The sequence below is a fragment of the Cricetulus griseus genome, chromosome 4 (genome assembly GCF_003668045.3).
Source record: "Cricetulus griseus strain 17A/GY chromosome 4, alternate assembly CriGri-PICRH-1.0, whole genome shotgun sequence".
Taxonomy (NCBI): Eukaryota; Metazoa; Chordata; class Mammalia; order Rodentia; family Cricetidae; genus Cricetulus; species Cricetulus griseus.
Window position 1 is genome coordinate 79,200,883 of NC_048597.1, and position 61,108 is coordinate 79,261,990.

The 61,108-nt window shown below is 47.0% G+C and overlaps 1 protein-coding gene across 1 annotated transcript; it reads left to right on the top strand.

Moving 5' to 3' along the window:
• The first annotated feature begins 8,618 nt into the window (after positions 1–8,618).
• On the top strand, positions 8,619–42,454 carry Wipi2 (WD repeat domain, phosphoinositide interacting 2). Its single transcript, XM_027413545.2, has 12 exons — positions 8,619–8,903; positions 18,012–18,094; positions 28,933–29,102; positions 31,432–31,528; positions 32,646–32,743; positions 33,094–33,186; positions 34,682–34,752; positions 35,366–35,473; positions 37,147–37,311; positions 38,237–38,344; positions 38,935–39,092; positions 39,694–42,454. The coding sequence occupies exons 1-12, from the start codon at positions 8,830–8,832 to the stop codon at positions 39,804–39,806; spliced, it is 1,338 nt and encodes a 445-aa protein (XP_027269346.1). The 5' UTR covers positions 8,619–8,829; the 3' UTR covers positions 39,807–42,454.
• The last annotated feature ends 18,654 nt before the right edge of the window (positions 42,455–61,108 follow it).

Genomic DNA, 61,108 nt, shown 5'->3' on the forward strand with positions numbered 1-61,108 from the left:
AGAAGTCAGGAGTTCAAGGTCACAGGGCTTGAGAGTTGGCTTAGGGGTTAACAGCACATGTTGCTCTTGCAGAGGACAGGATGCTCCTTCCCAGAACCCACAAGGCCACTCACACCATTTGTAACTCCAGGGGATCTGATGCCCTCTTCTGACCTCCTCAGGTACTGCACACATGTGATGCATATACACATATACAGGCAAAACATTCATACACATAAAATAATATTTTTAAAAGGAGTTTAATATCATCAGCAGCTATAGTGGAAGTTACACACAGGCAGCTTAGGCTATATGAGACCTCTCTCAAGAAGAGAAAGAAAGGAAGGGTGCTGTTTTACCTTCATCAGAGTGACTGCATTTTAAACTACTAGCAGCCTGACTACTAAGGATGTAGCCGTGGGGAATTCTGTTCCCCCAGATAATGGCTCTGTTGCTGCCACTAAAAGGTAGTTCTAAAACTAATTTCTATCATTCTATCATTCTACTAAAACTTGAGATTCAAAGGCTAGGGTGGAAACCTTGGAGCTCAGAGAGTATCGACCTGCTAACTTCCTCTCTTAGCTGGTGTCCCTGAAAACCTCTCTCCTTCCACACCGCCCCAACCAAAACACCCACACTATGCTTCTCTCTGCTACTTCCTGTCAACTAGTTGCAAACCCTGCCTTTCTGAGCCCAGGTTAATTTTATTTAATTAACTCAAATGCAACATGTCTTTACATATGGCTCAGTGAATAAAAGTGCTTGCCCTACAAGCCTGCTGATCTCAACTTGACACCCCCATAACCAACAGGAGAAGGAGATAATTGGCTCCTCTGACCTCCACAGACACCATAAATCAATCAATAAAATATAGATACATTCAAAACAAAACAAATTCAAAAAGAGCAGTGGCTGACCTAACACTAATGCACAAATTTACTTACTGGAGCCCATTCTATAAGGAGAGATACCTTGCTCAACCTAGACACAGAGGTGTGGGGGGTGGAGAGGTTCCATGGTCCTGCCTCAATGAGATGATGGGACAGACTTAGTAGACTTCCTAGAGGAGGCCTTACCCTCTCCGAGGAGCAGATGGGAAGTGGAGGGGGGGATCTGGAGGAGAAGAGGGAGGGGCAACTGGGATTGGAATGTAAAAAGTAAATTAATAAAAAATTAAAGGACAGGCCGGGCGTTGGTGGTGCACACCTTTAATCCCAGCACTCAGGAGGCAGAGGCAGGTGGATCTCTGTGAGTTCAAGGCCAACCTGGTCTCCAGAGCGTGTGCCAGGATAGGCTCCAAAGCTACACAGAGAAACCCTGTCTCGAAAAACAAAAAAAAAAAAAAAAAAAGAAAGAAAGAAAGAAGGAAGGAAAAGAAAGAAAGAAAAGACACGTAGGCCTGTAACACAAGGAAACTCCAGATCCTCTGGCCTCCCAGAGCCTAAGACCAAAACCACCCCCTCCCCACTCCTGCCCCCAGCCTCCTAGGTACTTGGTTCCTGGGAACTGTTCGGCCACAAACAAACAAACAAAAAAACTCCAGGGGAAACCAAAACCTCCCCTATAGTCTCCAGGATACAGTTCTGAAAACTATTGGTATCTATAAACAATAGGCCACCTGCAAGTAACAAGACAAAGCCATAGAAACCACAGAATGTTCCCTCTTTTGCACTGACCAATGAGAATACCTGGTACACAGGTATTTCATGCCAAAATACGACTTTGAGAAATTTCTTGATTGTTCCTCAAATGTCAACCAATCAGAAACCAACCTGTACCTACTGATGTAAACCTGTAACTTTTGTCTTTAAAACCCAGCAGTTTTAACTTCACCCCCTCTGGAGGCTGCTGTGTCAGCTTGCTAGACGGGGTCCCTCCCATGGTGTAGGATAAACAATTTAATAAACCTTATGCATTTGCATCAGTGGTCTGTCTCCCTGGTCTCTTTAGGGATTCTTGTAACTCAGGTACAACAACCAGCACCTCATTAACCAGGTGTGGTAGTACATGTTTGTAATTCCAGAACTCAGGAGGCTAAAGCACAGGAATTAGGAATTCAAGGCCAATCTTGGCTACACAGCAAGATCCCTGCCTTAGAAAAAGAAAAAAGGAAGGAAGGAAGGAAGGAAGGAAGGAAGGAAGGAAGGAAGGAAGGAGAGAAAAGAAAGAAGAGGGAGGAACCAACTTTGAACATAAAACTTTAAAAAACAAAGAACAGTCTACTTTTCAATTGCATCATCAAGGAAAACCCTGGAGACCTAGAGAGGCAGCTCCGCACCTGCTCTGGCTAGCTTGCTCAAAGCCCTAGGTTTGATTCCCAGAACCTCATAAAGTCATAAAGGTGGGTGTAGTGGTTCACAACTATATGCCCAGTCCAGTAAAGGCAAAAGAATGAGGATTTCATGGTCATTTTTATCTACATGGTGCATTGGAGACAATCAGGCAATAACTGGAGTTTTTTTTTTTTCTCTCAAAATTGACAGCAGCCCTGTGTGATGGCCTCGAATCCCAGCACTCTAGAGATAGAAACAGACAAGACCTCTGTGAGTTGGAGGCTAGCCTTTTTGACTCAGTGAGTTCCAGGTCAGTCTGGACAATATAAGACTCTGTCCCACAATAAATAAGTAAATGGATTGTTTAATTAAAATAAAATATGCCTGGGCAAGTGGTACAGGCCTACAATCCCAGCACCACTTGAGACAGAGAGGGGAGGAGGGAGTGTTCAAGGTTGTCTATGGAATAAATATGCTGAGCTTCCTGTGTGCTGCAGCTCCTCCAGTAGAGTCCAGACCACCCAATTCTGGCTTTTTTGTGTGTCTATGTGTTTGTCACCTCTTCAACCCCTCAACACACTAGTTAGGTCAATCCCTGCACAGTAGTTAAACTTGCATCAAATAATTTCCAGATGCTGTGGTAGGTGGAGGAATTTATTCCTTTTATTGAAAGGCCATCTCCTGGGGTGAATGGAACTTGAGTGATCAAGTTGGAGGCCAGATGGAGGGGGAGAGGAATGAAAGACATATCTTGCTAGAGGGGGCCATTTCAGGGTTCAGGACAAACCTGCTGCCGGGGAAACTCCCAGGAATCCACAAGGATGACTGCATCTAAGACTCCTAGCAATAGTGGAAAGGGTGACTGTGTTGGCCATCTCCTGTAATCAGATTGGTGACTGATTACATCTGACTGATTGTCATCAGAGAACCTACATCCAGTAACTGAAGGAAATAGATGCAGAGATCCAAAGCCAAGCACTAGATCAAGCTCCTGGAGTCCTGTTGAAGAGAGGGAGGATAGATTGTACAAGCAAGGGAGGATGGGGAAACCCACAGAGACAGCTCACCTGAGCTAGTGGGAGCTTACAGACTCTGTACCGGCAGCTAGGGATCCTGCATAGGACTAACCTAGGCTCTCCTCATGGGGTTGATAGATGTGTTGCTTGGTCTGTTTGTGGGGCCCTTAACAGAGGGATTAGGTCCTGTCCCTGGCGCATGAGCTGGCTTTTTGGGACCTATCCCCCATTCTGGGATGCCTCACCCAGCCTTGATGCAGAGAGAGGAGTTTGGTCCTGCCTCAACTTGATATGCTATGCTCTGTTGACTCCTATGAGAGGCCTGCCCCTTTCTGAAGGGAGGAGGAATGGATGGGGATGGGGATAGATGGGAGGTGGTGGGAGGGAACTGGAAGAGAGGAGGGAGAGGAAACTGGTTGGTATGTAAAATAGATATAAAACTTTAATAAAGCCGGGCGTTGGTGGCTCACGCCTTTAATCCCAGACTCGGGAGGCAGAGGCAGGCGGATCTCAGGCAGAGTTCGAGGCCAGCCTGGTCTCCAGAGCGAGTGCCAGGATAGACTCCAAAACTACACAGAGAAACCCTGTCGAAAAACAAAACAAAACAAAACAAAAAAAAAACTTTAATAAAAAACAAAAGGCCATCTTGGTTACTTCCATAGCATCCATGCCACTATTACACCAGTGAGCATGCTTTGCCAGGCCTCTCACTATTATAGTTCATAAGGTTCACAACTGGAGAAGTGAAGATGGAGGTTTCTGTCCTCCCAGGTCCCGCCACCCTTCAGCCCCAAACAAGTACACAGTCACTATATTAATTATAAAACTGTTGACCGATGGCTAAGGCTTCTTATTGGATAGCTCTATCTTAATTATTAACCCCTAAGTATTAATCTATGTATTTTCACATGGTCTTGGTTTACCAGAGAATGCCCGGACCTGTTACTCCTTTGGCAGCTACATGGAATCTCCTTCTGCAGCCTCCCTCTCCAGCATTCTCCTCATCTCATAGCCCCGCCTATCTTTCTGCCTCTACTGGCCAATCGGTGTTTTATTCCTCAGCCAATAAGGGAAACATATACAGAACATCCCCCATCAGGGAAGACTGATGATGACTCATCTGCTCAAGTAGTGTGCATAGGACCCTCCCACTCCATGCAAGCTAGCCAGTAGGGATGAAACTTCCAGGTCAGCATCGCAGTCTGACTCCTCGGTGTTCTAGGACTTGGATACATGGTATCCTCAGCAAAAGGATATTATCCATCAATCTCTGGAGAGTAACCATTGGCAGTAGCTTGTCATGGTTGGTGGCCTTTTGGCCTCACTGTCCAACAACTCTGAAAGAGGTGACTCATTCCCAGTACTGGGCTAGGGCTTTGATGTCCTGTTACAGGGTAACTCCATTTAACTCTTTCTATATGTGTGTATCTGTATAATGCAGGAAGCTCCTACAGTAGTGATTTTCCATACTGCTTTTTCTAAAATCTTTAGTATTAGTTAGCCCTCCCCATAGTCTCTCCTCTACCCTGAACTCCCATCCCCCACCCCATTTAACCTTTCCTGCTCCATTTTTCCTCTTTACCTCTTTATGCCACTATATTTGATCTCCTCTCCCGTAAAAGCCCCTGCTCATGGCGCTTTAACAATTTCCTGATTTCTGTGGGTATTCCAAACGAAACACACATATCTAAAGGTTTGAAGATAACATCCACAAACGAGAGAAAACATGGGATGTTTGTCTTTGGTGTCTGGGTGACTTAAAATGATTATCCCCAGCTGGGCGGTGGTGGCACACACCTTTGATCCCAGCACTCAGGGAGACAGAGGCAGATGGATCTCTGAATTCAAGGCCAACCTGGTCTACAAAGTGAGTTCCAAAACAGCCAGAGTTATACAGAGAAACCCTGTCTCAAAAAAAAAAAAAAAAGATTATTTCCAGCTCCATTCATTTTACCTGTGAACTTGAACTTCATCATTTTTATTTTTATTTTTTCTTTCTTTCTTTTTTTTTTTTCAGTTTCTCTGTGTAGTTTTGGAGCCTGTCCTGGCACTCCACTCCATGCAAGACCAGGCTGGCCTTGAACTCACAGAGATCCACCTGCCTCTGCCTCCCGAGTGCTGGGATTAAAGGTGTGCGCCACCAATGCCCAGCTCATTTTTATTTTTCTTAACAGTTGAATTACCCATTGTGTAAATGTGCCACATTTTCATTATCCATCCATTAATTGATGGACATCTAGGCAGTTACTATTTCCCATCTATAAGGAATAGAGCAGCAATGAATATACACGGACAGGGACCTCTGTAGCAGATATAGAGTCCTCTGGGTATATGCCCAAAAGTAATAGAGTTGAGTCACATAGTTGACATTTTTCTAGCTTTTTGAGGACCCTCCACACTGATTTCCAGAGTGGTTGTACCAGATGCATTCCCACCAGCAGAATAAGAATTCCCCTTTCCCACATCCATGCTATCATTTTGTTGTTTTGTTTTGGTTGTTGTTGTTGTTGTTTTTAATCTTAGCCATTCTGACTGTAAGATGAAATCTCAAAATTATTAATGTGCATTTCCCTGATGGTTAAGGATATTGAACTTTTAAAAAATGTTTCTCGGCTGTTTTTGTTTCATCTCTAGGAACTTTGTGTTTAGTTCCATTTGGGGGTTGGGGGTGTTTGTTGTTGTTTTCAAGACTGGGTTTCCTTGTGTAGCCCTGGCTGTCCTGGAACTTAATCTGTAGACCAGGCTAGGCTCCAACCCAGAGACGGACCTGCCGCTGCCTCCTGAGTGCTGAGATAAAAGGTACACACAACCATGCCTGACTCCATACCGAATTCCTTAATTGGGTTATTTTCTTGATGCTTAGTTTTTGTTTTTTTTTTTTCAGTTCTTTGCATAGTCTAGATAGTAACTGTCAGATATATAGCTTCCAAAGATTTTTCCTGTAGTCTTCCTCTTCCCTCAAAGGATGATGTCCTTTGTGGTAAAGAAGTTAGTATTAGGGGCTGGAGAGATGGCTCAGCGGTTAAGAGCACTGACTCTTCTTCCAGAGGACCTGAGTTCAATTCCCAGCAACCACATGGTGTCTCACAGCCACCTTGAATGAGATCTGGTGCCCTCTGCTGGCATGCAGGCAGAAGACTATATACATAATAAATAAATCTTAGAAAAATAAAAAAGTCTCCGTCTCGTGAAATTCCATTTATTAATTGTTAGCCTTAATGCTTGGGTTACTGGGGTCCTGTTCAGAGGTCTTTTCTTTGTGCCAATAATGTCGATTGTATTTAAGCCCTGCCCCACAAAACAAAACCCACACCCAGCACCATTATCAATCAGGAACCTGTGGGCAGGCAGGCCATAAGCCCTAGGGGAAGACAGTCTACCACCACTATTCTGCTTAATGTGCACAGTGTTAAACTGACCCCAGTACCTAGTGTTACATCCATAGATTAGTTCATCTCTCAGCTCTAATCAGAGAAGTTACTATTTACTGAATTTGGTGGTTAACAGGGACCCATCACTGATCAAAATTCAGAGAATGAGATCTGGGGGCAGGAATGCTCAGCCCTCAATGCGACATATAGACCATACCCCCTCCTTGAAATGCTCAGGGACCATTGCAAAAGAGGACTCAAAAAGTCTGTAGGAGCTAGAGACAGTGATGACTACAAGAAACGGAAGGACCCAGCAGGACAGCTGTGCATGGAGACTCAGAACAGTTGTGGCAGCATGTACAAGACACACGTAGGTCAAGCCAGACAGAATCTCATTACGAATCTGAGAGATGAGCATGAAGCCCACCCTAGCTAAGAAGCTATTGGCAATGGATAGCTGCTGGGAACAGGGGAGTCAGTTTTCTTCAAGGGTATGACCCCTGATAGGTTGACCACACTCCAGTGAAAGTCTGTATGACCAAAAATATATAGGCAGCACAAAATGGGCTTGATGGGTTTTTTGTTTTGTTTTGTTTTGTTTTTTCAAGACAGGGTTTCTCTGTGGCTTTGGAGGCTGTCCTGGAACTAGCTCTTGTAGACAAGGCTGGCCTCGAACTCACAGAGATCAGCCTGCCTCTGCCTCCCAAGTGCTGGGATTAAAAGCGTGTGGCACCAACGCCCCGCTGTAGGAAACTCTCAAAGAATTTCTAAAACGAAAAGCCGGGCAAAGTAGCACATTTAACTCCTGCATTCAGGAGGCAGAGGTAGAGGCAGGTGGAGCCCTATGAGTAGAGGGAAAGCCTGGTTTACAAGTTCCAGGCCAGCCAAGGTCTCCAAAGGCCAAAACCAAAATTTGAAAAAGGGTTGCTTTAACCAAGCATGGTGGTGCATGCCTGTGATCTTTTAAGAGGTAGATGAAAGTTCAGGAAATCAAGGTCAACCTCGGCTACAAAGTTCAAAGCCAGTCTAGGATGCATGGGACCCTATCTCAAAAAACAAAACAAGGAGGGTCCAAAGGAGGGAGAGACTGTGCCACCTTTTCCACAACAGTCCTTGACCCCCAAGGACAGCCCACTGAGCTTGGGAGTCATCAGGCTCTTGCCTACAGGTCCATTTTTAAGTGTCCAGGAGGCCCAACCACTTGCTGTTCTTCCAACCTCTTGTTTTCTCACCCAAGCCCAAGTTGAACAAAAAAGCTTTGCTCTTCTCCAGGGCCTTTGCCAGCCCGGGTATTTCCATCCTTTTGAGGGAAGGGCGTGAGGGGAAGAGGACAGACGAAAGGAGGGAGGGGAGAAAGATGCTTCCCACAAACTGTTCCATGGATTAATACATTTAAAGTAGAATCCTGGCCGGGCGTTGGTGGTGCACGCCTTTAATCCCAGCACTCGGGAGGCAGAGGCAGGCGGATCTCAGGCAGAGTTCGAGGCCAGCCTGGTCTCCAGAGCGAGTGCCAGGATAGGCTCCAAAGCCACACAGAGAAACCCTGTCTCGAAAAACCAAAAACAAAAAAAAAAAAAAAAAAAAAAAGAAAGAAAGAAAAAAATAGAATCCTGTCCCAAGGACCTTGACCGCACGCGCTTTGGAGAGATCGATTCCAGTCTCAGATCCAGCATTTGTCAAATTGTTTACAGTTCTGAGCCTCGCTTTTCAAATCTGTAAAACGGAGATTGTCTACAAGCAAGGCGATGCGCACAGGTCCCAAGAACAACAAGCGTAGCTGGACTACCGAGGTAACCTCTCCTCCGCAGACACCAAGCACCACCCCGCTCTCCGCCACGCGCAGGCGCGCTCGCCAGCGCATCTGTAAGCATGCGCAAACGACCGGAAACCCCCCGCCGCAGCCTGCGGTGAAGAGGCGGGGCCTACGCAGTGGGCCTGCGCCGCACGCCTTCGTGCGTCGCGAGGGTGGGCGGGGCCGCGCAAGCGCGCTGCCCGTCCCGGCTCTGGAGCATAAACAAGAGTGGGGACGGGATGAGGCGGCGGTTGGTCCCCGCGCAGCGAGAGGAGGCAGTCGAGGCAAAGAGCCGAACCGGGCGCAGGTCCTGAGTGTAGAGCGCTCCCGCGGGCCGCCCGAGTTGCGCCGCGCGCGCTCCCGCGAAGGCGGTCCGAGCCCGTCGCGCGCGCGCAGCCATGAACCTGGCGAGCCAGAGCGGGGAGGCCGGCGCCGGCCAGCTGCTGTTCGCCAACTTCAACCAGGATAACACGTAAGGCCGGGCTTGGGCACGGGGCTGGGTCAGAGGTCAGGGCTTGGATCAAGTTGGGGGTGTCTAAGGGGGACCCTGAGCCCGCGCGGCCGCTCGAGCGCTGCTGCCTCCTGGGCCGGGAGAGGTGATGGAACTCGAGGTGTTCCCATCCACCTGTCCTCAGACCTGGCCTTTTGCAGAGTTGGGAAGGAACTGTGCACGCCCGCCGGTTTGTGCCGGTCACCCGGAATAGGTTTCTCGGCCGGCCTGGGCATCGCCCGCCTCCCTGTTTCTCTGCGTCTTAGGTGCCTCTTTTATCGCTTCTCATGTTTTTTCTATTCCTTTTTTTTCTTTTTCTCTTGCTTCTTCCCTGCTGTTATTTCTGGTAGATAATTTTGCCTCCTCCAAACAAGAATCAAACAGCAGAAACCCAGACCTTCGTTCTAGAGAGACTTTGTCCTCAAGGGGTCTGGGTGCTCCAGGGGGAGATGAGGGGATAAGGTGGGCTATTCCTGGGGTAAAAGAGAACCTTCATGCGGTCCCCTGTTTTACCAGGCTGATCTGCTATATAGGTCCCAGTGGGGTTCCTCAAGGTCCCCTGGTCGGCATACCTGGGAGGCGGTTAATAGATGAGGTTCCTGAGGAAGGAAGGATGAGTTATGGGACTGGAAGGGAGAAGAGCCATCTTGGGAAGTGAGTAAGAGGAAGTGATGTAAGAGGAGAAGGAATGGGTCACTTGGCATCACACTAAGTAGTTGGCTGCCACTGGCAGAATAGCACTAGCAAGGTAGAGTAAGGTTTTTGTTTTTCCTCAATTAAAAGTTAAATTGGAGAATGGCAAGCACCTGAAGGGAGGTGCAACAGGTGCTCAGTTGGACTTTTCTTGATATTCTCAAGATCAGGGAGCTGTCCTAAGATTTGGAAGGAAGGTGGGTCACCTGGTCCATCCACAGATGAGATAAGTGAAGTTCAGAAAGGTCTGGTGCCTTTCTGGATCTTATGGTTGGTTGATAGTGGGATGGGGCTGGAGTGGGGTTTTGTCTCCCGAGCGTTCTTTCTCTCCTACCACACTGGGTCTTTCTACCTACAGAACAGAATTCTAAAGACACTGAGTCTAGAAGTATAGTGGATCTGTAAAAGTATGCTAGAGAGATAACTCAATGGATAAAGCGCTTGTCACACAACAGTGAGGACCAGAGTCAAGATCCCAGCACCCACAGAAAAGCTAAGCAGCTATCTGTAATCTCTGAACTCTTGATGTGGAGAGAGGAGATCCCTGGCTAATTAGATTAGCAGAGTCAGTGAACTCTGGGATTCAGGAAGAGACCCTATGTAAGTAAATAAAGTGGGGAATAGAGGAAGACAGGCACTTAATTGTGACCTCACTCAAAAAACACATACACATTTCAGCCTGCTGAATGCTGTGTTGTGTATGCCCTAAACCCAGCACAACAAACGCTATCAGGACAACCTGTTGCAGTTTGTCTAGTGAAAAAGCATTGCTATCTGGGTGGGAGGAAAGCAGTTCCAATCAGTAGCAATTTGGGTCCTGTGCCATTAGGATTGGGGGACCAATAGGAAATACTAATAATACAAGGTATCTATCCATCCATCCATCTATCCATCCATCCACCCATTTTGAGGGTTTCTCTGTAGCCCTGGTTGTCTTAGAATTTACCATGTAGATCTTGATGTCCTTAAATCAGATCTGTCTGCCTCTGCCTCCTGAGTGCTGGGATTACAGGTGTGTGCCACTGAGTCCAGCTATCTACATTACAACATTTTATGTCTTGCTTGAAATGGAGAATTTTAAGAACAGTTTCTTCATCTGCTGCTGTCACTCTAGCCTGAACAGGACCTTTCCATACCCCTCCTTAGCCCTGAATATACTAGTTCATGAAGTTATTAGTTCAGAACAAGACTTGTTGTCATTTTTGACATATCAAAGAGACCTTGAAACATAGAGGCTTAAGTTAAGGAATTCCAGGTTAGGGATGTATTGAGTTCAATGGAGTGACATGACTGTTAAAGCTACAGGAGAAAGAAATAGGAAAGGTTCCATGGAAGAGCTTCTGCATATTTTGAGACAGGGTTTCTCTGTGTAGCTTTGTACCGGTCCTGGAACTCACTCTGTAGACCAGGCTGGCCTTGAACTCACAGAGATCCGCGTGCCTCTGCCTCCTGAGTGCTGGGATTAAAGGTGTGTGCCACCAACAGCCCAGCTGGCTTCTGCATCTTAAACGAGGAACCAGGACCCAGTGTGATGGTACACACCTTTAGCCCAGCACTTGGGAGACAGAGGCAGGAAGATCTCTTGAGTTCAAGACCAGCCTGGTCTACAGAGTTTTAGTGCAGCCAGGACTAAATAGACTAGTGGTTTTCAACCTGTGGGTCAGGACCCCTTTGGGGTCACATATCAAATATTTACATTACAATTCATAACTAACAAAATTGCAGGGTTTTTTGGGGGGGCAGGGTTTCTCTGGCTTTGTAGCCTATCCTGGCACTCTGTAGACTAGACTGGCCTTGAATTCACAGAAATCCGCCTGCCTCTCTCTCCCAATTGCTGGGATTAAAGGAGTGAGCCACTACCGCCTAGAGATAGAGCATCAAAAATAGTTTTAAGGCTGGGCAGTGGTGGTGCACACCTTTAGTCCACAGAATTCCAGGACAGGCTTCAAAGCTATAGGAAAATTCTGTCTCGAAAACTTAATAATAATTATTATTTTACAGTTGGAGGTCACCTGAACATCAGGAACTGTATTAAGAGGTTGCAGCATTAGGGAGGTTGAGAACCACTGAAATAGAAAGATTTAGTCTTTTTTTTTTTTTTTTTTTTAAGGCCATGGGGCTGGAACATGTGGGCTTGAATTTGGCTCCTTAGTGCCATGTAAAAACCAGACAGGGTAGGGATCTGTAACCCTAGGGCTCGTATAGACACAGGAGCAGAGATAGGTTGCTCATCCTCAGCTCACTGGCCAGCCAGTCTAGCCAAAGAGTCATCTCCAGGTTCAATAAGAAACCCTGTCTCAAAAAAAAACAAGCAAGATGGAGTGTAGTAGAGGAAGATTCCCAACCTGGTCTGTAGCCTCCACATGCACATTAACATTTACACAGACATGTATGCATGTGTACAGAGATACCAGAAACATAATTTTAAAAGTTTTCTGGCAAGGAGTGGAATTTTGGGTGGAATCCCATTTACTGTGTTCAGGAATAGATGGGGGCCACTGGACATGAAGGGAGTGTTCATCCATTCTGTAGTAATTTCAGTGCCTCTTTTAAATGCTCACACATTTATTGTACTCCAAACACTGTCAGTTTCTTCTTTTCTCCTCCTATTAGTAATATGATTTCAAATATTGAGGGATTTTTCTTTTTGTGATTCTTATGCTAAAAGTTACTGCAGTATGATCTGTTTTTTACCATCTGTTTTTGTTTTTAAAGGAGAACAATGAAAAGGACAGGAGGAGCAGGGTATCCTGGTCGCCTTAGTCTGACTGATTCCCACCTGTGTTTTTCTCAAACTGATAGGCTTATGTGGGAGCATTCTAGCTTTTCAAAGTAGAAACTTGACCAGTAAATAACTGGCATGGGGTCACTGGATTCTCACATGGAATCATCAGGACTAAGTTTTTCCAGTGGATTTTGGGAAGTCACAGAGGTGGCTGTGTCTATTATAGGCCTCCTTTCCCAGAGGCTTAGAGTAAAGAAAATGCCCCTACTCCACCCCCATGTTAGACAGGGTCTAAAAGTACTCCTTGCTTTCTCCCACTGAGCGCTCTCCATTTCCAGGCACCATTCTGAAAGGCACTACTCCCTCCTCTATTTGCCTGTATATTGCAGGGGGTTTCCAAAGTTCCGTTAGCCTCAATGTGGCTGCCCCTCCACCTGCTTTTCAGAGAAGACAGTTGAGAATGGGATTGCTGCAGGGGGTGGGTGGGCAGTGACCCTGAAACCCAGGTGATATGTTCAAGGGCAACCTAGTTCCTGGGTCTGGTGTTTCTTGGGGAGCATTGTTAGAAAATTGGCCAAGGAACGAGCTCTGCTTTGGATACTCTGACAGACCTCAGGGCTTCTGGTGCAGCTCGGGGCTGGGGATGGGCTGGGTTCTCCATGAACTTGGCCTGGTTGTTGTCCTAAGTAAGGCATAGCACCTGTCAGGTCACTGTGGCCATGGGGTAGTCTGCTTCCTGTTTACAGTGGTGGCTTGTCCCACTCACCCACATACTCAAGTGACCTTTTCCTAGGGAAGGTAATGACAGGGGAAGGCCTGATGGACTGATGCCTGGGAAGCTGAAGGACATGTCTGCTGCACAGCCTCATAGTGCAGTGGAAGGGCTGCCTTTTAGATGGTTCAGGCTCATGTTCAAATTGAGTAAGAGATACCATGTCAAGGTGGCAGCTCCTTCCCCTATATCCTCATAAAATAGCAAAAGAATGTTGCAACAGATTTGACTCATGGGAGGGGAAGATGGGAAGGGAGTACATGTATGTATCTGAGGAGGTCAAAGGCATGTCAGATCCCCTTATGCTGGGGTTACAGGCCTGTGTACAGGCCTATGACTTGCCTGTGTGGATGCTGGGAATCGAACTCGGGTTCTCTGCAAGAAAAAAAAAAATACATGCTGTTACCACTGGGCCATCTCTTCAACCCAACAAATGCACCTTTTTGTTTGTTTGTGACTGGGTCTCTTGTAGCTTAAGGCCAGTGCGGGCCTCGAACTTCCTTTGCTGTGTGACTGTGAACTTCGGAGCTTCCTCCTGTCCTGCATTTACCTCCCCAGTGCCAGAGTTAGAGATAGGCACCACCACACCCTTTACATCTTTATTTTTTGAGTTAGTCTCTTTTTGCAGCCTTAGTTGGCCTTGAACTGGAGGTCTCCTGCCCCTCCTCAAGTGTCCTGCCCATCATTTCTTGCAGTTCGTATTCCCCTCTGACAATTGGACAACCCAGGCTTGAACTCAGGTCCTTGCATATGCCAGGCAAGTGCAGTAGCACTGAGCTACATCCCTAGACCAGGGTTAACATTTTAAAAAGCCACAAACATTTATTTCTAATAGAACAAATCTCACCTCTCATGTGGCTATGCCTTTTCCATGATTATAATGTCTGCATAACCTACCAAAGAGGGGTAAGTGAATCTGGTTGTTGGTGTTTGTAATGAAAATGTTAAACACTTACCTTGAGACCCAAGGCCACAGTCATGCCCAGCAGGTACTCTGATGCACTGCACCCAAAACTGTTTACAATGTCATCCTCCCCTGATAAAGTTTTTAACTTCTGTTTCTTACTCATAAAAGGGCACGGTCAGTTTAGAAGACCTGGCATTAAAATTTTGCCCAGGTATTTAATTGTCTAAGCAGTTCTGTATATCTAGAACATCAAAAAGATTTTTGCCTGGCCAGGTGGTGGTGGTGCATGCCTTTAATCCCAGCACTGGAGAAGCAGAGGCCAGTGGACCTCTGTAAGTTAGAGGCCAGACTGGTCTACAAATCCATGTTCCAGAACAGCTAGGACTACACCAAGAAACTGTCTTTAAAAAAAAAAAAAAAAAAAAAAAAAAAAACATTCTGCCCATGGGGAGCACTGAGAACCAAGCTCTCTGGAACCCACAAATCCACTTCTAATGCTTGTAGGCAAGGACCTCCCTAAGCTTATTTTGTGATTTCCAAGTGAACAAGAAGTGAAGAGGGGAGTGGTGATAGGGTGGTCATAAAGAAAACTGAGAGCTGTCTATGAAGGTAGGCTTTTGTTTTGTTTTGTTTTGTTATGAGCCTGACATGTGCTAACAGCTCCAGAAAATACCTTTGAATTATTGTAGACAGCTCAAGCAGTTAAAAGCACTTAATGCTGCAGAGGACCCAGAACCAGATTAGGTTCCTAGCACCCACTTGCTGCTTTTGAACCAACCACCCGTTGCTTGAGTTTGAGGAGATCAACACCCTCTTCTGGCTCCCGTAGTTCCTGTACATATGTAGTGTACATACATACATTCAGACATACACATCCACACAGAATTATATACATGTATCTCACATGGTCTGGCCATCTGGTGTGTGAGACACAAAAGAATTTGCCAAAGCAGGGGTATAGGTTCATATCTATCATAACACATAGGAAGACTCAGGCAGGAGGATTAAAAAAGTACCAGGCCAGCCTTATCTACTTAGTGAGATTCTGTTTCAAATAGACAAAAAATGTGTCCTTCTGTCTTAAGAACACAGGAACATTTCTTTGGGGATCTAGGAAGGTGGCTCAGTAGCTAAGAACCCTTGTCCTTCCAGAGGACCAGAACAGCCACAGCTCACAGCTGCCTGTTAACTTCACCTGCAGATACCTCATATATATAGCAGGTTTTCACATAGATATACTAGTAAGTAAAAATCTTTTAAAACACACAGGAAAATATACAATTTTAAAATTATATTTGTCTTACTTTCTTTTTGCTGTTGATATTTTGGGTGTTTCATTTTTACTGTGAGGCAGAGACTCACTATGTGGCCCAGGCTGGCCCTGAACTCCTGATACTCCCGCTTCTTCCTCCCAAGTGCCAGGGTGGTTTGTGTTTTAAGTTCAGAAATAGTTAATGTAAGAGAGATTAAAATAGCAAGCCTTATTTGTCTGGAAAATAGTCTCTTGAACATAATTTTCCAGAAGTTCTGAGCTGCTGAGATTTTATTTTCAACCTTGCTGGGGAGTTGTTTGTTTTGTTGCTTCTTTCATTGTTTTTGTTTTGTTGTTGTTGTTGTTGTTGTTTGGTTTTTTTGTTTTTGTTTTTTTTAATTGAGACTTGGCACTTGCCTGGCCTGGCACTTGCCATGTAGACCAGGTTGGACTCTAGTGCTGGGATTGAAAGCGTGTACCACCATGGTCATCTGTTACTACTCATTGTGTATAGATGTCTAGACCTGATTACTTGGTTGAAAGAACTCAGTAAAGTATTACAAAGACAAATCATATCATTTCATAGGGAAAGTTTGTGGTCCTCAGTGCCATAAGATAAGCTCATGCTACTTAGGTTTCAGCGTGTTCACAGAGCCACAAAGCCTCTGTTCCAGGAGTGCTCTCCCATCTTGGTGATTTGAATCAGAGCCTTATATAGCCTAGGCTGCCTTTGAACTTGGTCTGTAGCTAAGGAGGACCCAAATTTGTGATCTTCCAGCCTCTGCCTCCCAGATGCTGGGATTATAGATGTATGTTACCTACCATCCCCAGTGTCTAGGAATGTTTTCCACTTTTCTGTGAGAGGACTGGAAATGTCAAGTAGTCTCAAATGTCTATGAATACAAATTGGGAAAAGTTCCCTGCTCTATTTATTTATTTATTTGGGTTCTTCCAGAAGTTAAGACCAAAACAACCCCATTGTTTGAACTTCTGTCTCTTCCCTCCCTCTTCCCTTCCATCCTTCTTTGTGCTGGTGAAGGCTGTGTGTGCTGCTTGCTCTTGCTTCTTTGGTCAGTTGCATCCTGAAGATGGAAATTCTGATCAGGAACCCCTTCATTTGTTGTCACCGAGACTCTGTGCTCCAAGCCTTTTAGCCAAAGCTAGGGGAGTTGGTGAACGCAGCCTGTCAAACATAAGCCATCAAAAAGAACCCCTCACTGGGTCATGGTGGCGCACACCTTTAACCCCAGCACTCCGAAGGCAGAGACAAGCGAATCTGAGTTCAAGGCCAGCCTGATCTATAAGAGCTAGCTCCAGGACAGCCTCCAAAGCCACAGAGAAACCCTGTCCCGGAAAAAAACAAAAACAAAAACTCACTTCTCTATCTCACCCAACAAAGGTAATTCTTTGCCTACCAGGGTCTAACTAGCTCCTTAGTGCCTGTCATTTCTACCCTACCTCTCAGGCACAGTACAGCCAGTGCTGAAGGCAGTCCTGAACTGAGGACGGATACCAAGCCTCGGTTGTACTAAGTACAGTGTACTAAACTTGAAGGCTTACAAATGCTGAAACAGTCATGTATGTCTGCAGCCACTGGCTGACAGCTGATTATTCTTCATTTAGGTCTTATTAGTTTTATGAGGTTTGTTCATTTATTTTCACTACTTTTATTTTAATCTTTTTTTGTTTTTCAAGACAGGGTTTCTCTGTATTGCTTTGGAACCTGTCCTGGAACTCACTCTGTAGACCAGGCTGGCCTCAAATTCACAGAGATACACCTGCCTCTGCCTCCCGAGTGCTGGGATTAAAGGCATGCGCCACCACTGCCCGGCTATTTTCACTACTTTTATTTTAATCTTTTCCCAGGCTTTATTGAGGGTAAGTGGCAAATCTGAATATATTTAAGGTCTACAATAGGGTACCCTCCTACACAAATACATGGAGTGTGAAACTGTTGGGCTGAGGAGATGGCTAAGGGGAGATGCACATGCTGTGCAAAGTGGGAGGGGGAATTGAGATCTGAAGAACACACGTCAAGCCAGGTGTGGTGCTGCACATCTGTAACCCCAATCCTCCTAAGGTTGGGTGGGAAGCAACACAGGAGGATTCCTGAACCATTGGAGACTAGCTAGCCTGGTGTATGCAGCTGTGGTGAAATCCCTGTCTCAAACAAGGTGAATGGGGAGGATCAATACCTCAGACTGTTGCCTGACTCCACTTGTGCTCCATGGCGTGTGCTTGCTTACATTCCCTCCCTCCCTCCCTCCCTTCCTCCCTTCCTCCCTCCCTGCCTCCCTCCCTCCCTGCTTCCCTCCCTCCCTCCCTCTCTCTCTCTCTCTCTCTTCTCTGTCTCTCTGTCTCTCTCTCTCTCTCTCTCTCTCTCTCTCTCTCTCTCTCTCTCTCTCTCTCTCTCTCTCACACACACACACACACACACACAGTCACCTAACATGCTAACATGCTTGGATTTTGTGTGTGATGACAGTAGTGCATCAGGTCCCAAAACTTGTTAACTGCCATGACCGTCATGACCATGCCATATATGCTTTACAGACCTTTGGGCTATAATGTCCTCTACCATATATCTGATAAGACCTGTGAGATGATTAGGAGCAAGCTGGTGATTCCTGGTAGAAACCCTGGTTGAAACCCTGGTTATTGGAGAATAAGGTGGGCACTGGTTTATACATGATCACTGTCTACATGCTCTAGCTCTTACTTCTGATTTGTCTTTTTTGCAGGTCTCTAGCTGTTGGTAGTAAATCCGGGTATAAGTTTTTCTCCCTTTCTTCTGTGGATAAACTGGAACAGATCTATGAATGCAGTAAGTGCTTGTTTTATTTTCCCCTTGTTAAACAAAGTAGACCTGTTGGACTGGAACTGGAATGCAGTCCTCCAATACTGGGCAGTTGGAGTCCACACAGCCTTAGGCCAGTCCTCTTCCACCCTAGCCACCTCAGGAAGTCACAACTAGGGACAAACCTGGGTGTCCTTCTAGATCTCTGGGTATTTGCATATAATACATGTGCATTTGGGGTTTTGTTTTCTCAGCTTTCAAGACTAGTATCTTACTGTATATAATCTACCACTCTTCACCACCCCTCCTTAATACCATGTAGACAAGGCTACTGTCATAAAGGGGTCCTCGGAACCTGTAGAAATGGTTTCCCTTTGATGGAATCTAAGTGGCCTGTGGATTGGAATAGCAGAAAGGCCACAAGCTGAGGCTTCTAAAAACTAGAGGTAATGCCTGTCTGTTTTGCATGATCAGGATTGGAAGTTGATTACTGTAAAACACATCATTTGTGACTGGAGAGATGACGAAGTGATTCAGAGCACTTGTGCTCGTCCAGAGGACTCAGGTTTAGTTCCTGGAATTCATATAGCAGCTCACATCCAGTAGGGAGTCTGACGCCATCTTCTGACACAGGCACCAGGCATATATATGGTACACAGGCAGGCAAGTGCAGATGAAACACTCATACAAGTAAAATTGAGTACATTTTTAAAGATAAAAATAATTGTGTGTATGTGGGTGTGGAGGTCAGAGATGACAAGTTGGCTTTTTCAAATACTTATCACACTTTTGGAACTCACTCTGTAGACCAGGCTGGCCTCAAACTCAGAGAGATCCACCTGCCTCTGCCTCTCAAGTGCTGGAATTAAAGTCTTGAAACACTAATGCCTGGCCATAGTGGGTTTTTGTTTGTTTGTTTGTTCTATTTTTTTGGTTTGGTTTGTTTTGTTGTTGTTGTCGTTTGTTTTGGGGGTTGAAACAGGGTCTCTCGCTGAACTTGGAGCTTGCCGGCAGGACTAGATTGACTGAGTTCCAAGCACCCTCCTCTCTCTGTCTGGCTCCCCATGCTGTGCTGACCCCCAACCACAAAATTATTCTCATTGTTACTTTGTAGTTGGAATTTTGCCACTATTATGAGTCATAATGTAAATATCAGTGTTTTCCTATGGTCTTAGGTGACCCATGTGAAAGTGTCTCCAACCACAGGTTGAGAACCACTGCCCTGGAAAAACTCTTAAGGATGAAGTCAGGCACAGTGGCCCATCTGTGATCCCAGGATTTGGGAGAGTTTGTTGTTCTCTGTCAGCCTGGGTGCAGGGTGAGACCCTGTCTAGAAAAGGCAAAATAATAACTAATAAATAAATAGACAACCTTCATGTTGACAACCCTCCCTCCCTGCTTCCTCCTGCCCACTCTCTGACCCTAGCAGCCACTGATCTGCCTCCAGTTCTTCATTCTTCCTGCCTCAGCTTCTGGAGTGCTGGGCATGTTGGGTTTGAAAGTTGTATCCGGCCTGGTAGTGGTAGCACATGCCTTTAATCCCAGCACTTGGAAGGCAGAGGCAAGTGATCTCTGTGAGTTCGAGGCCAACCTGGTCTACAAAACTACACAGAGGAAAAAAAAAAGTTGTATCAGTCAGGTTGTTTCTGTGGTCACTATGGTGAACTTCCTGAAACCCAACTAACTAGTAAGAACAAATTTATTTAGGTCAGTTTAGGAGATCCTAGGGCATGGCTGCTTCAGTTAAGTTGGTCTTCAGCATTGGCCCCACAGGCAAGAGTGTGGGAGCACTGACCACAGCTGGAGGCAGCAAGGCTAGGTGTGGGCACAACCCTTTTTAACAGTCTGTCTTTTGTTTTTGCAGTCTTTTGCAGTCTTTTGTTTTGTAAGCATGTCGGGGCAGGGTATCAGATCCCCTGGACTGATGTTACAGCTGGTTCTGAGCTGTGGAGTGAGTACAGGGAATCAAACCCAGGTCCTGGAGAGCAGTAGTTTTGCATAGGTTCTGAGGATTCAAACTGAGTTACACTTGAGACATGCTTTACCAGCTGAGCCATCCCCAAAGCCTGTCCATTGGTTTTTTGGTCAGCACATTTCCCTAAGAAGTTATCCAAGTGTGACAGTATGTCCCTTTTTGTTGATGAGCAGTTGTTCACAGCTTAACTGTCAACCCATGGAAAGATATAGTGAGTCTAGATGTGGACTTGTATAAGTAAACTGGCTGTGAACATCCATGGGTGGCTTTTTGTGTGAATATGAATTTTCATTTCTTGGAGGTGAGAGCAAGAGTACAGTTGTTTGTTTGGCAACTGCATGTGTAGTTTTTTTGTTGTTGTTTTTGTTTTTCAAGAAACAGGTGGGGTGGTGTACCTGTTGATCCTGGAAGGTGGGGCAGAGTGAAGGGGTTCAGGCTACTGCTCAGCTAGACAGTGGGTTTGAGCCCAGACTAGATTACATCTGCAGCAACAGAACAGACTAGAGACGGCCTCTCTTCCTGGGTGTCTGCCTCATTCACCAATAATGTGAGTTGTACATGCTTGACTGCACTGTGTACCTTTTCTCTTGGCTGTTTTGATATGTGTGGTATAGTACTGTCTTACGGTTTTAGTTTGTGTTTCCTTTGGGTTGGTGGTGTGGAACACCTTTTTTGGTTTTGTTTTTAGGGTTGAGACAGAATTTGTTTTGAGATAGAATCTGTGTAGCCCTGGCTGTCCTAGAACTCTGTGTAGACCAAGCTGGCCTTAGACTCACAGATCTGCCTGCCTCTGCCTCCTAGTGCCTCAATTAAAAGTGTATCCACTTTTGGTTTTTGAGATAGGCTAGCCTCGACTCTCCTGTCTTCTAAGGGCTGAGGCTGGAGTTCAGTGTCAATCATTTTCATCTCTTACCCTCAGATTTTGCCCACTCTTCTTTTGAGATCAGTCTCGGTAGCTCAGGGTGGCATTAAACTTACTAAAGCAGACGTCACCCAGTGATCTCTGATGTCAGGGGTGGGCCAGTGCTCCTGACATCTGAAGCAGGACTCCACCCAGAAGGATAGCCCATCAGGAAAAGGATCCCTTGGCGTTTACCAGTAACTGAGGTTACGATTAGGTCTCTAGTGAGTGGAGTGCCTCACCTCTGCTGTTGTGGTGTGTGGGAATCCTGGTTCTCCTTTTATTGGGAGGCTCAGTGTGTAGACTGAGGAGGAATGTCAAAACGCATCCCTCACTTGCCTCTGCGGAAACTTCCTGACTGGCTTCTGGTAGGATCAGAGCATCTTCTGAGTGAGGATGGTAATGTGCCAGCTTTTGTGTCCCCTTAGTGAACCTTCACTCTTAAAAAATGGATGCCGAAGCAAAGAACATTCCAGTTCATTCTTTGTAGTTGTGCTTTTTATGACTGTGTGCTCAAGTCTGTGTGTGCTGGGGCAGAGGTCAGAGGATAGTGCCTTAGACCCTGTTCAGTTCTTCCACCTCCGTGTGGCCTGTGAAGATCAAACTCAGGTCCCCAGGCCTGTGCAGCAAGCACCTTTACCTGCTGAGCCCTCCGTCCTGCTCTATTGAGTTCTGTCTCTGCGGTGCTGTCACCTCCTCTCACATGGGAGCAGATGACTCCTGGGAGAACCAGTTCGTCTCTGAGTGGCTGTCAAGGTTGTTTAGCACTCTTCTGCAAGTAGTGAAGCATCTTACTTTATGACTCCAATTTGAGGTCTTGTACACTTGTGACTCCTGGCAGTCCATCATAAAATCAAATCTTTGCATCAGCCCCTGCAGTTTTATCAAAAGAAGGAGCCAAGGCGGGTCCTGGGGAAGAAGACTAACCACTGCTTGTTTCTATAAAGCAAACAAAAAGACAAAAGCCTTGCCCAGCAACATTGTTGGGTCTTTACTGACAATGCTGTTGTGATTACAGACTTTTCACTTATTCTCATATTTGAGAACAGGGTCTTATTATGTAGCCTAGGCTGGCCTGGAATTCTTGAGCCTCCAGCTTTAGATTCCTGAATGCTAGGATTACTGATGTATGCTACCATATCCTCCATTATTTCAAACTCGGTCTCAATCCCCCCTCCCATACAGGGTCTGGTTATGTAGACCAGGCTGGCCTCCAACTCACAGTGTTACTGATTGAGATGATATGTACTTCTTTTTGTTTTTTTGAGATAGGATCTCTCTGTGTAGCTCTGGCTGTCCTGGAACTCTCTCTGTAGACCAGGCTGGCCTACTTGAACTGAGATCATCCTACTTTTGCCTTCCCAGTGCTGGGATTAAAGGTGTGCACCACCACCACCCGGACCTTGAACTTCTGCTCCTCCTATATCTGCCTCCCAAGTGTGCCACTACACTGGTTTTGATGCAGATCGGGGGATGGAGCCAGGGCTTCCTACATGCTAGGCAAGTATTCTGGCCACTGAGCCACTTTGCCAGTTGATTTCAAAGTAAGGACAGCTGTGAAAACTTGGGTTCTCTGCCTGTTTGTGCCCCATGTGTTCTCATGCATTCTCCATAGGCATGCCTCATTGTTGCAGAGTTCATAATGCACATACACATGGCTTTCTTCTCTTAAATGTCACTGCAACAACAGTGTCCACTATCATGTAAAATATATTCAAGATGTTGTAAAATGTCTGTAAAATGTCAGTGTTTAAAATGAGTTTCTCCAGATGCCACGTGAGGTCAGGAACATGAGAATAGGGACAGCACACCTCACAAAATGTGCACTTCCCAAAGTCCACCAAGTGAGCCCATATTTAGCTCAGCAGTGTCTGAAACCTCAGTGGCTAGGGAGCCTTCCCTGGACACAGAACACCTTATGGACCATAGTCTATGCCCTGAGGTCTGAGAAATGATGCTTTTCCCAGTGACGGGCCATCCATCTGTCAGAATAATAATTTTGTGAGATTTCCCAGGAACGGAGTCACTTCTCTGCCTCAGTATGCTGTAGTGGAGCAACTCTTGGCTGGCATCACTGAGACAGTGTGAGACCAGCAGAGAAAGACATCTGTCAACAACCTTTTGTTTGGCCTGCCCTCACTCACACACATGCACACGTCTACACAAAGTTAGTTCTTCTTGGTCATTCAGAGACTGGGGAGAAGGGTCCTCTGCCATTTGCAGAGGGCCCAACCCTTTTCCTGGTTGCTGGCCCATATGGAAGTGAGATACAGATAGAAAGTTGACCCCAGAAAACCCAATAGCAGTTGAGTGTCCTCAGTGTTTTAAGAGATGTCCCACACCCACACTAGTGCCCATTGCCTGATATTGATGTTGAAGGACTGGAGTCCTGGAGGGTCTGCCTGTACTTAGCTTCTGTCTTGTCCACATAGCCCATTTCCCCCAGGTGACATGACTTGTACACTCTCTCTCAAGGCCCCCTACCACTTGTGTCAGTAACCTCTTGCTTCAGGTCTTAAAACATCAGCCAAAATTCATGGGCTGCCTGAGGCTGCACTAGGTTACCTGAGATGGGTTTTAGTGTAATTTAAACAGCCTCTTTGGGTTATAATTTCTATACCTTTATGGCCCATAAATCTGCTGAAAGTATCCAGTTGAGTGACTTACAGTGCATTTGCTAAGTTGAGCAGCCTACCACCACAGAATTTTCAAATGTTTATCGTCTCTTAAAGCCCTTACCAGTCACTCCCCTTTTCCCTCTCCACCCAACCCAGCTCGGGCACTCATCTCCTTTCTGCATCTATAGATTTGCTGTCTGGGCTTTGCAGATAAATGCAGCTGAGTATGCCTGGCTCTGTTCACATGGAATGGTTGTATGGCTCTTCCCTGCTCTCCCATGTATCAGGCCTTCCTTTATATTATTGCTGAGTAGTGTTATACTCTCCAGCTGTCCTGTCTGGTTCATCCACTCATTTGTGCACACGTGGGCTGTTTGCATTTCTTAGCTGTTGTAAATAGCTCTGTTCTACACGTTGTTGTGCAAGCAGAAGTGTAGGTGTCTGTTCCCATTCATAGAATAGATATAGATGACTGACTGAAGAACTTGGCCTTGGGGCTGGAGAGATGGCTCAGAGGTTAAGAGCACCAACTGCTCTTCCAGAGGTCCTGAGTTCAATTCCCAGCAACCACATGGTGGCTCACAACCATCCGTTATGAGATCTGGTGCCCTCTTCTGGTGTGCAGATATATATGGAAGCAGAATGTTATATACATAAAAAATAAATAAAATCTTTAAAGATTTTATTGGCCACTGGTGAAGGTAACTTCCTGACCTTGGAAAGGTGGGGTCAACACATAAACACTGGCCACTCTGCCATTAGCCAAGGTAGCACCACACAAGGGGATACTCACCCCATACTGGGCTCAGGTTTGGTGTTTCTGGTTTGGTTTTGTTTGTTTAGAAGATTAATGAACTTAGGTAGGACATAAGGCAGTAATTTGGAAAGTTGATTCTATGTCCTACCCTACTGTGGGGCTAAATGCTAGTTTAGCATCTTAGGGAAGGTGTCAGACAGAATATAAGGTATGACTAGTCCCTCCACAATCTAACAGACTTAGATCCAGGTAGGATCTGTCACAGTGAAGCAGGGCATTATGCCCTGTGCCCAGTTTCCAAGGCCAAATTATGATTTCCACCACTAAAGATAGTGGTAGAGATTTTTCTTTTTGGTGTTTTTGAGACAGTGTCTCTCTCTCTCTATGTAGCCCTGGCTGTCCTGGAGCTCACTATGTAGACCAGGCTGACCTAGAACTCAACAGAGATCCACCTGCTTCTGTCTCATGAGTGCTGGGATTAAAGATGTGTACCACCATGACTGGCCAAGACATTTTTCTTCCTAGATGTTCTTTTTTCCCTACCCTCCTTGGCCTGTAATTCAGAGATCTCCTTGCCTTTGCCTGTGCTAGAATAAGAGTGTGCATTTCCCCACCCCCCCTGTTGCCTGTCCCTGGGTTTGGTAGGGGGCATCTTTGCTTTTTTTTTTTTTTTTTTTTTTTTTAAACAGGGTTTCTTTTTTGTAGCCCTGGCTATCTTGGAACTCTGTAGACCAGGCTGGCCCCAAACTCAGATCCACTTGCCTCTGCCTTCTGAGTGCTAGGATTAAAGTTGTTTGCCACCCACCGTCTACTTTTTTTTTTTTTTTTTTTTAACACAGTCTCACTGTGTAGTTATGACTGGCTTCAAATTTATAACAGTCCTCCTGCCTTGGCATCCAAAGTGCCAACTGTAGCTGTGAGCCATCACAGCCAGCCTGAACACTGGTTTTGTTTGCTTCTGTAGCACTGGCATAATTTTCCTGTAGTTGACTGGGTTTGAACTCCTGGCTGTAATGTCCTGGGTCTGTGCCTGCTGCTGGGTCTCTTCTATTAACCTGCTGCACTTGTGCTTAGGAACCCTCCCACCTCTGCCCTGCCCTCAAAGGGTGGTGACCCTTGCTCCAGAGAGGGTTTGGTGCTCACAGCAGGGAGCTCCCAGCCCCTCCCCCAGCTGACCTGACCTCCTACTGACCTCTGGACCTGGCTAGGATCCTCCCTCCTGCTCAGTAAGAAGGGGGTGGAGTTTCCCACAGTTTAAACTTGGTCTTGCTGTATTTTATTGCTCCTGGCATGACTTAAGTGGCATGGTCCTGTACTATGGTGACCCTGTGTCCGCTGAAGTGCCAGGTTGGGTTAGCACAGAGGGACTCCTATGACAGACAGGCCTGTTCTTGTTAACATTGCCCTCAGAAACATCCTGAAGGTCCTTTCCCACTCCCTCACCTCCCTTTCACACTCTCCTTCACTAGGTATGTATGCAGAAGACAAGGACTGTTTCCCCCACCATTCTGCCTGTCAAGCAATGGCTGTAAATGTCAAGTAAAATCCTTAGGGGCTGGAGTTAAACATTAGCATGGGGAAGCTTCTCAGATTCTGAATCTCTGAAGGGTAACACAGCTGCGTGTATAAAAGTGTTAAGGTTATCTCATCTCACTCATGCTTTAATGGAAAGGGCCAGTGGAGTTGCATAAAATTCATGTAACAAATCAGTTTTGCACAAGACAATGACTAAGTCACTGATAAAGCATTTGCCTTCTAAGCCTGAGGACCTGAGTTCTGACCCGCAGGACACAGGTAAAAAGGACCTGTAGTTCCCAAGCCAGGGAGATGGGAACTCAACAAACAAGATTTGGGATAACCAGAGCTTGAAGTTCTTCTGACCTCCCCAAGCATGCCATGACCCACATGAATGCACACAGACATACATATGTATACACACAGTCAGATTTATGTAGACTGGGCTTTCCTATAACAGTGAGACTTATTTATTATGAATGCTCTGCCTCAGCTTAGGCTTGTCCCACTAGCTCTTTTAACTTAATCTATGGTGTTTCTCTTCATCTACATTTTGCCTTGGGGCTTTTTACCTTTGTTTCATTCTGTATGTCCTACTTTCCTTCTTCCTCTGTGTCTTGCTGGCCCCTGGCATCTCTTTCTTTCTCCCCTACCATCCCAGCCTAAATTCCTCCTCCTACTTTGCCTGCCTGCAAGTTTCACCTATCCCTCCTCTCTCATTACTGGCCATTCGGCTTTTTATTAGATCATTAGGGTGCCTTAGGCAGGCAAGATAAAACAGCATCACATCTTTACATAGATAGTTAAACAAATACTCCACAACATAAACAAATGCAACATGTCTTTACATAGTTAAACAACAGTTATCAAAGCTGAAATCTAGTTCTTGTATTCTTGAGGCTATTGAAGCTAGGTTCATCACTACTGACAGCAAGAGCCAAGAGGAGACAGGTAATCGTAGCTGGCTTGAACTTACTATATATACCAGTATGCCCTCAAAGTTACAGAAATCCTCTTGCTTCTATTGCCACTACAGCTGGCTTTCCTTTTAAAATTAATTTGTGTGTGTTCAGGGAAATGGTCATATAGAGACCAGCTTCACAATTTAACACGTCTGCACTAGCTAACCATTGAGCTGCCTGAGCCCTCATGTGCCTGCCTCCCCAGTACACCACCATGCCCTGCTTTGTACATGGGTGCTAGGGATCAGGTTTTCATGCTTTTGCAACAAGCATTTCTTTTTTTAAAGATTTATTTTTGCTATTTTAAATTAAGGATGTGTTGCATGCACAGGAATGCAGATGGCCTCAGAGGTCAGAGGAGGGCATCAGATCCCCTGGAGATGGAATTATAGGCAGTTGTGAGCCACCTGATGTTGGTGTTGGAAACTAAACGCAGATTCTCTACAAGAAGCTCTTCACTGCTGAACCCCCTCTCCAGCCCCAGCTCTTTTTTTGTTTTGTTGTTTTTTGTTTGATTGGGTCTCTCTAAGTGACTGTAAACCAGGCTAGTCTCAAAGTCACAAGAAAAGATCCCCCTGCCTCTGCCTCCTGAGTGCTAGGACTAAAGGTGTGTGTCACCATACCCAGCCACTGTGAACTGATCCACTTTTTCACATTCTGAGTGATGTGATTTACAGGTATATACACCATGCCCAATTTGTATTGCTGGAAGTCAACTCAGGGCAGTGTGTATCAATACTCTTCCTACTTAGCAAGTTTATTATGATAGATACACTTGGGATTTCTTGAGGGAGGTTCTTTGTGCTATAGTTTATGTTCTGGGTCTCAGGTCTGTCTGCCCAACTTGGTTGGCTATCTTGAGTGCTTGTCATCTGCAAAGTCTCTGCCTCCAAGAGCCAGCAGTGTTACCTGTGCCCTTTGTTGCCAGGCACATCTGGGCTGGACTTGGCACCTACACCAGCATGCTGCTAGGCAAAGCCTCTGCAGCATAGGACCCACCTCCTGGCTCCCACCCATCTGGCCTGTTCCCCAATGGTGGCAGCCACTTGTTTTGATCTTTGAAATGAAAGCTTGCTTGCTGCTCTAGAAGAGCCAAAAGTATCCATGAATAAACTGTAAAGAGCTTGGGATCATGCCTTGATTTTTACTGTCTGTTCTTTTGTGGGTAACAACACATTCTCATACTTTGTTTCTCACAGAGTTTCTCTGTGGCTATGGAGGCTGTCCTGGAACTGTAGAGCGGGCTGGTTTCGAACTCACATAGATCCACCTGCCTCTGCCTCCCAAGTGCTGGGATTAAAGCTGTGCAGCACATTGTCACCTTTTTAATTGAAAGGGGTGTGTCTGGTTCTAGCTCATGTCTAGTGTGTTAGTGCACATTTGCCTTTCAGGTCAGGCAGACATGATAAAGCAACATACTTACCTAGAAACACAGATGCTCTTAGGTGTACACAGTTGGCAAGTAGAGCTGTGTTTATCAGCCCAGCTCCCTGAATGTAGCAGCAGCACAGTTCCTTCCCCTTGTGATTGTGGGGCTGACCATGAGCTGTGGTTCACTGCCCAGTGCCAGAGCAGCTACGGTGTGGGTTTAGCCTGTGCTCCCTTGCAGCGTCTTGTTCCTTGATCTTATTTGAATAAGTGTGGGCTGGTGAGATGGCCCAGTGCATAAAGACTTTTACTGCCAAGCCTAACAACCTGAGTTGGAACCCAAGAATGCACATGGTAAGAGAGAGCAGACTTCCACAAATTTCCTCTGACCTCCACATTTTCCATGGTACACATGCACACCCACAATAAATATATAAATAAACCAACAAATAAATGTAGCGAGTGTGTTTAAAGTCCTGCCAGCAGTGAGTGTATTTAAAGACATGCTTTTATGATTCTGCTTTGGCATCTGAGTTTGCACATAGGGTGTGATCTGTATTTATAGTGACAACAGCCATGGCTACAGATGATGAGACTTTCCATCCCCCTTGCTGTCCTGTGATTCTTGTGGACTTGTCAGCCCACCTGTCCCTCACAGTGTTGTGTGTCATGTGCCTGTTAGAAGTACATGCACTTGTGTCTGTGAGCAGATTGGGTGTGTTGATTAGGAATGTATGTATCCATGCATGTGTTTTTCTTCTCGTTCCAGCTGACACTGAAGATGTGTGCATTGTGGAGAGATTGTTCTCAAGCAGCTTGGTGGCCATCGTCAGCCTCAAAGCTCCCAGGAAGCTGAAAGTTTGCCACTTTAAGAAAGGAACCGAGATTTGCAACTACAGCTATTCCAACACGATCCTGGCTGTGAAGCTGAACAGGCAGGTGAGTAGCACCTTGTGCTGTAAGCACCTCAGTTGGTAGAGTACCCACCATACGCTGAGTCCTGGGTACCGTCCCAAGCACAGTGTAAAACCAGCTCTAGTGCTGCAAAAGTACAAGGTCCTGAGTCTGACTCCCCATCAGCTGCATTAAATGCCAGACTGGCCGGCCATGTGTGCCTCTAATCCTAGTATTGTGGGGGGCCAGAGGCAGGAGTATTGTTGTAACTTACTGGCTACCTGCCTTAGCTCCAGGTTCAGTGAGAGATCCCATCTCAAGGGAAGAGGATGATAGAGCAGGACAGGCAACATCTCTGGCTACTAACCACCATTTCACCAAACAAAAACCAAGTGTGTACTGACTGTCATTTAATGTTCCTCCCATGTCTCACGCTATTGGGCTTTCAACCCTGCACCGTTACCTCCCAGCCCTGCACCATCATCTACAGTTCCTACACATGTCTTTTCTTTGGATTTTTGAGACAGGGTCTCTATGTAGCCCTGGCTGTCCTGGAGCTTGCTATGTAGACCAGGCTGGCCTCCAATTCATAGTTATCCATCTGCCTCTGCCTCCGGTAGTGCTGGGACTCAAGGTGTGCCCCACCCTACCTGACCACTGAACACATTCCCTCAGCCAGATCAGGTGGTCCTCTGCATGTCATTGGCTTTTTCCCAGCCTGCTCTCCTTGACCTCGGGACACTAGTCTTACTGTCAGTTACTATCTGCCAGGATACGGGTACAGGGCTAGCATAGGCTTTTTATGACGTGCCTTCTTTTGCATTTATAAATGATACTTTAAAAAAAAATCTCTCTTTCATCTTCCTTTCAGTTGTTACTGTGACATATATTTTTTCCCCAAACCAACAGAACAAGCCCACAAGGCACAATTGTGTGGACCTTTGAGTGTGTTTCCTGCATGTCCTGGCCTCAGTTTGCACACGGGTAGCCACTACAGAAGAACTCTATCATTTTCTGTGTGCAGCAGCATGTACATTCTGCAGGGAAAGGTGCCTCAGCAGCAGGCTGAGTCTCCCCTACTGTGAGGGCTGGATTCCAAGGGGCTGCTTTATTTTTAAAGCAGTGAACCAGACATGTGCCTCCTGGTTGCCTGATTATACTTGGAATTGGCCTCATCCATCAGCTAGTTCCACTGGGAAGTTGTGGAATGTAATAGCTTGAACACTTTTCAAGTTTAAGGCATAACAGGTACATGCTCCTATATAGCTGGTGTGGAGTGTGTGCAAGCCTCTCACTGAAATCAACCCCATCAGCTCCTCTAGAGCCCCAGTGTCTGTCTTTAAAATGGGTAAGAACAGGGTAGAGGACCTGAAAAGATGGCTCATAGCCACCTGTAACTCTAACTCCAGGAGGATCTCACTCCCTCTTCCCACTGCCTCAGAAACTAGCACACACAGTATACATGCATACATGCAAGCAAACACGCATGAAATAAAAAGTAAGACTTCACAGCAAAATAACCTGTGAGTACAGTAACGTTTTACAATTTGTATAAATCTCCATGCTTTTAGTTGTATTTTACCCATGCCTCATTCACCATAGGTTTTTGGATATTGTAGGGATTTTGTAGTACTCAGGATGGACCTTACACACTCGAGGCAATTACCACTAAGCTACATCTCCAGCCCGTTTTACTTTTTATTTTGTGATGGGGCCTCAAACTTGCTGTCCTCTTGCCTCGGTCTCTGCAGTAGGTAAATGATGAGAAGATGGGCCCAGTAGGTGCACCTAGCCATTGCTATTTGGGTGGGTGTGTGTGTGTGTGTGTGTGTGTGTGTGTGTGTGTGTGTGAGAGAGATAACATGTAGAGGTCAAAGCATGGCCTTGGGTTACAGTATGAGCTTTCTACCTTGCCTGCCGATATATACACCAGGCTAGCTTGCTAATGATCTCCCAGGGAATTCCCATCTCCACCTTCCATCTTGCACTGCGCATCTGGGGGGTCTGAACTCCTGACCTCACACTCACACAGTAATTACTATTACCCACTGAGCCATCTCCCTGGCCCTCACCATGGTTTTCTAAGCAGTTTGCCTTTATAGATCTCCCCCTACTCACATAAGCACATGGAACTGGATTAAGTCACCACGTTAGAATTCATAGTACACTTGGCGTATGCACTTATGGGAGCTGATGCAAATGGCTCTAGAACCTGATTGGCAATGGCTGCCCACACTTGAGCTCTATACAGCAGCCTGTGTGGTGACCTAGGAGTGGAAAGCGTCTTGATCCAGGCGTCGGCTCGGTTGGAACACAGCACATGCTGCACCAGTGCTGCTTCATGCTTGGTGGTCTTTGTTCTCACTGTTTCTAGAGGCTCATCGTGTGCCTGGAAGAGTCGCTCTATATACACAACATCCGGGACATGAAGGTACTTCATACCATCCGAGAGACACCCCCAAACCCTGCAGGTAAGCTGTTGCTAAGAGGATCCTTAACTGGACAGGTAAAGGCACTGTCACCAAGCCTGACTGCCTCAGTTTGACTCCTGCAGCTTGCCCTCTACCTGTGCCACTGCATGCACGTGATCAGCCTCATACACACACATACAAAGAAAAAATAAGTACAGTTTTATTTTAAATGCATTGGTGTTTTGCCTGCATGTGTATCTGGGTGAGTGTTGGGTCCCCCAAAACTGGAGTTACAGACATCTGTGATCCGCCATGTGAGTGCTGGGCGTTGAACCCAAGTCCTCTGGAAGAGCAGTCAGTGCTCTTAACTGCTGAGCCATTTCTCCAGCCCCCTACAATTTATTTATTTGTTTTTGTTTGTTTGTTTGTTTTTCAAAACAAGGTTTCTCTGTGGCTTTGGAGCCTGTTCTGAAGCTAGCTGTTGTAGACCAGGCTGGCCTCAAACTCACAGAGATCCGCCTGCTTCTGCTTCCTGAGTGCTGGGATTAAAGGTGTGTGCTACCACCACCCAGCTTACAACTTATTTTTTAAAAAAGGAAGATCCTGGTTTCTTTGGGGACCTTTTAAAGATAACTGTTGGCTAGTGAGATGGCTCAGCAAGTAAATGGGCACTTAACCACCAAGTCTGAGGACCCAAGTGCCACTCTTAGAACACACATGATGGAAGGAGAGAATAACCTCCTTCATGTTGTCCTCTGACTAATACAGACACCTTGGCACATGTGCATACATGCTTAATAAGCAAATACAATAAAGATAGCCCTAGGGTGGGAATTTCCTCTCTGGCCCACACACGAGGCAGGTTTAAAATATGTAAACTACCCTCCTGGTCCCGTCCTACTGAGCTACCTTCCCAGTAGGGTTGTCTTATGAGTGTGAAAGCCCATTGGTTGGATCAGCTTTAGCCCAGCCTGCTGGTCATTCCAAACCAAAGGCCTTTCATCTCTGATCTGTACTATTAGACAGAGTGGCCTGGGGTGCAGAACTTACAGAGAGTGCAGAGAAGATGTAGCTGCTACTTTTATTGTTTTTGTTCTAGAAATGTTAACTCCACTCTAACCCTAAAAGATATCCTTCTAGACTCAGTGTGCATTCAGTTGTCCGTGTATTTCCACAGGCTTGTGTGCACTGTCTATAAACAATGACAACTGCTACTTGGCGTATCCAGGGAGTGCGACCATTGGAGAGGTGCAGGTCTTCGACACCATTAACTTGGTGAGGTCCTCGTGAGACTCTGTCAGATGTCTTTCACTGGGAAAGCATGCAGTGCATACTTGGCCCAGCAGCATGGCTTTCCCTGGTGCTCTCTTTAGGTGGCAGAGCGCTCACACAGTACTGAGCTCCAGAGTGTGCTTGTTGGCAGAACCCAGCCAACAGGGTTAGCTGCCTTGCTTGTTGCAGTCTGAGCAGTGTTTCCATGGCCTGCCCACCACGTGGCTGCACTATTCACGTTGACCTTAGTAATGGTGTTCTTACAGCCTCTTTCCCCTGATGACCCTGATGATAGCATGGGGACAAGGCTATTATTGTACGAGAGTCATGTTTTCCTGATTTCCCCTTTTCAGAGAGCTGCAAACATGATCCCGGCTCATGACAGTCCCTTAGCAGCCCTGGCTTTTGATGCAAGTGGGACCAAGCTTGCCACTGCTTCTGAGAAGGTATGTCTGCTGTGGCTGGAGGAAACCTGGGTCAGTGGTCTCCACAAGCCCTGCTCATTGTGTTCACACAGTTACCAAGCAGATTTTTATAGTCCCCAGTGCACAGAAAATCAAAGACCCACTGTGCAGAGATAGCACAGTATAAGTTAACCACAGTTAGCTTCCCACCTTATGAGAATGTATCTGAGGGAAACAACTTGTATGGAGGACAGATAGGTTAGTTAGTGGTCAGAGGGTTCTGTCACTTTGAGCCTGCTCCATGACCAAAACAAAAGTTGCTTATGTGGTAGCCAGGAAGAAGGGTATGGTGGGGGGAGGGGGAATTTGGGGACCTGGTACCCCTATATTGCCTTTAAAGACATTAACAGAGATTAGATGAACTTGGTCTAGGCTTCACCTCTTGAAGGTTCCACCACCTTCATTAGTGCCATAGGCTGGGGACCTTGAAACCATAGCAGTGTGCCATTTTTTGACATACTGTAGGGCCAGTGAGGTGGTTCTCCAAGTGTACATGTTGGTGCTTGTGTGTGTGCATGTCCATATATGTACAGGTGCATGTACATACATGGAGAAGGCTAGAGGCTGACATGACCTGAGTTGAGTCCCTGAAACATGGTAGGAAAGAACTGACTCCTTCAGGCTTACATCGGGCTCATGTGCACTGTGATACATGCACCCACAAGCATGCACATATACATACACAAAGCATAATTATAAAAAAAAAGTGCTTGCTTGTGGCATAAGATAGGAAAACATTGGGCATGGTAATGACTCAAGAAGCAGGTGGGTCTTTGAATTCAGATCCAGTCTGGTCTAGATAGTGAGTTCTAGGCTAACCAGGGACATAGTGGGACCCTGTCTCAAAAACAATAGCCAGGTGTGATGGTATAAGTCTTTAATCCCAGCACTCCAAGACAGAGGCAGGCAGATCTCTGAGGCCACCTGGTCTACAAATAGAGTTTCTGGACAGCCCAAGGCTATTAACAAAGAGAAACCCTGTCTCAAAAAGACCCACATATACAACAGCAAAAAACTGCGTTAATGGCTGTAAACATCACTATTTTGAAACATTGATGTTGTCTCTTGCATATTATTTCGGGTAATGGTGTGTTTACGTGTAAATCCCAAGTACGTGTGTCTGATTATTAATATAAGTGATTCCAGTAAGGTCTCTGGGTGAAGATTCGGAGCATTTAGGGTGCTCCATGTTTGGCTTCAAGGCTGCTTGTGTTTGGATCAGTAAGCTGACTTTAAGCACTGCTGTGGTGGTGAACAAAAGTAGGATAGAATGTTCTGATCCATAGCAGCAGGGTGTGTGCAGCTCCAGAATGGAGCTCAGAGGAAGGATGCCAGAGCTTCCCTGCAGCCCAGCCGCGTTGGAAGCTGACTATATGCTGGCTTATGTGTAGAGTAGTATGAAAAACAGAAAGGTCAGTTTTTAATTTTGTCATTGAAAATTCTGTTTTCTTCCCCTTTTTTCCTCTGTCTGACCCAGGGGACAGTGATCCGTGTATTTTCCATTCCAGAAGGACAAAAGCTGTTCGAGTTCCGGAGAGGAGTGAAGAGGTGAGTATGTGGTTCTACATCTGCGGGCAGCAGGAGACTGCCACACTAGGCCTACCTTAAGCATGTGAGACCTCAAAGTCTGCTGCCACAATGGCTTGCTTCCTGCAACAAGGCCACACCCCCTAATAGTGCCACTCCCTATGGGTCAAGCATTCAAACACATGAGTCTATGGGGGCATTCCTAGTCAAACCACCACACTCGACACAGGAGTTCTCTGTGTAGCCCTGGCTGTCCTGGAACTCAATTTATAGACCAGGCTGGCCTCAAACTTACAAAGATCCACCTGCCTGTGCCTCCCAAGTGATAGAATTAAAGGTGTGGGCCACCACGTCCAGATTGAATGATTACAATTTCAAAGCCAGGCACAATAAGACTCTGTCTCAAAAAACAAATAAAAGAATTGTTCTTACTGGTTTTATCACAAGCAAGTTCCTTTGTCCTGAGAAGGTAGCCAAGAAGAACAGAAAAGTCTTCTGTAGGACCAAGTGTGTCTCCTCTGTGGTCACAGTTACAAGTCCCTAGGAAGGCACTGCTGTGCCCCCACTCCCAACTGCTGCTGGTGTGTTCTGTGGGGGTGGAGCTGGGCCCTCTCTCACAGCCCCTGTTCCTCAGGTGTGTGAGCATCTGCTCCCTGGCCTTCAGCATGGACGGCATGTTCCTCTCTGCATCCAGCAACACAGAAACTGTACACATCTTCAAACTGGAGGCCGTGAGGGAAAAGTGAGTTGCAAAGACAAGTTTGTCTTTTTGTATTCTTTTGCTTTTTTGTTATTTTATTTGTTTGTTTTTCAAGACAGGGTTTCTCTGTGTAGCCCTAGCTGTCCTGGAACTCCCTCTGTAGACCAGGCTGGCCTCAAACTCACAGAGATCCACCAGCCTCTACCTCCTGAGTGTGGGATTAAAGGATTGTGCCACCACCGCTCAGCTAAAAATAAGCTTTTCTAATATGGTTTGTTGGGAGTGGGAGGCACTGAGGATCAAATCTAGGGTCTCAACGGTGTTACGGGGACATGTGGCCACTGTGCTAGCTGGTCTCTACTTGTAAGGAAGGGTTGATAAGATGACTCAGTGGGTAAAGGTGTCAAGCCTGCAACGGGAGTTCCATCCCTGGGAACCAAGTGGTGGGAAGAGAGTATACTCATGTACATTGTCCTCTGGCCTCCACAAGCATACTCAAGCATGTGCACACACACATAATAAAATTGTTAACTAATTTGAAAACAACACCTCTTGGTGGCTCACTCCTTTGATCCCAGGATTCAGGAGGCAGAGGCAGGTGGATCTCTGTGAGTTCGAGGCCAGCCTGGTCTACAGAGTGAGTTCCAGGACAACCTCCAATGCAATACAGAGAAACCCTGTCTCAAAAAACAAACAAACAAACAAACAAAAACATAAAGGACTGGAGAAATGTCTCAGTGGTTAAAAGCATTGGCTGCTCTTCTGGAGGTGTCCTGAGTTCAAGTCCCAGCATAACTCATAACCATCTGTAATTAGATCTGGCACCCTCTTCTGGCCTACAGGTATACATGCAGACAGAATGCTGTATACATAATAAATAAATAAAAATCTTTAAATAAAAATTTTTTAAAATAAAAAACATACACAAAATTAAACTGTCCACATTCACTAGAAAAGCATGGCACAGAGCCACTCTGCTCTGTGGCACTATTTCTGGGTGCAGACGTGGTCTGACTGTAACATGGGCATGATACCACGAAGCCCAGCTTCAGCATGAGACCTCTGCTCAGGGGATGCTGTGGTGTGTGAAGGTGCTAAGGTCTGAGGCCAGGAATCAGGGTCCCAATGTTGTCTTCTGATGGGTGGCCGTGTGTTCCCACTCCACACCCTCTGCACTTGGGTGTCTAGAATGACTCCCAGCTCTGACCTGCTCACAGGTCATCAAGGAGGTGAGTGCTTCCATCTTAAACTTTAAGTCCCTGAAACATATGTATGGTAAAGAGACTGGACCCTTCCCTCCTCACGTTCAGGAGCATCCCATTGGGGCCAGTATTGATGGGAGCTTAAGTTCCATCCAAGTGTCTGTCGTTAAAAGCATGTACAAGATATGCAGCAGAGGAGTATACAACATCCAGCAAGACACCCTGAGTGCAACCCCTAGCACCCACAAGTAATCCTGACCTCATTATAATCACAAGTCCACATGCTAGTGAAACATGGCAGGAGCTTGAGTGAGTCTGGGGTGTGTGCTGCTCCAGAGAGTGCCCCTGGTAAAATGTTTTCACAGCCACAGCCACTGGGCAGGGAAAAAACAGGATACTCTGTGCTTTGCCCCGCTGATCTTTGTGAAGTGTAGAGGGTTAATCAGTGGGTCTAGGGCTGGCTCTGTAGTTCTCAGTGAGGATCCAGCCTCACCTGTGTGATGGTGCTTCCAGACCTCCAGAAGAGCCCACCACCTGGACCGGCTACTTTGGGAAGGTGCTCATGGCGTCTACCAGCTACCTGCCTTCACAAGTGACCGAAATGTTCAACCAGGGCAGGGCCTTTGCCACTGTTCGACTACCATTCTGTGGCCATAAAAACATCTGCTCCTTAACCACGTGAGTACAGACTGAGCCTGTGGCTCCACCTTCTCCTAGTCCACACCAGAGCCGGGGAGCAGAGCCACGGTGCTTGTTGCCAGGTTGCAGAGGTGTGTGTGACCCTGTCCAGCCTGTCCAAGCCTGGGTGCCATCAGGTACTGCCTAGTACAGGAAGATCCCTGGGCCCAGTATCTGGGTGTCTTCTGAAATTCTCACCACAGAACATCCTTTGCATTTTGCAGGGTGTTTGTGTTGATGGGAAACATTAAGAAAGACACTAGGAAATTGACACTATTTAGTGGCCGCATCTGGGTGCACACAGATCCTGTTTGTGCAGTTGGGAGTGTCAGGCACGGAGCACTGGAAAGCTTGTCTGTAAGATGTGTGACAGCACAGCTCCAGCTTGAATAGCTAAAAGACTGCAGTTTAGTGCTCTGCTAGAACAAGCACCGCATGTGTGAAAGCTTGTGGACACTCACCCTCGGGCTGGGAGGTTCTCGTGAGCATCAGCTCTGTCCCACATAGGAGCCAGGGGTGGCCATGTGCACCTGTTCCAGCACGAGGGAGGCAGAGACAGTGGTCACTAGGACTTGCTGGCCACCAACCTGCACCCAGCTGAGTGGAATAAGCCTAGAGTGGTAGAGCAGGACATCTCATGCCCTCATCTGGCTTCCCTACATACATATATAGATGAGCACATATATAGTGACCCAAGAAACAGATAGCTACCCTGCTCCACCATGTGCTCTTTGGAATTCAGTATGTGCTCACACCCAGGCCACCCTTGGCCTTGCCAGCTTCACTCTGAGGAGCCCAGGTACTGTCTTCATCTAGTGCACTAGCAGGTTTCTTCCTAGCCTGGCTGAGATGTAGGTTTAGTTGGATGCCTTTTGTGAAGGAAAAAAAAAAGTCTTCCTTGTAAATTATGGCTGCTTTTCTTTAGAATTCAGAAGATCCCTCGGTTGCTGGTAGGAGCATCAGATGGCTATTTATACATGTACAACCTGGACCCGCAGGAAGGTGGCGAGTGTGCCCTGATGCGTCAGCACAGGTGAGGCTGCTCTGCATGGCAGTCTGCAGCTGTGGGCGTTGGGGTAGGTCTGTGCTTTCATCCCCTTAGGACTGATATGCTAGCCTTTGTCATTGGCAAGCATCATCTCCCCATTGAAATTCACTTTTCTGGTGCTAAGAGCCTCTACTTTCCCTTGCTGGCCAGGAGGAAAGGCGCCTGAGGCAGCAATGATATGTGTGTGAGACTCAGGGTTTACAGTAAGGTGTCCTCATGGAAGGAGTCTGCAATCTCAACCTTAGGATGCAAGTGGGGACTTTGCAGTTGGTGATTGAGATGTGTGTGACTTGAAGTCACTGTGGAAATCCCAGGAGCAGATTCCTGGTGTTTGTTGGTGGGTGTGTTCTATCAGGTGGCACTCTCTCCGTGACCAGCACATCAGGCCCCAGGATGTGCTGTACATACTATGTCCATCTGTACTTCTGGAACACTTGTTTGAGATGGGTCCTGCTCTGCAGCCTCAAACTAAGGGAAATCCTCCTGCCTCAACCTCCAATTGCTGGGACTTTGAGAATGAGCCAGCATACCCAGCTTGAACAGTGAGTGTGACCCCGTTGGTTTACTGTCTCCAGGCTCGATGGCAGTATGGAGACGACCAGTGAAATTGTAGACTCCGCATCTCATGACTGCCCCTTAGTAACGCAGACGTATGGCACAGCAGCTGCCAAAGGTGCCTATGTGCCCTCGTCCCCAACAAGACTTGCTAAAGGACAGGACGCCAACTTAGAAGGTAATTGAGCAACAACTTCCAGGTTCTTGGATACCATGTTGTCACAGGAGTTGCTGCTTCCCACTGAGCCATGGGACAGAGCTTCCTTCCAAGGCTTGTGGAAGTGAATTTATATTCTTCATTTTTGGGGAAAAGGCAGTCATTGTAGCCAGTGAGTCTGGCTGTGTGTGAGCCCACCCAGCATGCCACCTCTCTGTAAGTAGCATGTCCTTCATGCATCATGGGCAGAGGCCACTAGTGCTGACATCTGAGGTCACTCAGGCATGGCCCTCTCCATCCCTGTGGCTGACTTTCCCTAAACTCAAGGGGTTTGTTTGCAAAAAACGGTTGTGCTAGCTTCCATGTTGTAAAGCAGCCCTTCAGCCATAGCACATGACTGTGTCTCCAGCTAAAGTCCCTTAAAGTTGCCTTGGTCCTGTGCCTTACTTCTGTTTAGAGGGTTTGTACTGTGCTACTGCATGCTGGGAAATGGGTGCCATCATTTGGCTCTGCCTGCGGCTACAGTGGCCTCACTCTTCTGACCAGGTTGGGAAGGTCTTAGTGTGGCCATAGCTCATAACTGAGCCAGCTCTGTGAGAACAGCACTCTTATCTTTTCACAGCCTATACAGATGATCTGGGTGCCGTGGGGGGCGCATGCCTGGAGGATGAAGCCAGTGCCCTGCGCCTGGATGAAGACAGTGAACATCCTCCCATGATTCTCCGGACTGACTAATCCTGACCTGTGAATTCTGGCCCGGTCGCAGAGAACACTGGCCTGGCAGAGGACTTGTGCATTGCTGCTATGAACTTTGACCTGAATTGAGGGAGAGGATGGCAGAGATGAAACAAAGAGATTGTAGTTCTAGTCTATCCATACTGTTGAGAAAATACACTGTTTTCAACTCAGTGACTTCAATCCTGCTTATGAATTTTAGCTTTTTATTTCCTCTCATTCTTTTTATTTTATTTTTATTTTTTTATTTTTATTTTTATTTTTATTTTTTTTGCCAAAATTAACTGTTTGGTGAAGTCTGTGGCGTCTCCTTGCTTTGCATGCATGATGTGCCAAGCCAGCATAGGAGAGCGAGTGGTCACTCCATAGCAAACCACAGTCATCAGGTCTCATGGCAGGACACAAATGAAGAAGGCTCTGTGTGCAGTGATTCTGCAGGGATAGGCCCATCCGCCAACTGAGACCAGCCAGGGAGCCAGTGGACAGTGGCCTCTGTCAGGAGCCCTCTTGCCCTACAGCCCCACCTGGACCATTTTCCCTCCATTTATTATACTCTTTCCAGATTGGATCATTCTGGGACTAGCTTTCTCCATGGGGGACTGTCGTTTGCAGTGTGTTCTCCATGGGGATCTTGAGGGAGAGAAGCTGTCTCTGCTCTGTGCCTTCTCTTCTGGCAGGTGAACTTGGCAATGTGCCAGAGCCAAGGAAGGCAATCCCTCATTTGTGTCATTAAATGCCCTGTCTCCTGCTGTCCCCATCCGATAACTGTGACTTGGGGTTTTTTGTTTTGTTTTTAAAGGAGAGTCTGTAGCTACTCCCATGTCCAAGAAAGCACAGAGGTGTAAGATGCTATGTTAGACATCAGTCAGGGGACTGGAGCTGGACTGTCTGCCACAGGCACCTCTCCCTTCCTCAGAGTTAGCAGGGACAGGTAGGGAGGCCCCAGGGAGACAGCTCCCTCCCCAGGGGTGATGTGCCTTTTCTATCTTGGTGCAGGAAAGTGATGTCAGGTTTTAGGGCTGCCCTCACTTCTGTTTGCTTTTACTTTTTGGTGTCTTTGGGGGAGGTACAGATTCACATTAGAGCCCAGGCTGCCCTGGAGCTCACTAACTGTATGGTCCGAGCTGGCCTCAGACTTAGAGCAGTCTCCCTGCCTCAAGTTCTGAGAGCTCAGATTACAGGTACCACTGTGCCTAGCTCCTTTCTCAGCTCTACAGAATGGAGAGTTCAGGTCCTTAGATCTGCATTCTAAACACAGATCTTAGCAGTAGGGTTTTGAAGGTGTGGGGTGTTGCTTCTGCAAAAGCATGGCTTTAGGTGTGAGCAGGGAATAAGGATAATGTCAGCACCAGGTTCTGCCAGCCTGGTGAGGCTGCTAGACAGGAGGAACTATAGGCAGCTGTCTTCAGGTTAGTTTGGTTAAGTCTGGTAGAGTGCCAGTGGCTAGACAGACCTACCAGTGTCCTCGCTCTTGCCGCTCCCAGGGTAGCTAATGGAATGGGTGGGGCACGAGGGGTGCCCACAGCTAGATCTGGCTGCTGGCTGTACCTGCGCCCTGGAGCATCTGAGTGGCCAACTACGTACATTTTATAAGGCAGGGGTGAAGATCTTTAAAGGCAGGGGTGTTGAACTTTAACTGTGTGTGACTATCCTAGACCCTGATAACGTGGGACCCCAGCTCTGTGGTCTGGCACAGTGGGTGCTTCTCTGGGAAAATAGAACAGGTCTTTGCAGGACCAGGGAGACACTGACCAGAAGAGCCTGGGGAGCACACAGGGTTGACTGGGAGCTGGAGTTTCCTGGAACCAAAGAGTGAATGTCTGGATTCATGTGTGATTTGTATGCTGACCCTGGACCTGAATGCTGTGTGGGTTTGGGCCTCAGCTTCAGTGGCTGCAATTTCTTCTCTTGGAAGTTAGTGTTCCAAAACAAGGTTGGAATTCATTTCTCCCTTTTGAATCAGTTTCCTCACTTGAAAATTTGGTCAGAAAAGGCATCTTCCAGTGTCCAGGGCTTTCTGCCCTCACTCAGTGGTCTTACAGGCTGGACAGACTCAATCAGTCTCTGCTGACCTCTGAGAGGCAACTGCACTCCACCTGCAGGCCTCAGGTGTGGAGAGAGCCAGTTAAGGGACCGAAGCAATAGAATACACGAGTGGTTGCTGGCCCCCAGGCCTCAACTAATGGCCATTTTTTTAATTTTCCAAAGTTAAGAGAAATTTTGGATTCAGGTATGGTACCTATATTCCCAGCAGTCAGGAGAGTGAGGCGGAGGATTGCTGTGGGTTTGAGGCCAGCCTAGACTATATAGTTTTGGGCAAACCTGGCCTACAGAATGAGAACCTGTCTCAAAAGCCCAAAGGATGATGACTTAAAAAAAACAATGGGGAACTAGAGTTTAAAAACCCCCAAATTTCTAAGATTTGTGTGGATTGGGACCAAAGCTTTTGTATTTTCTAAAACAAAGCAAAAGTTGGAGTCCCTTGTCCTGCCTACACTAATGGTATGTGCTAGGGGCAGGTCTCAGGGGACTTCGGGCTGGAATGTACAAGAAGAACCCTACCTCACAGGGCTGTTGTGAGGTGTGTGAAGGTAGCCCCAGCACTGGGCTTGGCCAGCAATGGACTCCAATAAACACTAAAACTGAAACATCTCAGAGTAAAGTGCATGGTTTTTCTTCAGCTCTGCTCTCTTGCTTGCAAAGCTAGGTGGGAGTTGGAAATAGTATCCCTGGAGGATGTGTGTGGACGTCTGCCCTGGCCTGTCTTGCTCCTTACTATAAAGTATAGTATGTCTTGGGGGTTGGTGGTGTAGAGACCCCTCTTCTGGACATTAAGCATGAACCATGTACTGCAGGGGTCCAGGGCTGCCATCCCCCTCAGCAAATGCCCTGCCCAGTCAGGTAGCACTCCCTGCACCTGGAGCTGCCCAATTCTGCTCCTGTTGTGGACCCCGGAGCTTCAGGACTGCAGCCTGTGCCAAGTCGGGCTTAGTAGCTTCATCCTCACAGTATGACTTGGAGCTGTGACTGGACAGCAGATGAGCTGCTTGAGAAAGACTAGAGTATTTTGGTCACAGCTCAGCTGAGATGAGAAATGTATTCCTTGCTCAACTCCACTTTCCATGGTACTTTTTTTGTTGTGTCTTTGAGATGTAGCTCAGGCTGCACTCAGACTCAAGGGCACCCTGCCTCTGCCTCTCATGTTCAGGGGTACAGGCACAAGCCAGCTTATCCACCTCACTCAGCCATGCTTTCACCATGATGCTGACATAAAGATGCATGGTCCTACTGACTTCTGCCCTTGGCATGCTGGGAGTGGCCAGATCACTTGTTCTGGACATCTGGTTCCTGTTGTGTGGTGTCCCAGGTGTGAGGAGGGCTGATCCAAGCCAGTGGTGGCCTGTATGGGAAGTCTGCTGGAAATGAACACTGAAAGCTGCCTTCCTGGCACATGGATTTTTCTGCTGTTTGGGTTCTTGCCCTTGACATCTTGTACCATTTGCATTCTAAGAGTTTTGAGGAATACAAGGGACAGAGAAGTCACAACTGCTCTGGATTTAGAGTCATGATCAGCTCTTCTCTGACAAAGACAATCCCTTAATTTTGAAAAATAGAAAACCTTTTTTAAAGCTCAGTTTAACGGACCAATCCTGACCCTCACCTCCGTCTACTTCTGTACTGAACTATACTTGAAAGTACTCTTTTTTTTTTTTTTTTTAACATTTCCTTCTGAGGAAAACCTGTTGTGGGTACTAACACAGTGTACCTGTGTCTGTCCAAGCCACAGTGATTACAAATCCCCATATCAGAGCTGGAGGGTGTGGTGCATGCCTAAGAAGCCAACATTAGGGAGGTGGAATCAGAAGGATCCTCAGCTGCACAGGGCATTAAATGTCAGCCTGAATGGCATTAAGATCTGGTCTAACTAGGTGTTGGCAGTGCACACGTCTTTAATTCCAGCACTATACTTAGGAGGCAGAGGCAGGTGGATCTCTAAGTTCAAGAATAGCCTGTTCTGCACAGACAAGCCCTGTCAGGGGGCAGGTGGGGGGAGCTGTCTCAGTGGGCTGGAGATGACTGCCTTTCCAGAGGACCCAGGTTCAGTTCCCAGCATCTGTCTGCAACCCAGTTCCAGGGGATCTGAAATCCTCTGTTGGTACCAGTACATATACATACTTGTAGGCACTAACACCTATACTCAAAAAATGGACAAAGCAGGGCTGGAGAGGTGATGGCTCAGTGGTTAAGAGTGCATACTGCTTTTTAAGAGCGCCCACTTTAGGCAGCTCTCAGCCACCTGTATGTAACTCAAGGCCCAGAGGATCTAACATTCTCTTCTGGCCTCCACTGGCCCTGCACACATGTGATACACAGGCAAAACATGTGATACATGCAAGCAAAACAACCATAGACTTAAAATATTTTTTTTTAAACTCAAGGCCAGTGTGGGTTATGTAATATATTCAAGGTTCTGTCTCTATAAAAATCAAACCAGGGCCATTGAGCTGGCTCAGCAAATAGATGCTTTTGTATGCAGGCAGGCCTGGAACTTGAATTTGGTCCCTAATTTCCACAAGGCAGGAAAGAAGTGACTGCTGCAAGTTGTCCTCTGGCAGCCCTGTGTGTCCCATGGCCTATACACACACACACACACACACACACACACACACACACACACACACTTTAATGTTTAAAAAGGCAAACCAATAATAAACTTGGGAGGCTGAGAAAAGAGTACTGAAAGTTCAGAGCCTGCCTGTACAACCTAGTGAACCGGTCTCACAAGATGAAACAGCAAGGCTAGAGAGTTGGCTCGGTGATTAAGGGCCCTTGCTGCTCTTGCAGAGGACTACCAGAGTTTGATTCCAGCATTCATATCAGGTAGCTCACAACCACCTGTAACTCTACTTGCAGGGGTCCAGTATCCTCTTGTGAACCCCAAGGCCACCTGCACAGACCAACACACCAAAATGTATAGCACATAATTAAAAGTCACTTTATTGAGAATATGAAAAGGCTGGGATAGACCTCTGGTAGGGTCATGCCTAGCATGTGTGAGGCCCTAGGTTCATTCTTGCTACCATCAAAGGAATAGCACTAACGGCCCTGGAAGCTTCCCTGATCACCGGAACTATCCAGGAAGAGAGTGCAGTAACACTGAAGATATCTAGCCATTGCCATCAGGCTAGAGCACTTACTCCCTGTGTGTAAGTAAGTGCTCTCCCAGATGTGTGAGCACTTACTCCCTGTGTGTATGCTCTCCCAGATGTGTGAGCACTTACTCCCTGTGTGTATGCTCTCCCAGATGTGTTAGCACTTACTTCCTGTGTGTATGCTCTCCCAGATGTGTTAGCAGGGTCTTGCAGTCCACCAGTGTCCCAGAGTTCATCCATGTCCACCACATGGCCTCCCGCATAGGAGAAATGGTAGAGTGACAATCACACCTGTGTAGGTCACATGGGTACACATACTCCATAGACACGTACACAAATAAGCTTTTTAAAAGCTGGAGAGATAGCTTGGTGGTTTAGAGCATTTGTTAGTCTTGCAGAGGACCCGGGTTCAGCTCCCAGCACCCTACATGGTGGCAAACTGTAACTTCGGTTCCAGAGTACTCAATGCATTCTTCTGGCTTCCTTGGGCCCTGCATTCAAGTGGTGCACAGACATATACACAGACAAAACACACATTAAATAAAACATTAAATAATTAAGGGGAGTGAGATGACTCAGTAGGTCAAGGCACCAAAGCTGGTGAACTGAGTTCAAACCCACGTGAAAAGAAAAGAACCAAGTCCTGAACGTTGCTTTCTGACATCAACATACTGCCATGGTGACATTTACACACGCAAACATCATAAAAATTTGGATAATTAAAACACTGATGTGGCCGGGCACTGGTTGTGCACGCCTTTAATCCCAGCACTTGGAAGACAGAGGCAGTCGAATCTATGTGAGTTCGAGATCAGCCGGTCTACAAAGCTACACAAAGAAACCCTGTCTCGAAAAATAAAAAAACAAACGTACTGACGTCTGCAGATAGAGACATCCCAGGCTAGGGAACATATGGGCTCATCATAACCCATTCTCGAAGTTCTGTGCAGGCAGCCATCCCTCTACCGGCTGTGGCTGACTCCTGAAGTTAGGGGGGTCACCCACAGTCACTAGTTACACTGCAGGAGACAGACAGCCTGTGAACTCAAGTGCTCCAAGTCAGACTGTCTCAACAATGGACTGGCTTTGCTGTTCTCACAGCCACTAGGTGGCACAAGTCTCATGGCTGCCTGTATCTGTGAGGCTTAAGTGAATTGCCCATTAGGGATCCTCTGGCCAGGGTGGGGCATCCTTGAAGCTAAACAGACTCCTGGAGCCTCAGCAGGGACTGGTCTGAAAATTCCAAGGACAAATATGGGACAAAACAACTCTTCCTTTGTTTTTTAATATGTATTTATTTGGTGTGTGTATGATGTATATGGGGGCCAGGCACCACAGCCCTCAAAAGACAACTACTGCTTCTGACATGGTGAGAATGGGTCTCCATTATATCAACACTCACCTTGGGTGCTATCAAGGGTGTGTTTCTGGGTCTTTGTCCTCCAGGGAGAGGCAAGGAAACAGGGAGCAGTACTTCACCCCACGTTGTGGTATGAAAAGTCCCAACAGACTCAACATTTGGCCCCCAACTGGTGACAGAAGCGGTAGAAGTGGAGGCCCTTCCTGGGCAAGGAGAGAAAGACAGTTACTAAGTGGAGCTCCACGTACAATGTCTGGTAAGACCGGGTCTAATTGCCCGGGAGAATGGAGGAGGCTGGGGAAAGCCAGAGTACCAGCTGGGGGACCTCTGCCAGGTCTCCGAGGCTGCCATCCTGGAATGTGGACCACAGTGGATGCAGGAGGAAGCCAACCTCTTGCTGGAATCACGCTGCCCCTTGATGTGGCTGTAGCACTGCCTCCCACTGTTGACGTATCACCCACACTGGCCCAGAGCCATCTGCAACACCACCTCTAGGACCAGGCTGACCAATAGCTCCTGAAAGGGGCATGGCCGTCGCTAGACAGCCTCAGCTGCGGTGTGTGTCCATCCTCCTCCCTTCAGGTTGCTTCTTGTCAGCAGGCATTATTTATGTCCTCAATTACATCGGCAGATGAAATAAGGTGTCTCAGTGGCCAGCAAAGTCATTCTTTCACTTAGAGTGGACTCAGAAGGCAGCGCTAGGGGACTGTGATGGGTGCCACCTCTCATGGGTGAGACCCGATCTGTTCAAATAAGCCCTGTGTTCTGAGTTCTAGGGAACACCTGCTTCTTTGTTTTTCACTTTCTTCCCCTTGTGCCTTGGACAAGTTCAAGGGGTCACCCCCTTCCTTTCATCTCTAGGGCGGGGCTCAGCTTTTGGGGATCTGAGTCCCACAGATCAGAGGTGACACTGTCCCACATGCAAGCAAGAGTGGGTTTGCTTATTTGTCGAGTAATCCTGGGGACTGAACCCAGGGCTGCTTGACACCATTTTTATGTCTTTCTTTTGTTTGTTTGTGTGTGGATAGGTATTGGTGCACACGTGCATAGCACACACACGGGGGGAGGGGGGGGGGGGGCAGAGGACAACCACTAGGGTTGGTTCTTAAGCACCTTCCACCCTTTGTTTGAGATAGGATCTCTCACTGGCCTGAATCTTTACCACACAGGTTAAGATAGCTGGCTCAGGAGCCTACAGCGATCCCCTTGTCTCTGCCTCCCATCCCCCATCACTAGTGGCACAGGCACACAGTGACCTTTTACCTAGGTTCTGGGGATCTGAATTCAGGTCCTCACGCTTGCATTGCTAACACCAACTGAGCAACTGAGACCACCTCCCCAAGACCAACACCTTTTAAAAACTTTTGTCATCGCTTCTGTTTTTGTTGTTGTTTTGGTTTTCCAAGGCAGGGTCTCTCTATGTAGCCTATCCTGGAACTCACCTTGTAACCCAGGCTGGTCTTGAACCTGTCTCTGCTTTCTGAGTGCTGGGATTAAAGGCCTGTGCCATTACCACCTGTCTTAAAATGTCCTTTTTGAAATGGTCTCATTATGTAGCTCAGGCAGGCCTTAAACTCTCCTTCCTTCCTTCCTTGCTTCCTTGCTTCCTTCCTTCCTTCCTTCCTTCCTTCCTTCCTTCCTTCCTTCCTTCCTTTCTGTCTTTCTTTCTGCTTTTGTTTTTCACTCAGGATCTCATTATGGGGGCTGGAGAGATGGCTCAGAGGTTAAGAGCACTGCCTGCTCTTCCAGAGGTCCTGAGTTCAATTCCCAGCAACCACATGGTGGTTCACAACCATCCATTATGAGATCTGGTGCCCTCTTCTGGTGTGCAGATATACATGGAAGCAGAATGTTGTATACATAATAAATAAATAAAATCTTTTAAAAAATATGATCAAAACACATTTCATGAAATTCTCAAAGAATTAATAAACTATTTTTAAAAAAATCTCATTGTGTAACCCGGATTTATCAGGAACTGGATCTGTAGACCAGGCTAGCCTGGAACTCACAGGGATCTGCCTGCCTCTGCCTCCCGAGTGCTGGGGTTAAAGGTGTGTGCCACCATACAAGACTAGGCCTTGAACTTTGGATCCTCCTGCCTGTGCCAGCTGAGTAGCTGAGATGGCAGATATGTGCCAACACACCAAATAGTCTGACACTGTCCCGAATCTCTGAAACTCACTATATCTGGAGGAGATAGGGGATACACCAGATTTTATGTGCTAATCAGTGACTACAATGCAGGGGTTTTTGTTTGGTTGGGTTTTTGTTTTGTTTTTGAAGACCTAGTTTTTCTGTGTGTAGTCCTGGATTTCCTGGAACTCGTTCTGTCCTCTAACTCACAGGGATCCACCTGCCTCTGCCTCCCAAGTACTGGGATTAAAGGCATGTGCCACTCCACTGTACTGTTTTTGTTTCTTGAGACATGCTTTCACCATGTAGCCTTAGCTTTCCTGGAACTTTTTATGTAGACCAGACTGACCTCAAACTTGTGGCAATCCTCCTGCCTCTCACCACCTTCTGAGTGCTGGGATTATAGGTGTGTACCACCATGCCCAGCCTTTCAGCTCCAAAGTTCCTTTGTCAGCTTGACACAAGTTAAAGTCATCTGAGAGGAGGGAACCTCAGTTAAGAACACATCTCCATAAAATTCCTTTAGGCAAGCCAGTAGGGCATTTTCTTAGAGGTTAGTGGGGAGGGCCCAGCCCATGGTGGGTGGTGCCATTGCTGGGCAGGTGGTCCTGGGTTCTATAGGAAAGCAGACTGAGCAAGCAAGCCAGTAAGCAGAACCCTCCATGGCCTCTGCATCAGCTCCTGCCTCCAGGTTTCTGCTCTGCTTGAGTTCCTGTCCTGACTTCCTTCAGTGATGAACAGAAATGCTGAAAGTCTAAGCCAAATAAAACCATTCCTTCCGATCTTGCTTTTGGTCATGGTGTTTCATCACAGCAATAGAAACCCTGACTAATGTATGTGTCTGTACACATGTGGATGCATGTATGCATGTATGCCTATGGAGGTCAGAGAGCACCCTTGGGTTTGTTTGATTGTTTGTTTGGGACAGGATCTTTCTCTGGGCCCTGGGCCTTGCTGACCATCAAGTTCCAAGGATCTGCCTGTCTCCACATCCTGAGCACTAGGATTTCAAACACACAGTGTACAGATGTTTGGAGGTTTGGGGGAGGGAGGTTGATTGCTTTTTTTTTTTTTTTTGTGTGTGTGTGTGTGTGTGTTATCTATGCATTCATGTTCACAAGTGTGTAAGCCTGCATGCCATCATGCACACGGAAAGGTCAGAGGATAACTCCATAGAGATCAATTGCCTCCTGACTTTGTGTAGGAACTCAGGCCACCAGGGTGACTTGACAAGTGCCTTTACCTGCTAAGCCATCTCTCTAGCCCACACCCAGATTTTTTTTTGCCGGGGGGTGGGGGGTGGGGGGGATCAGCTTTAAAGTTTTAGTGGACAGTGCTCCACACTCTCTGAGATGGCTATAATCGACAAGTGCACAATATCAGGACGTGCTGGCGAGGCTGTGGGGATAACCTACAGGGCACCAGACCCGGCAATTCCATTCCCATGCGTGTATCTGAGAGAACAGGAAACAGGGCCAAACTTGGACTTATACACAAATGTTTCTACAGCCTTGAACAGCCACAGGGCAGCAACAGAAAATGAGGTTCATCTACATGATGAAATATTATTTAGCTTTAAAAAGAGAATAAGGTTTTAACACATCGTACAAAACGGATGAATTGTGCACAATGTGCCAAAGGCTGTGTTTTCTGTGGTTCTGGAAGAGCAAAGCCCTTAGCACAGGCAACCACTGGGCAGTGGGCACCAGTGTAGACAGGTGGGACAAAAAAATGCCAATGAGTTCAGGGTTTTCTTCTAGGTGAGGCAAGGGCTTTGGGACAGGTAGAGGTGGTGACTGCTCAATGCAATGAATGTACTATTTGTTTAAAAGTGTAGATTGGGCTGGGCATTGGTGGCGCACACAAATCAGCACTCAGGAGGCAGAGGCAGGTGGATCTCTGTGAGTTTGAGGCCAGCCTGGTCTACAGAGTGAGTTCCAGGACAGCCTCCAAAGCCTCAGAGAAACCCTGTCTTGGAAAAAAATTAAAAATGATATAAAAAATTAAAATATAGATTGTATCTGTGAATGTAGCTTAGTCGGTAGAGTATTTGTCTAGCATGCGTGGGGTCCTGGGCTCGAATTTCAGCACTCAGGAAATGGGAATAGGATGATCATGTTAAGGTCATTCTCCGCTATGTAGTGAATTCAAGGCCAGCCTGGGCTAACACATCTGGGGCCAGAAGAGGAGAAATCAAAAAGGGACTGAAGGTTAAGAAAAAGCAGGGATGGGGTTAAAAAGCTATCCAAATACACCATCAGCAGAGCTGACACAAGTTAATACCCGCAATGTGTATCTTCCGGTTAGCTTTCTGGTCAGAAGCAGATTCATAAACTGATTTCCTAACCACATGAGCCTCCACGGTGGCTTCTAGTCTCCCTGCATTTTGATGGAAGTCTTTTTTTTTAATTTCCCCGGGGAAGCAGGGTTACTCTGTGTAGCCCTGGCTGTCCTGCACTCACTCTGTAGACCAGGCTGGCCTTGAACTCAGAGATCCACCTGCCTCTGCCTCCCAAGTGCTGGGATTAAAGGCCTGTGCCACCACCACCCAGCATCTTCTCTCCAACAAATATGTATGTATTGGACAGAAAGGCCTAAAGTCAGGTGTGAGGCACACACCTGAGACCCCAGCACTCAGGAAGTGGGAGTAGAGGAGGATCAGAAATTCAAGGTTATCTTTGACTACTTAAGTAAGTTTAAGTTTGGATCTCCAGCACCTACATAAATTCTGGGTAGGAGTAATGATCTACCTGGAAATCCAATAAATGAAAAGCAGAAACAGTATCCCTGGAACATCCTGGTACCCACTACCAGAATCAAGCTGCCTTCCTCTGTGAGTCTTGTATAAATTTCTCCTCCTTCAAATACTCAAACACCCACTGTGCCCTATGGGCCATCCCAACCACTCTGGTACATGGTGGAGCTGCCCAGGCTGGGACACAAAGGGCAGCCTGGCCACCCAGCCAGGATACATGTCTGCTGACAGGGAGAAGTGTGAGTGTGTGGGGGTGCGGGCAGCAAGGACTATAGTGTGGGACCAGTCTGGGCTTACGTGAGACCCTGTCTCAATAAATAAATAAATAAATAAATAAATAAATAAATAAATAAAACATATAAAAGCCAAAACCCAAACCAAAACTTGGTGACCTGGAAATGATGGAAGCTGAGCAGTGGGGTATGGGTGCCCTTAGAATATCTGAGGCCACGGACAGAGACAGGGAAGTACTAAAGCACTCATGGGGATACACATGAGGACCTGGTGTGTGGCTCATGTGTGTTTCATGGGCTATTTGTGTGGTTCATATGTTCACGTGTGTCTACAGTAAATGTGAACATGTGCACTGTGTGTACATAGTATGCCTTCACCCAGGGTTCTGGGAGGGTTCCAATACCCCCACTACTGTGTAGGACCCAATACCCAGGCTCTCATAAGAAACCCCTCGCTCAAGCTCCTTTAAGAAACCCCTCATCCAGGTTCCTGGGAGGCCCCCAGTAAACTCAATGGTTCACAAGCTACCTACCCTTGAGTGGAATGGTTTCCTTAATCTGTTGTTGTCCTAACCAGAGTGAACAGACATTTGTTTACATCACCCTAGGAAAAGCATGTGACATGGGTCTGGGGGGCATGTCTGAGTCATCTCTGTCCCTTGGATGATGCTCCAAGGCCAGAGTTCTCAGATGGTGAAGGAATCAAGACTGCTTTAGGTCTAGTCACACAGCTTGGAACCTCTGATCAAATCATGTGGAGACAGAGAGGCCAACCCCTGTGACAATGACCTTGGCAGGCCGTCATGGGCAGTCATGATGCTAGCAGCTCCTAGGAGATGACCCTCTGGGTACAAGACCCGGCCCTCCCTTCCTCCCCCCACCCCCAGCAGGCAACAGAATCAGACAATTTCCTCCCTGCAAGGCCAAGGGCAGGTCGATAAAAAGCTGTCTTCTCTAATTTATCATTTGCTTAAGCATCACCTAGCAGGGCCCTCCTGGGAGACACCAGCTGTGACCACAGCTACCTGCTTGTCACTGATGGCACAGCAGGCAGGCTGCAGCCCTATGGCCTAGACCTGGCCCCTGAGTGGCAAAAAAAAAACAAAACAAAAAACAAAAAAACCTAGACTGGATGCCAGCCTGAGTCATCCACCCACACTATAGTCCTTGCTGCCCCCACCCCCCCACACACACACACTTCTCCCTGTCAGCAGACATGTATCCTGGCTGGGTGGCCAGGCTGCCCTTTGTGTCCCAGCCTGGGCAGCTCCACCGTGTACCAGAGTGGTTGGGATGGCCCATGGAGCACAGTGGGTGCTTGAGTATTTGAAGGAGGAGAAATTTACACAAGACTCACAGAGGAAGGCAGCTTGATTCTGGTAGTGGGTACTAGGATGTTCCAGGGATACTGTTTCTGCTTTTCATTTATTGGATTTCCAGGTAGATCACTACTCCTACCCAGAATTTATGTAGGTGCTGGAGATCCAAATGGTCCTCACACTTGCATGGCAAACCCTTTACCTGCTGAGCCATCTCTGCTTTCCCTGTTATCCTGTCTTCTTAGGTGGTCACCAGTCATCCTGTTGAGGGCCTTCCCTGACCAGATACAGCCTCATCCCAAGATTCCAAGGACCACTCTGCTCACAGACCCACTACCAAGATCTAAACCCAGCTTGCCATGACCCTGAAACCAGGGCTCACACCCAGCCAGGAAAACAGTGGTTCTTTATTTCAATGCAGTACGTGGAGCTAAGCATGGTGGTACACATCAACACTTGGGATATAGAGACAGGACCCAAAGTTCAGGGCTGGCCTGAGCTACTTAATCAGTTCAAGGCCAGCCTAGGCTACATATTGAGTTCAAGGCCAGCCAGGGCTATGTGAGTCCCTGTCTCAAAATATGAACAAATAATTATTTTCTTGGGAACCAGTGAAATGGCTCAGTAGGTGAAGTGTTTGGTCACTCAAGCATGTCAATCTGAGTTTGATCCCCAGAGCCCACATAAAGATGGAAGAGGACCAGTCTACAGTGTTGTCATCTGACCTCCATAGTACACTGTGGCACACACGTGCCCCCCATACACACACAATGATTTCTTTTTGGCAGGGAGTGGGGGAGTTGGGTGGGGCAGGGTCTCACTGTGTTTCCCCGATAGCCCTGGAACTCACTCTGTAGACCAGACTGGCCTTGAACTCACTGAGCTCCTCCTGCCCCTGCCTTCTCAGTACTGGGATTAAAGGCATGCTCTACCATTGCCTGGCTACATAATGATTTTTTAAAAGGTTCGTTTGGGCAGCAGAGCTATGAAGCACCTCGATGTCTCCCTCTCCATGCAACTGCTTCAGCTTCCTTCCAACATGGCAGTACCTAGTTAACCCTGTAGTTACATATCGGCTGTTTCTAAGGAGTGGAAGAAACAGAAGCTGCCGGAATTCTTACAAACTTGGTCTAGAATTGGCTAAGTGCCACCATGACTTCATTCTCACAGCCACAACAACCAAGGTCAGGGCAGAAATGGAAGGGAAGAAGAAGCCACCTCCACCAGGGAGAAGCAGAACATACACTCGGGAGATAACACTGATATGGATCAGTAGATGAGCAGATGTGGCAGTATCGGATCCCATTTGATATGCTTTGTTTTTCTCTTTCCGTCTTAATTTTTTCTGGGGGGCAGGGTTTCAGACAGGGTCTCTCTGTGTTGCCCTGGCTGCCTTGGAACTCACTCTGTAGACCAGGCTGGCCTTGAACTCAGAGATGCCCCTGCCTCTGTCTCCTGAGTGCTGGGCTCAAAGGTGTGTGGGATCACCACACGGCACATTCAGTTTAAAAAGAGAGCCGAGAAGCACTGTGGGGTACCCTGTGACTCTGGAGTGTACCCACAGTGCAGGATGGCTCAATGAAGACTACAGAGACACCTTGGGGAAGGCTGCATGCCCCACCCAGTGCCCAGCCCACCTTTGCCTCTCCTGTTGGCTGTGAAACCCAGAACCAGTCTGTGGCATTCACCATCTTCTTTGTCAGTGGCAGTCGGTGTGGGGGCTTGAGATTTGCATAAACTGGGGGAGGGCTAGCTGCAAAAGAGCTCTCTGAGAAGGTTCTCAATAGCAACCCAAACGCTCTGGGGTGCTGAAAATAAACTGGGGGAAAAGAAAGAGGCCAGCAAAGGGATGCACGTGTACCCACAAGTCTCCAGAACTCTTGTGTTTGGCCCTCTGGTCTTCTTTAGTTGCCATTCAACTTTATGCTTGAACTTGTCATCGAATATGTACATCAATCACCCTTCCCCTCCCCTCCTCTTAGGTGTACATACACGTGAGTGTGTGGTGTGGCCACTCTCAGAGGACATCAAGTGTCCTGCTTTATTCCTTTGTGCCTTATTCCCCTGAGGTAGGGTCTCTTTGTTGAACCTGGGACTTAGCTGGCATCTATCAAGCCCTAGTGATTGCCCTGTCTCCACCCACTCCCCCACTCATATACACAATGCACATAGCCACATTGGTAGGTGCTGAGCTCAGGTGCTCGTGCTTGTGCAGCAAGCCCCTCTGGATGTTTCCAGAAAGGGTTGAGTGGGGAAGATGCACCCTGAACCCAGATAGCACTATTCCACAGAGTGGGAGCCTAGACTGACTAGAATGGGGAAAGTGAGCTGAGCACCGGCATCCATCTCTTTCTGCTTCCCAACTGCGGATGCCGTGTGACCAGATGCCCCACACTCCTGCCGCCATGCTTTCCCCGCCATGATCGACTGTGGACCATCAGACTGTGAGCCAATGTAACCCCTTCTTTCCTTAAGCTGCTGTGTCAGGCATTTTTGTCACAGTAATGAAAAGAGTGACTAATACCCAGAGTTTCTGTCTGGAATGGTGACATACTCGGTCACCAGGTGGATGTACCACACCGTGAATGTGCTTGGTACCATTGAATATATATATATATATATATATATATATATATATATATATATATATGTATATATATATAGTAATATATATAGTAATATATATAGTTATATATATAGTTTTATATATATAAACATGGTTAAAATGGCAAAATTTGTGTTGTATATCTTTTACCACAATTAAGAAAAAAAACTTCGTAAATGAGGAGACAGATAAGTCATTGTTTGCAGATAGTATAACTGTCTACCTGGGGCTGTGGAGAGTAGTGTGAGTAAGTGAATTTTTTATGTGCCAGGGATCATTTAAAGACACCAGAGGGGCACACTTAGATTGCAAGACACACAGAGATCACACTTGAGCTGAACTGGAATGCTCTCTGCTGGCTAGCATTCACAGTGCTGGAAGGTGCTAACCATCACGCTAGGCTAGGTAAGATGGTGCTAACCATCTTGTCTTACCTAGCTGAGAACCCTGTGAAGACCAACCTGCCAGGCAAGATACTCCCCCTGGAGCAACAGTGGCATGGCTAGCTGCTCTTCCCTGTTAATGGTGCTGGGTAGGGGAGACCATTAAGAGGGAGGATAGGTGGGAAGAAAAAGGGGCTCACTGGGGATATGAGGAGCATGAGAGAGTAGGAGGGAAGAAGACCAAAATGTGTCACATGCATTTATTAAATTGTCAAATCATCATCATCATCATCATCATCATCATCATCACCATGATGGCTGTGCAGACAACTTTGTCTCTGAAGTCCTTGTCACAGAAGAATGAAGATATGAGTTTGATTCACAGCACATGACATGAAAAAGCCAAGTATGTTAGTACACACTTGTAATTCCAGAACTGGGGCACAGAAATGGGGGTATCCTAGGGCTTGCTGGCCAGCCAGTGGAGCTGAATTTGCAAAACCCAGGTCCTAGTAAGAGACTATTAGCAAAATCAGGTAAATGGCTCCAGAGGATGACACTTTGACCTCTGGTGTATACGTGCGCACACACACACACACACACACACACACACACACACACACACACACAAAATTTTCTATTTCATGGGTGACTAGCCTACACAGGTTTACTCAGCAATTTAGCAGAGCACAGCCCAGAGCCCCAGCCTGGCCCTGGGGCTTCACCCTCTCACCACCTCTCAGGCTGTGAAAGCTGAAGTTATTTTTGTGCAGTCAGTATCCCCTCTCTCCCTGGGAGACAGAACTGTGGAATCTTCTTTTTGGGTCAGGAGTCCCTTAGAGAATCCAATAGGAGCTGGGTGTGGAGGCTTACACTTACAATCCCAACACTCAGGAGACTGGGTTAGGAGGAAGCCAGCCTGGGCTACAGAGTAAGACCCTGTCTCAAAATGATGATGATGAGATGGTGATGAAGATGATGGTGAGAAGAAGAAGATGATGGTGAGAAGAAGAAGATGATGGTGAGAAGAAGATGATGGTGAGAAGAAGAAGATGATGGTGAGAAGAAGAAGAAGAAGAAGAAGAAGAAGAAGAAGAAGAAGAAGAAGAAGAAGAAGAAGAAGAAGAAGAGCTGCAGAAATGGCTCAGTTGTTAAGATTGCTTGTTGCTCTTTCTGAGGACCTGAGTTCTAATCCCAGAACTCATATCAGGTGACTCACAACCACCTATAATAACAATGATAATGATAATAATAATAACAACAATAATAATAATAGTAATAATAAATCTTTTAAAATAATAATGAGAGAGAAAATCTGATAAGAACCACTTACCTGGAGCTGGAGAGTTGGCCCAGTGGTTAAGAGCATTTGCTGCTCCTGGGGACTCAGGTTCAACTCCCAGCACCCACATGGCAGTTCACAACTGTCTGTAACTCCGGTTTCAGGGGATCCTTGTGACACCATCACACAGACATAAATGCAAGCAAAACAGCAAAGTACATGAAATAAAAATAATCAATTTTTTAAAAAAAAAAGAGCCACTTGCCAGAAAATCACTCACAAAGGCTACAAATCTTTGATGTCATAAAACATGAGATGTCCGAAAGGAAATTTGTGTCCCATCAGAGGCTCAGCAGAATGGTGACAACACCATAGGGCTCAGTAGGGAGCTCGAACTTCATAGGGCCAGGTCTGGACACACAGCCTCTGAGTCCTAGGGGCCACAGGTCAAAAGACACTGTGACAAGCCAAGGCAGACAGAAGGCCCGTGACAGTAGGAAGCCAGTAGGAAGCTTGCTAAGAAATAGCCCCTGAACCCTAACCCTAGAACCCAGTCCTGCACCCCCTTGCCTGCAGTGTGTGTGTGTGTGTGTGTGTGTGTGTGTGTGTGTGTGTGTGTGTAAATGTAGGTCAGCCTGTGTGGCTATGTTTGCACGTATGATTTACTATATGTGAAAATGTACATGTGTGAATCAAGCTGTGTTGACGTGCATTTATGTGTGAGAATGTACCTTTAAATCAATCTGTATCTCTGTGCATGTGTGTGACTTATGTGTATGTGAACATGTGTGTGTGTGTACATGTGTGTGTTGATGTGTCATTGGGCACATGGGTCATTATATACATAAGTGTCACTGTATCTGGTGTGTATCTGTCACTGTGACTGCATGAATGTGCATCAGTGTGTGTCCATGTACCTGTGTGTGCAGCTAGGTTAGTGTGTCTGTGTGTAACTTAGCGTGTGCTATTGGTATCCATGTGATACTGAGCTTCGTGTGAGGGGCCTGTCTCCCTGTTTGTGGCCTCTCCAGTTGAAGATCATCCTTCGAAGTGGCAGTGAGAGTCCAGGCACTGCTTTCCCACAAAGCTCCCGGGAGCTCTCAAATGTCCTTCAAGAGGCAAAGACCATAGGAGAGGAGTAAGGACAGGGTAGGAGGCAGTAGAACCAAGAGAAAGGATCCAAAGTGGCCTGGCCAGCCACTACCCCAGGGGTAGTGACCCACCTGGAGGAATCAAAACCCTAGTGACTGCTGTGCCTGCCACACCCTGAGAAAAGGAGCATTTGGGACTGTCTTCAGAGATTGAAAAAAAAAAATACTGTTGTTTCAATAATGACTCTTGATTGACATAAAAGCACTGTCCCCTGTTGTCATGGAATTAACAATACAGATAAGGATCAAAGAGACCAGAATAGGTTCATCTCCATTTCTCACTAAACTCCTGAACTCTCGTTCCCCCAAACTTCAGACTCTCGGTTTCCTCGAAGGAACATTCTAGAGCAGTGATTCTCTCAACCTTCCTGATGCTGAGACCCTTTAACACAGTTCCTCATGCTGTGGTGACCCCCAAACATAACATTTTCATTGCTATTTCATAGCTGTAATTCTGCTACTGTTATGATGTGAATATCTGTGTTTACAGATGGTCTTAAGTGATCCCTGTGAAACTGTTGATTGACCTAGAAAGGGATTGAGAATCCATTTCTAGGCTACAGGGCAGTCCTCCATCACTCCAAGTGCAGGGCTTCCATCCCTCCTAGACAGTCCTTTTTGGGCAAAGCTCTCTCCCCAGCCCCAGTCCACTGCCCTCCTCTTCACTGCTTGCACACTGGAAACAGAAGACAACACCCAGGCTGGCTGGGAGGTACAGGGTTCCTGCCAGCCAGAAAGTGTGAGTGCTCTGGGGCAGAGAAGGTCACCTGGGACTCTCGTTCCTGGTTCTAGCCTCCTTTGAGGCCCTGCCTGTGATAAAATACCAGCGGAAATGACTTCAATGGGGAGAGGGGGTTTTCTGGCTTTCAGGACTTTGTCTTGGAAAGCCTGAAACCTGTTAAATCCGGTCCATGCTCAGCAGGCTCCTTTGCTTTGGGCCCAAGGAAAAGCAGGACAGCATGAAAGAGAGGGTGGTGGAATGGAGGAGACCTGCTTACCTGTGGCAGCCAGGAGGCAGAGAGAGAAACCGAGACAGAGAGACAGAGAGTGCCCAAAGGGAACAATGGGCAGGAAAGAAGATATATTCTTCAATGGCTGTGTCTCACCCCTCATATGCAATGACAGACCTCTTCTAAACAGACCCCCATCTCCAAACAGCTCTTTCAGCTCTGGACCATCAATGGGTTAATACATTCATTTGCTGAGCCACACCCCAACCCCTCACTAGGGGATTCTAGGCAGGTGCTCTACCACTGAGCCACACCCCAGCCCCTCACTGGGGTATTCTAGGCAAGTTCTCTACTATTCACTACAACCCATGCCCCTCACTGCTGGTCTATGACTTAACCCAGATGCTTGATGGTGGGCAGATGGGCCTGGCAGTGTTCCAGAAGGACACATGACAGCCACTACAGCCCAGTCCTTCTAAACACAGCTCATCCTGGACCACCTGTCCACTACCAACCCAGCTCTTTACAGAGGGAGCCACAGATCAAGGTCATACACAGAGTCAGGAGCTTAAGTAAGTCCTTCAAATTCCTTTCTCTTGGAAAGCCTGGAGCCTATTAAATCTTTAAAGGACATTATCAAGGGAAGCTCGACAAGTTTCCTTAATCCTTGAAGAGGATTAGAGAATTCAGCCGAGATAAACTCCTTCTGCCAACCCAGCCATGCTCCCCCTGGATTCCCAGCCTGGGGGAATGTCTCCACTGCCAGCGATGCTCAGGGCTCATATTCATACCCACTGCAAACATCTGATTATCGTGCCAGCTGAGGGGAAGGTCTAGCAAAATAGCAAGAACAAAGAGAGTGTGGAGCTTGGCCCTAAATGAGCAAGGCCTGGGGGTCAAAAGATGGAAGGCTCACACTCCATAGTCAAGTATTACAAGGCAGGGCAGGCTAGAGTGCTTGCCCTAGAGTGCTTGCCTAACATGCATGAAGCTCTGTGTTCAAACCCCAGCACCGCATAAAACTGCTGTGACGTATATCTGTAACCCCAACACTCGGGTTAGAGAAAGGAGAATCAGGAGTTCAAGGTCATCCTCTACTATGTAGTAAGTTGGAGGCTAGCATAGGCTACTTGAGCCCCTGACTCTAAAACAATAGTAACAAAACACTGTAAAGTAGACACGACTGTCCTCTCCCTAACAACCTGCAAGGACTGATGGAAACTGTTGATCTGGCCTCCAATTCTTGGTCAGCCCAGGCCTACCCAACACCGCCATTTTTTCACCATGTGTACCAGTCTGCTCTGACTTTGTTCCCCAAAACACATGCCCTATTGACCCTCAATCTAAGGTACACATGCATCAGCCATGTGTCAGCATCAGGAAAGTAGAATCAGGAGCCTCAGGGCTGCTGCATCCCGAAGAGGACCAAAACATTAGGGCACCAAGATCTGGACTCCCAGGGACAGTGCTATGTCTGTTCAGTAGTCCAGACAGTGACAGAGATGGCAAAGTCAGCAATGGGCAGCCTTTGAAACTTGAATCTTTGGTGTGCTGAGCATATGTGGGAGCCACAAAAGAATTCAGGGATTCAGCTGGGAGTGATGGCTCATGCCTCTAATTCCAGCAGTTGGGAGGCAGAGGCAGGCAGATCTCTGTAAGTTTGAGGCCAGCCTGGAACTACAGAGTGAGTTCCAGGACAGCCAGGGTTGTATTAAACAACCAAGAAAAAAACAATCAGAGATTCTGGTAACACGCTTCACTTTGTTCTGGAAGAGACGCTGTGAAGGGAGCTGCCAACAGGCCTAGAGAAGGTCACAGGTGTCCAGGCAGAAGCCAAATGGACAGGCACCTGGGATACATTTGGGGACACTCATAAAGGATGATGGCAGGAGTCCCTCAGTGTGGAAGGTTAACAGTGGTATGTGGGTTACAATGGGCTCTTCTATGAGAAAAGCCCTGATTTTTATCACTGGTT

Bases quoted from the DNA above. Each gene is read 5' to 3' on its own strand.
- Wipi2 (XM_027413545.2), top strand. From the start codon at position 8,830: ATGAACCTGGCGAGCCAGAGCGGGGAGGCCGGCGCCGGCCAGCTGCTG. The intron at 32,744-33,093 runs GTGAGGTCCTCG...TCCCCTTTTCAG, and splicing joins TCTTCGACACCATTAACTTG to AGAGCTGCAAACATGATCCC. The intron at 33,187-34,681 runs GTATGTCTGCTG...TGTCTGACCCAG, and splicing joins TTGCCACTGCTTCTGAGAAG to GGGACAGTGATCCGTGTATT.